Source organism: Talpa occidentalis, unplaced genomic scaffold (genome assembly GCF_014898055.3).
Source record: "Talpa occidentalis isolate TD23 unplaced genomic scaffold, MPIMG_talOcc4v2.1 talOcc4.12, whole genome shotgun sequence".
Taxonomy (NCBI): Eukaryota; Metazoa; Chordata; class Mammalia; order Eulipotyphla; family Talpidae; genus Talpa; species Talpa occidentalis.
Genome location: NW_023601212.1, coordinates 68,869,487 through 68,941,575, shown reverse-complemented (window position 1 = coordinate 68,941,575; position 72,089 = coordinate 68,869,487). Strand labels below are relative to the sequence as shown.

Here is a 72,089-nt window from a genome sequence, read left to right as displayed (position 1 = left end):
TTTAATGCTATAATGCAATGTTGCTTTAATTAAAAACAAAACATAGCTACAAAAAACCAAATAATTTTTGGGGTAACAAACAGACATTAACAGAGGATAGAAAGCACAAACATAGAGAAATGTATGTGAGGCATGAGAGTAAAGGTGGGACTTCCTCTGTAGGCACAGTGTCTGTGGAGTCAGAATCCTGGGCAAAGGATTTTAAGGGGTCTGACCTATTCGAAGTGATGATAGGGAAGAACGGAGCATAATTAGATTGGACTTTCTTTGTATTCTTCTTTATTATTGGCAATTTCCCCCTAATTACAAAAGCAGCACATGTTTAATATATTGTATAGTGAGTGAAAGGGTACAATATCATTCATGATGATCACTTTAAACATTTTGATGTATATCCTTCTAGTCTTAGCCTTTTAGTCTATTTGTATCTGTCTATTATCTACTCACCTACACACATAGAGATAGGCACATAACATTTCAGCATTTGGCAGTACATTATTGTTTATAAGTAGTGTTTCCTATGCATTATTTGATCCAAACCTGAGAGCACATTATCTTCACAGTTCAGGATATAATAGGAACCTACACAACATAAAGTATCTGTTAAGTGTATTAGCACTATTCCTGTTTTTGTCTTTAATCAAGACTAGACTATACTTAAATAATTTAAAGGAGACAACAAAGGAAGGAAGACTGAATATCAGTTGGGAAGAAGAAAAGATGGGGCTTCAACGATTAGATGCAGGTACTAATAAAAATGATTACATTGGTAGTTGAAGGATAAATTAGTGCAGTAATCTGCATTCCAATTTCCCAGATATGGAAAAAAGCGTCCCACACATATAGAGGTACATTCAGACTTACCTCGTATTTCCACAGTCCTCCAATGTCGTCGCTTACTTCAAAACAGGTGGGCTCCAGTCCTACCTCCAGACAGTTCTTAAGGGCACCTAATCCACTGACCCCTGCGCCAATGACTGCAATTCTTTTGCCCGGCATTGTGTCTTGTATCAGAAGATTATTAGGAAAAACTCAGATTTTTGTCACCCTGTAATTTGTTCATATGATGCAGGATCATTAGTTTTCTCCTTATTTTTGTCCATATGTCACCACCCATATGCCCTAGATTTGTCTTGGAAGATCAAATTAGAGAGCATTAGTAGGATGCATTGTATACTTTTGCAAAGGCAGCTACGAAAGGCATTTTTTACCCTGTAAAATTGCTCCTGCCTCAGAATTCTGCCACCAGGTAGAAGGGCTATGTCAGCTGTGAAGACACATTTGCAGAGATTTGTACAAGGCCTTTTCCAGCCACCTGCCGCTTCCTTATTCTTCTTTTTCTAAGTCTCTTTCCAACCTGGAACAAATCCTGCAGCTTCACAATTCACAACATTCCTGTTCTGGAAAAGAAAAGATTAAGTTTTTATCCAAATGACTTAAATATGACAATTCATATTCTGCGTGCTAATGGATACTTTCTGAGATAAGTTTAATTCAAATATTTATATTCTGGTTTGTATTATTTATATATTTACTTACAAAATTGAACGATTTCTATGTTTACTTGAACTTGTGGCTGTTCATCCTTAGGTAAAAGAGTCCAGGTAGCTATATTTTATGAGGGGTGCGTGCGTGTGTGTGTGTGTGTGTGTGTGTGTGTGTGTGTGTATGTATGTGTGTATGTATGTGTGTAGTGAACAGAAAAATCTTTGCTAGCAATCTAAGTCCCGTGGACAGAGAGAGAGAGCTTATGAAGTTCTCTGCTATTAATTATTAATTTAGACTTGGAGTCTAAATGAATTTGCAGCAGGGGGAGGCTGGGGAGAGTGACACTGAGAGCAGCTCTGCCTTTCACTCTCCCAGCCTAGGCTTTTATTAAAGATATGAACAAAGGAACAAGAAAATAGCACGCAATGGCATTTATGCTTATACAAATTAGTAAGTTACTGCTGGAACAAGATTTTATAGTAGGTAGGGAACATGTGCACAAGCCATTCCATTCTCAGAGGACAGGTGTCAATTCTGGGCAGAAGTTCTGTTTGCAGAACTTCTAACCTGGAACTCTGTTTGCAGAGTAAACAGGTATCCTCAGAAGACTCCGGCTCTCCTTAGGGTGACAGGCTGCCAATATGTTCCCCTTTTTATTTTATTTTCTTAGAGATTTATTTATTTATGCATACAAGAACTGGGGTATAGGCCAGAGGTGAGTGTGTGGAGGTGAGAGGATTCACCAGAGACAGAGTGGGGAACAGAACAGGCAGATTGACTGAAATTACACAGCTGAGGGGAGCAGCAGGTGAGTCAGGAGAGGTCTGCTGCGCCATGTGGGTAGCTCCCTGGCCAACCGGGGATCGAACTTGTACTGTGGAGGCCCGGGATTGCTTCATAGTGTGGCACTTAACCCCTTACGCCACCAGGGAGGCTCCCCTTGTTGCTTTTGATGCAGAGTAAGCATAACTAGCTTTGGCAAAGCCTGTTCTTGACGAATCAATCTTTGCCCTCTGGCTTGACAGACTGTACATAACAAAACAGAGAAGAAGAAGCAATATGACCATTTCCAGTAGGCCATACACATATGTACAAAAATATTTACAAGGGTTTAATTTAGAAATACCATCAGCCAATCCTTCCCAAATGTCAATGTTTTCAAAGGTGGGTGTTTGGCTGTGGCCATAACAAGAACTTGTGACTGTAAGTGTAATTTTTTTTAAAACATTGTGAAAAGGGTCCATTCCTTATAAATGGTGTTTAATCTGATTTGAACCAATTTAAGATTCATTATATTTGGTGTGAGTAACAAAAAACTGAGTGACATTATAATGGCATTGAAGACGCTGAGACCATCATAGATCCTGAACCCATTCAATCAACCAACTAGTAGAATCTTTTAATTGCTGAGTTTCACTTAAGATTTCTTTTTTGACAAATACCTAGGTTTCCCAAATTTCTGTAAAATATTTTTGAAAGTTTTGCAAGTATTCAGAGGTTTGTACTTGCTCATGCAGGCCCACGGCAGCAGTAGCTGCAACAGCAATGATGCTGGCTAGGGTGACAATGCCTGCATTCAACTACCCTTTGAATATTTTAGTGTGGTGTTTTATGTAATGGAGTAACTACTGCATGAATGTGCTAGAAGGGGTCCCTTGCCATGGTTCTTGGAGTTCAACTGGAACCCAAGTGGCTACTAGCTGTCTCAATAATAAGAATGTGATATTTGGATCAAATTTCCAATTTGTCCGATTGTTGCAGATAACAATCACTACAAGTACCATGATACATGGAAAATAGAATTAATTATAAGTAATATGAACATTTCCTGACAACCAAACATATAGATTAAGCACACAGGCAGAAACAAAAATTTCCTTTTGGAAGGTAATGTTCATACTAGTATGACTTCTTTCTTCAGTATGATGTAAGCTGTCCCTCACACGTAGGGATCATAGCACAAGACACAGCTTCCAGATGGAGTCCTGCATAGGTCTGTGCCCCATTTTTAATGCTGGAGGTGATAATCCACCTTGGGACCAAATCATCGTATTGTAATAGTGTAGAATGGTGTGAAAAGTGTGTGAAGATTTTGTCTATTTTCCAACCCCCATCCCAGGGTGCATGTTTCACTGTCTCTTAGTTCTTGCCCAGCTGCACTCATGTTTCGGGGATGTATGGGATGTAGATGCATGCTGAAAGTCGGAGCAACCAGAGTGTCAGCATATGGGTTGACTTTAGTGAGTGCGCCTGGCAGAGGAGAATGGAGTGTATATGTGTGATATAAAGGGGTGAACAGTAATTTCTAATAAGTTGCTGTATGTCAATGAACAGGGAGAACAATTGTTTACTGGGATTTTTAACATGAGCGGTTTCAAGAACAGATATGGCCCCAACAGCACACTTGGAGTCAGAAGCAATGTTAAGAGGGTCAGGAAAATATCTAAATACCATAAACAGTGCATAGGGTTCAGCTTTTTGAGCTTGAATTTTATGTGTACTAGGAGTCCAATATGCAGACTTAACGCAAGATGTGCCATCTCTAAACACCGTTAATGCAACACAGCGTGGTTGTGGGTCAGTTACATGTAGCACCACAAGCGGCATTACCATAACAAATTATTCAAGCTTATGAGAAGGATAATGTAATGTTATCTCTCTAGTGAACATGGCCATGGAAATTTATCATTAGATATCAAATGTCCATAAAGTATTGATTATATCATGATCAAAAGATACATAAAGAAAATCAGGGTCTTTACCAATTAACTGCCGGGGGCATTCATGTGTTTAAGCAAAAAGGATGGAAATAAGTGTAATAAAGGGGTTAACAAATACCACGATTGACTATTCAGGAAGAGAGAGGGGTCAAAACTTGGGAGGGAAGCAAGTTGGCAATTGCTGAATGGGTTGACCCATTCAAGAATTGCCAAATCAGGGAGGAATTGTGTAAGTAATCCTGTGGGCAGCTGTGAAGTAGTCAAAACAAAAGCATGTACAGGGAGTGCATAATCTATGTGAGATAACTGACTATTTTGTGCTGTTGTATTAGTGATTTGTATGGTCACCTGTGCCTTTTTAGTCATGTAACAGGGAGATGAGGGATCAGCATCTCCATGCAGAATGTCAAACAAAGGTCATAACTGGATGGTGTTTATTTCAAATAGAGGTCGAATCCAATAAATGTCACCAAGTAACTTGAAAATCATTAAGAGTACTTAATCTTTTAATGTTAATGGCCACCTTTGAGGCCTGATGGTATGTGGGTCCATTAAATATCCTAAATAGGAAAACTGTGGTTGTTTCTAATTTTTTAGGAGCTACTCTAAGACTATATTCTGAAACGCTTTGTTCAGTGATATGAAACACATACTCATTTTCCTTAGAGATTTAGAAGCAATGAGTATGTCATCCATATAGTGAATGATGTAAGATTGGGGAAACTGATTTCTGACTGGGGCTTATGCTAATGCAACACAATGTTGATACATAGTGGGTCCATTCATTATTTCCTGAGGCAGAAATTTCCATTGATATTTGAACAGGCTCTTTTTTTAAATTTTTTTCTCCAAATTTATTTCCTTACATCATTGTTCATTTTATAAAGTAATTGGCTTCTCCCCTCAAGTGTCATCCCCGAAGTTCTCCCACCACCAGAGCCCCTGTGATCTATCACACAGTCCCTTATTTGCTTCCCTCCCGGGTTTTCACCCCTCTTTCTTCCTGTTCTTCTCTTTCTTATTACTGGCCAGATTGTTCCTTCTGTCAGAGAGTCCAGAGTTTTCTCTTTACCTCATGCTTCCAATTTCTTTTCCTTGGTTTTCTCATTCCCATTAGTTGTTTTAGGTAAAACCTCTTTCCTGACAATTCCAAATTGGGTTTGTCAACTCACAGAATGTCTTGAATTATTTCAAAAGATGATATAGAATTTTGTTTTAAAGAGCTTCCGTACAGCAAAAGAGACAGGAACCAAAACAGACACCCCACTGATTAGGAGAAAATTTTTGCACATAACACTGATGATGAAGGACTGATCACAAAAGTCTACAAAGAGCTGATGAGACTCAACAAAAACAAAGTAAATAATCCAGTCGAGTAAGGGGCAGAAGATCTAAAAAGAAACTTCTTCAAAGAGGTAATGCAAATGGCCACCAGGCATCTGAAAAAATGTTCAACATCACTTGTAATCAGGGAAATGCAAATCAAAACCACAATGAGATACCATCTTATACCGGTGAAAATGGCACATATTAAAAAAAACTAGCAACAACAAATGTTGGCGAGGATGTAGAGAAAAAGGAACTCTCCTGCACTGCTGGTGGGAGTGCAAACTGGTCCAACCACTATGGAAAGCTGTGTGGAGATTCCTCAACCTGCTAAAGATGGAGCTTTCATATGATACAGCAATTCCACTCCTAGGTATTTACCCAAAGGACACAGAAATATTAATTCAAAAGGGCAACTGCACCCCTATGTTTGAACAAGCTCTTTATTGATTAGAACTGGGACAGAAAAAGCAAATCTTTCTTTATTTTGGGGTGCCAAGGGAATGGTAAAAAAAAATCCTTAAGATCTATAACAATGATATCCCTTTTAGTGGAATGTCAGTGGGCATGGGAAGCCCCATTTATAATGGCCCCATAGGTTGCATGATTTTATTTATATCTCTAAGATCCTGGAGCTATCTCCTTTTATCAGTCCTTTTGGGAATATATGAAAATAGGAATATTACAGCTGACATCACCAACATGGCGGGGAAGGGATGCTAGGCTTAATTTCTCCTGTAAAAACAACCAATAAGGAAGAAATTGCAACAAGTTACTGGAAGGACCCAGACATTTTGGACAGGCATGGTGACCCAACAGAATCAGGGGGAAGATGAAAATGATGGGGGAAAGGAAGCAAGGGAGATATAGACCTGGACCCCTTTCTCCCTCTCCCACCCACAAACCCAAAACACTTTGCCTAGGGAAAGGATAGACTGAAAGTAAAAGGTTGGAAAATATCCTACAAGCTAACAAACCAAAAAAGAAGGCAGGAATAGCTGTACTTATATCAAATGAAATAGACTTCAAACTAAAAAAGGTAAGAAGACAAAGATGGACAATTCATTATAATTAAGGGGACAGTACATCAGTGTCCGGAGCCGCATGGAGCATGTGCCCTGTTGCGCATGCTCGCAAGTTAGGTTTCGATTCCTGTTTCGCCTTCTGAGAAACCACTGCGTTTCCGGTAAATCACGTGGGACTGGGAGGTACGATGGGAGGAGCTACGAGGGTATAAGAAGGGAACCACGGGAGAATGCCAGAGAGAGACTGCGGAGACTGCGTAGAAGATAAGTCGAGGAGACTTTGAGACGGAGACTGTGGAAATGATACTGTGTAGAGACTTTGAGAGAAGATACTGAGAAACGACCTGAGAGAGGAGCATAGAGAAGGCCAGGGAAGGTAGTAGGACAGGGAAAGAAAAAACATATAAAAGTAGGAAAAGGAAAAAGGAAAAATAAAGAAGCAACTACTAGCGGCAAGTCGTCTCAAGCCCCTCATTTCAATCCTCAGCCCTTCTCTTTCCGTGCCTCCGAATCCAATCCCACGGGTTGGGACACATCAGGAAGATATAATACTCATCAAAATATACTCACCAAATGAAGGAGCACCAAAATATATAAGACAATTATTATTATCACCTCTAGAAAGAGACATTAGAGAAAATACATAAATAGTAAGAGACTTCAACGCCCCACTCACCAATGGACAGATCAACAAGACAAAAAAATAAAGACACTTCTAGAGCCCTAATAAAAGACCTAGATCTTGTGAGCTTAACAGACATCTATTAGACACTGCACTCAAAAAAATCCAAGTGCACATTTTTCTCAAGTGCTCATGGATCATTCTCCAGAATCAATGACATATTGGGACACAAGACAAACATCAACAGATACATTAAGATCAAAATCATTCCAACTATCTTCTCATCATAAAGGCATCAAATTAGAAATAAACCATGAAAGGAAAACAAGGAACCCACCCATTTCATGGAGATTGAAATCCTCACTACTGGAAGACCATTGCATTAAAGAGGAGATCAAAGAAGAAATTAAAAAACGCGGTGAGTTGAACAACAATGAGCACACCACTTTCCAGAATGTATGTAATGTAGCAAAAGCAGTAATAAGAGGAAAGTATATAGCAATACAGGCTCACATCAAGAAACAAGAAAGAACTCAAAGAAACAACTTAGTCTACCATCTCAAAGAATTAGAAAAAGAACAACAAAACCCCAAAATCAGTGAAAGAAAGGAAATAATAAAAATCAAATCAGAAATAAGTGAAATAGAAATTAAAAAAAAAAACAATCCAAAGATCAATGAAACCAAAAGTTGGTTCTTCGAAAAAATAAACAAAATAGACAAACCTCTAGCCAGGCTCACAAAGAAGAAACAGGAGAAAATATAAATAAATAGGATCACAAACTAAAGAGGTGATATTACAACACACTCAGTAGAAATCAAAAGAATAATAAGAGATTATATGCAAACAAGTTCAACAATCTGGAGGAAATGGACAAATTCCTGCAGATTTACAATAATCCAAAGCTAGATAAAGAAAAAATAGGACACCTAAACAGACCAATTACAAGCAGTGAAACTGAAACAGTAATCAAAACCCTCCCCCCAAAGAAAAGCCCAGGACCAGATGGCTTTACAAATGAATTCTATCAAATATTCAGAAACGAACTAATGCATATCCTATGCTTTCAAAAAATTGAGAAGGAAGGGATACTACCAAAAATGTTTTATGAAGTCAACACTATAGTTATACCAAAATCGAACAAGGACAGCACAAAAAAGAAAACTACAGACCAATCTCTTTAATGAACATTGATGCAAAAATCCTCAATAAAATCCTAGCCAACAGAATCCAACAATGCATCAAAAAGATAATTCACCATGACCAAGTGGGATTTATTCCAAGGGCACAAGGATGGCTCAACATCCAAAAATCAATTAATGTAATCCAACACATCAACAAAAAGAAAAAATAAATTCCATATGATCATATCAATAGATGCTGAGAAACCATTCAACAAAGTACAGTATCCATTTGTGATAAAGGCTCTCGAAATTCTCAAGATAGAAGGAACATCCCTTAACATAATAAGGGCCATATATGACTAACCCATAGACAATATCATTCTCGATGATGAAAAGCTGAAAGTGTTTCCCTTAAGGTCTGGAACAAGACAAGGATGTCCACTCTCATCACTGCTTTTCTAGATAATACTGGAAATCCTAGCCAGAGGAATAAATACAAGAAAAAATATACAAGGAATCCAAATAGAGAAAGAAGAAGTAAAACAGTAACTATTTGCAGACAATATGATAATATACATAAAGAACCCCAAAAACTCCACAGAAAAATTAATCAAAATAATCAACCAGTTTAGTAAAGTAGCAGGATACGAAAACAACATGCATAAATCAGTAACCATCCCTTTTATAACTGAAACAAAACAAAACAAAAAAACCAAATAAGGGCCTTCCTGGTGGTGCAAGGGCTTAATTGTCAGCACTATGTGGCAATCTGCAGCTACTGCAGCATGAGTTTGATCCCCGGCAAGGGAGGTGACCCACACGGTGCAGCAGACCTCTCCTGTTTTGCCTGCTGCTCTCCTCAGTAGTGTATTTCAGTCAGTCTACCTGTTGTGCTCCTCACTCTGTCTCTGGTGAATCCTCTCACCCCACCCCCCATACCTCTGCCTTCTGCCCCAGTTCTTGAATGCATGAATAAATAAATTTTTAAAAAAATCAAATATTTGGGAATAAACCTAACAAAATAGGTGAAGGATCTATACAAAGAAAATTATAAAACATTGTTAAAAGAAATAGAAGATTCTAAGAAATGGAAAGATATCCCCATTCATGAATTGGAAGAATTAACATTATCAAAATGGCCATCCTACCAAAACCAATGTACAGATTCAATGTTATTCCAATAAAAATCTCAATGATATTCTTCAAAGAAATAAAACAAATGTTGATGAAATTCGTATGGAGCCACAAGAAACTTCGAATGGCCAAAGGTCTCCTGATTAAAACAAAGGAAAATGGAGGTACCACACTCCCAAATCAAACTATGCTACAAAGCCATAATAAATAAAACAGTATGGTACTGGAACAAAAATCGTTACACAAACCAATGGAACCAAATAGAAAGCCCACACATATATGGACAACTAATCTTTGACAAAGAAACAAAGAATATGCAATGGAACAAAGATAGTTTTTCCAATAAATGGTGCTGAGAAAACTGGACCACCACATGCAGAAGAATGAAACTAGACCAGTCCCTCACTGGGAAACTCAAAATGGATAAATGTGTCCAGACCTCAGTTGTTGCTGCACTAGTTCTTGTAAATTGTGCAGCTTTTTCCTTTTATGGGCCACTGGTCAATCCAAACAGGGCTATCACTTAGCCATTTTATGGGCAAAGCATGCTTCAGGATTGACGACAGTAAAGTGGCCACTAGATAAATTTTGATTGTCTGTCCACCCTAAGCCTTCCCTTCCTATCCTCACTTGTATGCTAATGAGGGTGAATATAGGGGGTGAATGCTCCATGATGCCCCTCATGATCTCTTCAAGTTAATACTTTAGAACTCTTAAAAACCTTGGTGGGAACTCCTAACCTATCAACCCTTGAGTAGGTTCTATTTTTTTTGGCCTATTTTTTTGGCCATGCAACCTATTTTTTTTGGCCATGAATCCCATGATAAAATGGAAACAGCAGCCCCAGTGTCCAATAAACCAGAAAAACACTTGTCTTCAATATATAACTGTAATGTGGGTTGGGTACTAGTAATACTTTGAGACCACATAACTTGTCGTGCAGTCCCAGTGCTCCCAAAACCACCTGGTGTAAGGTGGTATCTCAACGTGGTTTTGATTTGCATTTCCTGATGATAAGGGATGTTGAACATTTTTTCATATGCCTGTTGGTCATTTGCATTTCCTCTTTGGAGAAATGTCTTTTAAGTTCTTCTGCCCATTTCTTGACTGGATTGTTTATTTTGTTTTTGTTGAGCTGTGTGAGTTCTTTGTATATCTTTGTGATCAGTCCCTTATCAGTTGAATGGAGTTCAAAGATATTTTTCCAGTCAGTGGGGTGTCTCTGTGTTTTGGTTAATGTCTCTTTTGCCATGCAGAAGCTTTTCAGTTTGATGTAATCCAGGTGTTTATCCTTGCCTTCACTATCACTGCTTTGGGTGATGAGTCTTTGAAGATGTTATTGTGATGAATGCCTTGTAGTGTTTTCCCTATATTTCCTTCTATATATTTTATGATTTCAGGTCTTATGTCCAATTCTTGTACCCATTTTGAGTTGGTTTTTGTGTACTGTGAGAGGTAGTGGTCTAGTTTCATTTTCTTGCATGTGGAAGTCCAGGTTTCCCAGCACCATTTATTGAACAAACCATCCGTGTTCCATTGCATATTTTTTGAACTGAACTATTTTTTTTTGCCCTTGCATAATAGATAGCATACTTTTTACTGACATTAAAACTTGAATTTCCCCAGTTTAATCTTCATCTGTTACTCCCAGAATGATGGTCACCCCTTTTGCGTTTAGCCCTCTTTTCCCCAGGATTAACCCTACTGTTCCAGTAGGTGGAGGACCACAAATTACTGTTGGCACTATATTTCATGCCCATGGCCATTGTTAAGACCATGCCATGGGCAGCAGGTAATCTAATCCTGTGCTTACTCTGGTGGATGCAGCAAGCTTTGCAACTGTCCATTGCTGACTGGCTATTGCATGTCTACCAGGAAAACTCCCACTGTTTTAGGGGACTGGGAGAAGTCCCTCTGCCCATTTCCTAACTGATCCAAGCAGTTGCCATTCTTCTCAAATTTTGAGTGACTTATATTGGACCACTGATTGCTCTTTTTGTACATAGACAAAAGCCAGTGCAGTTCCCCCTCCGCCACCAATAGTCCCATCTCCTTGCTTGTGTTTTCTGAGGGCAATCTCTTTGTAGGTGTCCAAATTTCTTACACGTAAAGCATTGTGTCCTAGTCATCGAGCAGAAAGAACTCTTAAGGGTTGCTGTGTAAACCCCTTGTTTATTCTTGGGTGCCTATGTTTTGAGCAACTCGAATATAATCACTTAAGCTCTTTTGCCTTATAGGAGCGAGGGCTTTTTGAACATCGGTATTTGCATTGTCAAATGTCACTTGTTTAATCAAAATGTCAGCCATCTGACTGTGAGTAACCTGATGTCTGATGGCTTTTGTCAGTCTATCCAGGAAATCAGCCAAAGATTCAGAGGGCCCCTGCAATATACACAAGAAAGAGCGATCTGGTTCCCTGGATTAGGGCAAGCTCTGCCAGGCACTCCTCGCTGCTGAAGCGACCTGTTGATATGGCTGGTGGTCACATAAAGTTTGTTGGTTTAAATCTGACCATGCACCACTGCCTGTAAGTTGTTTAAAGAAATACTGATGTTATTTTCTGATTAATCATGAGCTTGTTCTTGTGCATAGTCTCCGAAACCCTTCTTTGTTGTAAGTATACCCCACCAGTCAAAGTTGCTTTGGGAAGAATAAATGAATAATAGCAAAAGGAGGCAGCCAAATTTGTTGAGAAGTATCTAGAATCCTCCTAAGGAAGGTAGCTTTGTATTCCATTTTCTTGAACATTAGGTATTAGGTAAATTTTAAAAGTTGGAAATCAAAATGATTGATATTACCCTAGCATTTAGAGGATTATTAAGGGTCAGGCATTTCCTGTACTGGAAAAGCATCAATATAAAATTATTAAAGGACCATGTTGCCAGTTCCACTTTTGTTCTTTCAGAGTTTTGGCTAGGATCTTTAAGGTCAGGGAAAAAAAAAAAAAAAAGGATTATTATGGGAACGTTTGTTTTTAGGTCTTTTACTTTCAGGGTATTTTTTTCCCTTTCAAGTAGTTGTACGGAAGGTATCGAAGGCTGAGGAATATTAGATACCTCATATTTATATCTAGTTTCCTTTTTTAAAGTTTCCTGGAAGGATTCCAGAGGTGTTTGTACCAAAGCCAATGTTGAAAAAAGTACAGTAGGCATCTTCATACCTTGTTTATGATGCCTTTTCAAAGTTTCACCAATTCATCCCCAAGTTTCTGCATCCAAAATACTTCATCCAGCAACCACAAAGAGGTCTGAATGACCCAATCTAACAGCTCATTTAAGCAGTCGGTGGAGAAGTGGCTCCCTCTGCTCTAACAGGCATTTTAAAAGGGTTATATAATGATGGTGAGATGAATTCTGTCCCATTTATTACCCAGTCTCAAAAAATCCTCTCTTAGTTGCGACCAGTGACTATAGAGCTTAGCTAGAGAACGCACTTACCACACGTACCTTGCTGAGGTTCCAGGTTCGGGTGCCTGTTTGGGCTCCACTGCCTCAGACAGTCAGACAACCGATGAAGTTCTCTGCTATTAATAAAGACTTGGAGTCTAAATGGATTTGCAGCAGGGGGAGTCTGGGGAGAGAGCCATAGAGAGCAGCTCTGCCTTTCACTCTCCTGGCCCAGGGTTTTATAAAAGATATGAACAATGGAACAAGAAAACAGTACGCAATTGTGTTTATGCTTACACAAATTAGTAAGTTAGAGCTGGAACAAAATTTTGTAGTTAGTAGGGACATGCACGCAAACCATACCAACCTCAGAGAACAGGAGTCTATTTTGGAAGAAGATCTATTTGCAGAACTAACTTCTGAAAAAACAGAACGTCTAATCTGGAACTCCATGTGCAAAGTAAACAGATATTCTTGAAGACTCCAGCTCTCTTAGGGTGACAGGCTGCCATCATAAAAGATCTAAAATAACCAGGGAGGAAGCCGGAAGGTGGCCGTAATGGGGGATGCATAAAACAACCCCAGAATGGATGAAAGGAAAATATAGTAAAGGGATTTATAGGTGGGGAACTAAATGGGCAGTGGAGAGGTTGCTGCAAAAGCCTAGTGAGCTGGCTCCTTAAAGGATGAGCAGGCAGCAGCACGCTTCCCTTAGACTTTCCTTCTGTGTCACCTGCAACAGAGCCCCAGCTTCCAGGAGAAGCCCTGACTCATCAGGGAGGATGCAGAGTCGGGTTCCCTGTGACTCTTCCAGCTTATATCCTAGCAATTGTAGTAAGTGACAGGGTTGATGCATGCGCGGGGACTCAGCACTTCTTTAGTGGGCTGTCTGGTCAGCTTCTCAAGTTTTCAAGGCTGGAGTGTGGATGAGTGGGGAAAGGGTGTGGCAGAGAGTGGATGGAATGTGGATCACAGGAAGGCAGAGGTTAGATGGGGGTCAGATGTGGAGGTGAGAGGAAGCCTAGGAAGGCTCCAGGTGTACTTTATTACCACTAAGACACTTGCCTGTTTAAAGAGGCAGCAGCCAGATGGTGTTTCCCGCTCAGATGATCTTTCTTGGTCCAGTGGGGTAAACTGTAAACCTTGAATTGCTTCTTGTGTTGGACTGGCTCACAGGCTCTCTAAGTGATGATTGATAATGGAGGTGATGGCAGTGCTTTCAGGTAGAGGGAAATAGTAGGGAACCCATGGTTACTGTGAGGAGAGATCTGGATGAAGGACATAGTTGGCTAAGAGCAAACTGGCCAGCAGGACAACAGTCTTTGGAAGGGCGATTCACAGGTTCTCCAGACTAGGTTTGATTTAAAGTCTTCCTTTTCTGCTATTTCATATGTTTTAAATTTCAGCCCATGTTGTTATAAATTCCAAGGTGTTGAAACAAACTAAATTCCAACAATAGGTGGGTTGCTGAAACAAGTTTTGGAAGTCTCCGAAAAGGTTCTATGGTATGTTCTAGTTTTCACAGAAACGTTGCTTGGGTATTGAAGCACATCAACAAGGGTCAGAGAGACTAGACACCAATCTGCTCTCAGTCGTTGTCTTCCTGACTTCATTCAGGTTTCTGCTGAAATGTTCTTCTGCAGAGACTCCTTCCTGACCATTCTGTTTAAAAAGGCAAGCCCCTTACTCCTCCATCCCCACCGAAGATCATTATCTATTTCCTTGCAGTGCTTTAGTTTTCCCTCTGGTCCTCTATTCTCCTTGGATTTGTTTCTGACTATCTGCTTAGCGTCTGTCCCTCCCCAGGCTTTGTAGCTCCACAAAGGCAGGGACTTTGGCTTTCTAGTTTCCTACTGTATTCTTAGTGCCCAAGACAGGGACCTGAGTTCAGGTGTGTTTGTTGTGCTGGTGAATGGATAAATGAATGACCAAAATTATATAAATGGAAAGTGCTGCCAGCACAGGGTTCTGAGTCAGTTCATGAGTGAATTGGTTTTGTCTGTTAATTAGGTAAGATCCCAAAGTCAGCTAAGGGAAAGATTTTCTGAGCAGTGAAGAGCCTATTCATGATTTGAATTCTGGGGCACTAAGCTATGTGCCACCTATGGTAACTCCCAGTTAAAACTTTGGATCTGGGATTCCAGGTCACAGAAATTCCTTCCCTGAGTGAGGAGCTGCCCTGTGAAGGACGTTGCTAGGCAGCTGGTGCCCCCTCCCACAGGACTGGAGTCACTGATTGACACTGGTTTCCCGCAAGGTTTTGGAACGAGTGACAGCACACTGTAATTCCACCATTGATTCCTCTGGAAATCCTAGTTGTTAATCCCTGCTCACTGTGGTGCCTCAGGCCAGCCAGCTTCACGTATCTGTTTCATCACCCCTCACATGGAGGCAAATTAATGCTTCTTGGCATCTAAGTAGTGTTCTATAGAGTAATTGGTTCATGTTTCAAATCATTTCACTTTATAAGTGTTATTATTTTGAAATGGTTTCCTTTGAAGACGCAGTGAAAACCACAAGTCCAAAGTACTAAGCTCTAAGTTGTCTCTTTGCTCATTTCTCCCTTCTAGCATGGGCCTTCTCCCGGGAGTTATTCAGTTAGCAGTTTGTTGATCTTTTACTGGGTGCAGAGCCTACTGGGTGTTGTCTGAGAGAAGAGAGAGGTGAAGGCTTTCTCATGCCTTAAGAAAGGATCCATTTGTTTTGAGGGGCTCTCTGTATTGGACCCAGCTATACTCAGCAATAAATACAACTGATTGTATGAACTTGTTTGGGGCTTCCTAATGGAGTCTGAGAGTTTACTCATCTGAAAGGACAGATCCTAGAGGCCATTTCTAACTCACACTTTAAAAAAACCATGAGTACCTCCTTACCCTACAGCCTGAGACAGCTAGAGAGAATCAAGGGCAATAGAATATCCCTTAGCACATCCCTGGATTCGCACAAGGCTGCTTTGTGAAAATAAATGCTTTTGGACCTGAAAGGTGCTTGGGGATGTTATCCATGTCCTCCTTTTCAATAAAATCTTTATTTCTGGGGCCAGTTTAGGGAATTTTTGTTTTCTTAACTTTCCTAATACAACTTATCAAGATTAAACATTTTTGATGGGCATTTTCAGTGTCCTAGAAAACTATAACTTTGGGAGAATAACGTGGACTCAGGAAACTGTTTGAGTAATTCCTATAAGAAGTCAAATTATGCATAGTGTATAGCAAGGTAAAGTGTTTTTTGCTGGGCATTCCCATGGTAGGCTGGATAAGCAGACACATGTCCGGTTGGGTTCTGTGACCCATGCCATCTCATAGTGTCATGCAAGCCATTTGTCAGACATCAAGATTGGAATTGCCTTTCTGACCTCCTCAGGAGAATAGGAAGTCAGCAAAATCATATTGACCATGTTAGTCATAACAACTTCTTCTTTTTTTTTTAAATAATAAATTTTATTTTTATATTCCCCATACAATTGCAACCCCCCAGTTCTGACCCCAATCCCTCCCCTCCCGCCCCCCAACCCCCCAAAAGTGTCTCTGGTTCATAGTTTTTTGTTGATTTTGATTTTCACTTTCTTATAGTTACTCATTTTCCTGGTGCCTTATTTAAGTTTTCTAGATTCCTGCTATGAGTGAGACCATCCGGTATTTTTCTTTTTCTTTTTGGCTTATTTCACTGAGCATGATCCCTTCCAGCACCATCCATGTTGCTGCAAATTGCATGTGTTTATCTTTTTTGAATGCTGAGTAATATTCCATGGTATATATGTACCACATCTTCTTGATCCAGTCATCTATTTTTGGGCATTTGGGTTGTTTCCAAAGCTTAGCTATTGTAAACAGTGCTGCTATAAACATAGGGGTGCAGGTGTTCTTTGGAATTGATGTTTCTGTGTCCTTTGGGTAAATACCTGGGAGTGGAATTGCTGGATCATATGGAAGCTCTATGTTTAGTAGGTCCAGAAATCTCCACACAGCTCTCCATAGTGGTTGGACCAGTTTGCACTCCCACCAACAGTGCAGAAGAGTTCCTTTTTTTCTACACCCTCGCCAACATTTGTTGTTGCTAGTTTTTTTAATATGTGCCATTCTCACTGTTGTAAGATGGTATCTCATGGTAGTTTTGATTTGTATTTCCCTGATTACACGTGATGTTGAACATTTTTTCACATGCCTGTTGGCCATTTGCATTTCCTCTTCAGAGAAGTTTCTTTTTAGCTCTTCTGCCCAATTTTTGACTGGATTCTTTTCTCTGTTGTTGTTGAGTCTCATCAGCTCTTTGCAGATTTTTGTGATCAGTCCTTTATCATTAGTGTTGTGTGCAAAAATGTTCTCCCAGTTGGTGGGGTTTCTCTTTGTTTTTGTTATTGTCTCTTTTGCTGTGCAGAAGCTCTTTAATTTGATGTAGTTCCACCTGTTTATCTTTGCCTTCACTATCACTGCTTTGGGTGATGTGTCTGTAAAGATGTCTTTGATGTGCATATCACGTAGTGTTTCGCCTATATTTCCTTCTATGTATTTTATGGTTTCAGGTCTTATGTCCAGTTCTTTAATCCATTTTGAGTTGATTTTTGTGTATGGTGTGAGGTAGTGGTCAAGCTTCATTCTTTTGCATGTAGCGACCCAGTTTTCCCAGCACCATTTATTGAACAAACTTTCTTTGCTCCTCATTAGTTTTTTTTTTTTTTTGTCAATTATTCTGTCCTTTCTGTCTCCATAGTTTTTTGTCAAAAATTAGTTGACCATAAATCTGTGGGTTTATTTCTGGATTTTCTATTCGATTCCATTGGTCTGTGTGTCTGTTCTTGTTCCAATACCATGCGGTTTTGATGATTATGGCTTTGTAGTATAGTTTGAAGTCTGGGAGTGGATGCCTCCATTCCCTTCTTTTTTTTTTTAGGAGAGCTTTGGCTATTCGGGGTTTTTTGTGATTCCATATGAATTTCATCAATAATTGTTCTATTTCTTTGAAGAATGACATTGAAATTTTGATTGGCATAGCATTGAATCTGTATATTGTTTTGGGTAGAATGGCCATTTTAATAATGTTTATTCTTCCAATCCATGAGCAGGGGATGTCTTTCCATTTCTTTGTGTCTTCTTCTATTTCTTTTAACAGTGTTTTATAGTTTTCTTTGTATAGGTCCTTTTCCTCTTTTGTTAGATTTATTCCCAAGTATTTAATTTTTTTTGTTTCAATAATAAAAGGGATGGTTTTTTTTATTTCTTCTTCTTCAGATTTATTGTTTGTGTATAGGAAGGCTACTGACTTTTGCGTGTTGATTTTGTATCCTGCCACTTTACTGAACTGATTGATGAGTTGAATTAGTTTTTCTGTGGAGTTTTTGGGGTTCTCTATGTATATTATCATATCATCTACAAATAGTGATTGTTTGACTTCTTCTTTTCTTATTTGGATTCCTTGTATGTCTTTCTCTTGTCTTATTGCTCTGCCTAGGACTTCCAGTATTATATTGAAAAGCAGTGGTGAGAGTGGACATCCTTGTCTTGTTCCAGATCTCAATGGAAATGCTTTCAGCTTTTCACCATTGAGAATGATACTGGCTGTTGGCTTGTCATATATGGCCTTTATGATGTTGAGGTATGTTCCTTGTATCCCAAGAATTTCAAGGGCTTTTATCATGAATGGGTGTTGCACTTTGTCAAAAGCTTTCTCAGCATCTATTGATATTATCATAGGGTTTTTATATTTCTTTTTGTTGATGTGTTGGATAACGTTGATTGATTTTCGGATGTTAAACCATCCTTGTGTCCCTGGAATGAATCCTACTTAGTCGTGGTGAATTATCTCATGGATACATTGTTGGCTTCTGATAGCTAAAATTTTATTGAGGATTTTTTTTGCATGAGTGTTCATTAGGGAGATTGGCCTGTAGTTTTCCTTTTTTGTGTTGTCCTTGTTCAGTTTTGGTATTAGTGTAATGTTGGCTTCATAGAACGTGTTTGGTATTGTCCCTTCCTTCTCAATTTTTTGGAAGAGTTTGTGAAGGATAGGCACTAATTCGTCTCTGAATGTTTGGTAGAATTCATTTGTAAATCCATCAGGTCCTGGGCTTTTGTTTTTGGGGAGGTTTTTGATTACCATTTCAATTTCGCTGCTTGTAATTGGTCTGTTTAGGTGTTCTATTTCTTCTTTATCTAGCTTTGGGTGATTGTAGAGTTGTAGGAATTTGTCCATCTCTTCTAGACTGTTGAACTTGTTTCCATATAACAGTTCATAGTAGTTACTGATTATTCTTTTGATTTCTGCTGTGTCTGTTATGATTTCCCCTCTTTCATTTATGATCCTGTGTATTTGTGCTTTCTCCCATTTTTCCTTTGTGAGCCTGGCTAGGGGTTTGTCTATTTTATTGATTTTTTCGACAAACCAGCTCTTGGTTTCATTGATCTTTTAGATTGTTTTTTTAGTTTCAATTTCATTTATTTCTGCTTTGGTTTTTATTATTTCTTTTCTTCTACTGGATTTGGGGTTTTTTTGTTGTTCTTTTTCTAGATCTTTGAGCTTTGAGATTAGGTTGTTTCTTTGAGTTCTTTCTTGTTTCTTGATGTGAGCCTCTATTGCTATATATTATCCTCTTATTACTGCTTTTGCTGCATCCCATACATTTAGGAAATTGGTGTCCTCATTTCATTCAATTCAAAGAATTTTTTAATTTCTTCTTTGATCTCCTCATTAGTCCAGTGGTCTTCCAGTAGTGTGGTTTTCAATCTCCATGAGTTAGGAGAGTTCCTTGCCTTCTTTTTATGGTTTATTTCTAGTTTGATGCCTTCATGGTCAGAAAAGATGGTTGGTATGATTTCAATCTCAGTGTATCTGTTGATGTTTGTCTTGTGTCCCAGTATGTGATCGATCCTGGAGAATGATCCCTGTGCGCTTGAGAAAAATGTGTACTCCGTTTTTTTTTTTTGGGTTTAGTGTTCTATAGATGTCTTTTAAGCCCAAACGCTCTAGGTTCTTATTTAGAGCTTTTGTGTCTTTACTCTTTTTTTGTCTCGTTGATCTATCATTGTTGATAGTGGTGTGTTAAAGTCTCCTACTCGTATGTGTTTTCTCTCATGCCTGTTTTCAGAGATGACAATAGTTGTCTGATATATTTTGGTGCTCCTTCGTTTGGTGAATATATGTTAATGAGTGTTATTTCTTCTTGAAGTATTGTCCCCTTGATCATAATATAGTGACCGCTGGGGTCTCTTTTTATCTTTTTGAATTTGAAATCTGTTTTATCTGAAATAAGTATAGCTGTTCCTGCTTTCTTTTTTGGTCCATTTGCTTGTAGGATTGTTTTTCATCCTTTAACTTTGAGCCTATTTGTATCTTTTGTAGCTAAATGTGTTTCCTGGAGACAGAGTAAGGTTGGATTTTGTTTTTTAATCCAGCCTGCGACTTTGTGTCTTTTTATTGAAGATTTTAGTCCATTTATATTTAGAGTTAATATTGATATGTTACCATCAGTATTTGACATTGTGTTTGTCTTTCCTTTGAATTTATTTATTTATATTTTTAATAACTTTTTTTTTGGCCTCTTTTGTTGTTATTTGTCTCTCTGAGGTTCTGGCTTTAGGAATCCTTGTCGTATTTTTTGGAGTAGGGGTTTAGTCGTAATGAAATTCCAGAGTTTCTGTTTGTCTGGGAAGGTCCTTATTCTTTTTTTATAGAGGAAGGAGAACTTTGCGGGATAGAGTATTCTTGGTTGGCATCTGTTTTCTTGGAGTCTGTTGACTATGTCCCTCCACTCTCTCCTTGCCCGTAGTGTTTCTTCGGAGAAGTCTTATGTTAGCCTGATTGGTTTTCCTTTGAATGTTATCTGTTTCTTCCCTCTTGTCAGCTTCATTATTTTTTCTTTGTCCTGGATTCTTGGGAGCTTTACTATTATGTGTCTTGCTGTATTTTCCCTTTTGTTCTGGAAGATTGGTGTTCTTCTTGCTTCTTGTATATCAATTTTCAGCTCCTTCTTCACGTTTGGGATGTTCTCTTCAATTATCTCCTGGAATATTTTCTCTGTTCCTACATCTCTCTCCTCTCCTTCTGGTATTCCTATAACTCCTATATTTCCTTTACTCATGGAGTCAGATAGTTCCCAAAGTCTTTCTTTGGTCTTTTTCCTTCTTACTTCTCTCTCCTTTTCTGTTTTGGTTCTTTTTATTTCTGTGTCTTCAAGAGTGCTTATTCATTCTTCCATTTCATCTATTCTGCTTTCATTGCTTTTTCCAGAGTTCTTTAGTGCCTCCATTAATTCTTTGATCTCCTGCATTTTTTTTTCCTTCCCTCTAGGGACTCAATTTCATTCTTCTGATTTTTGATTATTTTTCCATTATCATTGTTTTCCTTTATAACTTCTGTCATTTTTTTAATCATGGCAATTTTAAATTCTCTTTCTGGAAGGCTCAGAAGTTCTTCCAAGTTACTGTCGTTGCAATCTTGGGGGTGGTTTTCTTTCTGTGGTGTGCTCTTTTCCTGAGGAGTTGCTAGGTTGCATGTGGTTCTTCTACTCCCTACTGTCTGTTTTCTAATTTGCCATATGCATTGGGACACTGTGTTGCTGGGACTTGCCGGCATCTTGGGTGAACTTCTCCGCTCCCCTCTGGTTTCTCCGGGAACCATCTGTCGGTTTCAAGCAGTCTTTAGTGGAGAAATGTCCCTGTTCTAAAATGGCGATTGGGACGCACTCCCTGCGCACCCGGTCTGCTCTGGAGGTGGGTTCCCGCTCCCCCTCTGGGCTGGGACTGCAGGCCAGAAGGGGCCTCGCGTGGCGAATTTCCCAGCTCACCTCTAGCTCCTGAGGGAGACTTCTGCTGGTTTCAGGCAGTCTTTACTGAAGAAATGTCCCTGTTCTAAAATGGCGATGAGGGACGTACTCCCTGCGTGCCCAGTCTGCCCCAGTGGTGGGTGCCCGCTCCCCATCTGGGCTTGGACTGCTGGTCAGAAGGGGCCTGGCGTGGGTGAACTTCCTAGCTCACCACTGGCTCCTCCGGGATCCTTCTGCTGGTTTCAAGCAGTCTTTTCTGAAGAAAGGTCCCTGTTCTATGGGGTGTTGGTGATTTTTTTTCTGGTTGGTAGGTGGCGCCAGAGATCTCTCCTAGTGTCCTTGGGGAGCTGTTTTTTTCACCCCATGGGACGGGGAACAGAGTGGGAGTGGTGGGAAAGCCTCAACGGCTTTGGGGTGCTGTGTCTGCCTTGTGCCCCACATCGTGGGGAACCCACGCCCCAAATTTCGTGTCCCGGGTCTCAGTTCCAAAGCCCTCAGGTCCAGGATGCGGGCTGTAGCCCAGTTCAGTGTCCGCAGAAATGGAGCCTTTTGCACCCCGCTCCCGTGTCCGGGCGCCTGGTTTCTGATTACTCTGTGAGGGACATTCATCTCAGTGAGGGCCCCCGTGCATCTCCCTGCAAGCCTAGGTCACAGGCGTGGTGATCTGGGCAGCCGCGATCTGCATTTGCTTTTTACGTGCACCTCTTTTCCTCACAAGCTTACCGGTTGGCCTGGGGCTGTGTGTGGGTCTCTGGGAGTCTTTGTTTTTCTCTAATGGCGCCTGGAGCATTTGGGTCAACTCCGCGGTGAATCCTGCAGGGTTCTCCACAGCTCCAGTTCACGGGGTGTGGTGGCTGCACTCACAGTCCTGCAGGATGAGTAGTTTGTTCTTGTTGGTTGTTTCAGTTTTTTTGTTTTTTGTTTTTTCCTCCTCTCTGCTGGTCGGAGAGTGCCGACTTTGTGGGTGGGGGAGGGTAGCAGGGTTCTGAGCTTTCCTCCCTTCTAGTCCTCTTTTATGGCAACTTTCTTCTTTGGGTAGTTTGCTGGAGTCGTCCATTTATCTTCCATGTCCCAGTTCTCACTGGGCCCTGCCGCTTTTCCTCCCTGTTAACTTTTTTTTTTTTTTTAGAAAGACTTTTTTTTTTTTAATAGAGGCATGTTTTTTTTTTATTTGTTTGTTTGTTTGTTTGTTTTTTTTGTTTATACATGCACTGGGTACAGTCAGAAGCACAGGAGGGTGAGAGAATTCACCAGAGCCAGAGTGGGGAGCAGAGCAGGCAGAAGGACCGAAGTACACTGCTGAGGGGAGCAGAGGGCGGCAGGAGAGGTCTGCACGCCATGTGGGACCCTCCTCCTGTGGCCGGGGAGCAGCCGGGGATCGAACCGGTCGCCGCAGAGGCCGCAGGCAGCTTCGCAACCCAGCGCTCAACCGCTGAGCCACCGGGGAGGCCCCTGTTAACTTTTTTTTTTAATGGGAGCTCTTACTTGCAGCATTTCCTCGCTGCCATGTTGATCTGCCCCCGTACTGTATGAATTTTTGCTGTAACATAATGAAATATTAAACTATTATTAATGTAGGTGAATAAGGAAATTCAAAAGGCTCACAAAAGAAAGAAAAAAGGGATACTTACCACCAACCAATGGCACTAGGAGTTCTGTTTCAAATGGCACTGGCTTTCATGAGCTCCTCCTTCCCTTTTGCCACTCTGACTTGAAGACCTACCAGTCGCATTTTATGGTGCTTTTGAGGTGTCTAAGGTGTTCCCCATGCTTCTTTTTCTCCACTGATTCATAAATAGTAATTCTCAGAAAACAGTGGATTTGAACTAATGTTCATGGGGAACCAGATGCTTGGGGTGTTGTCTAGAGTGAGGATGGTACCCCAAGAAGTGTGGTATCCACAGAACTCAAGAGGGAGGCAAAAATAGCAGACATTCTAGACTTGTAGTTTCTCGTATAATTCATTGATTCAGCTCATCAGTGTTGGAAATTAGAAAAAAATGACAAAGTAGACTAAATTTTTACATTTTTTCCAAAGTGATACCCTTAGATTTCATTTCCACCATTGACTATGATTTTCCATTTTTTAAGTTTCCTATATTTTTATGTGAACAATGCTTTCTTTGCTGGTATTTTTTTGCCATTAGAAAGTTGTATATATTGCTTTTTATTGTTGTATTAGGTAAATTACTCAGAAGTATTTTGTAACCTATACCTGTGTCCTAGATCTCAGAGCCACTCAAAAATGTTCCAGTTCTTGGACATAAGACCTGAAACCATAAAATATATAGAAGGAAATATAGGTAAAACATTACAAGACATACATCTCAGAAGCATCTTTAAAGACTCATCACCCAAAGCAGTGATAGTGAAGGTAAAGATAAACACCTGGGATTACATCAAACTGAAAAGCTTCTGCATGGCAAAAGAGACATTAACCAAAACAGAGAGACACCCCATTGATTGGAAATAAATCTTTGCACTCCATTCAACTGATGAGGGACTGATCACAAAGATACACAAAGAACTCACCCATCTCAACAAAAACAAAATAAATAATCCAGTCAGGAAATGAGCAGAAGAACTCAAAAGACATTTCTCAAAAGAGGAAATGCAAATGACCAACAGGCATATGAAAAAATGTTCAACATCTCTGATAATAGGGAAATGCAAATCAAAACCACACTGAGATACCACCTTATACCAGTGAGAATGGCACATATCAAAAAAACAAGCAACAAAAATGTTGGCGAGGATTTGTTGAAAGAGGAACTCTCCTACATTGCTGGTGGGAGTGCAGACTGGTTCAACCACTATGGAAAGCTGTCTGGAGGTTCCTCAGTCTACCAAAAATGGAGCTACCATACAACCTGGCAATTCCACTACTAAGGATCTACCCAAAGGACACAAAAACAGTGATTCAATAGAGCACCTGTATACCTATGTTTATTGCAGCACTATTTACAAGAGGTAAACCTGGAAACAACCCAAATACCCAAAAATAGATAACTGGATCAAGAAGATGTGGCATATATACACAACGGAATATTATTCAGCAATCAAAAAAGATAAACTCATGCCATTTGCAACAATGTGGATGGAGCTAGAAGGAATTATGCTCAGTGAAATAAGCCAGAAGGAAAAAGAAAAATATCAGATGGTTTCACTTATAACAGGAATAAAGGGGAAACAAATAAGACATCAGTGTAAATTAAAAAAATAATAATAACAGTACAAAGCACAACAAAGCAAAAACAGACAATTGTAAGTCAGACACATACTGCAGGGGAGGAGGAGGGAGAGGGATGAGAAGGAGGGCGGGAGGAGCACAGGGGACGGTAGTGATGGTGCACGGGTGCCTTGGGGAAGGAAATTCTATGGGGAGTCAGCCAGAGTGGGTGGGGGTTAGCAAATATTTTTAAAATTTTTTTTAAAAATGATAAATGTTAAAATAAAATAAATAAATAAAAACAAAAACAAAAACGTTCCAGTTCTGGCCTTCCTGGAAAAGAATTTTATCTGAGGGCAGTTTGTTCATCTCTTCTCCTTTGATGCTAGGTGTGGCCCGTGCTTGTTTGGGGCAATACTCTTTGAAGGGTGGAGACACGTGTCACTTTCAGGAGGCGAGTGAAGAGTGACTGCATGGTTTCCCGTAACTCTTTTTCATGTCTCAACAATTTTGGAAGATGTGAAGAGGAGAAGCTTCCATAGACCAGGGTCATGAGTGGCTGAGATGTGTGGATACCTCCTGCTGACCTGCCTCAAGTAGAAATAAACATTTATGATTCTGAGTCAGTGAGGGTTGGGGTCTGTTTGAATTCAGCAAAATTCATTTTACCCTGGGTCCCAGAACAATTGAAGTGGGATGCTGCCATGCCCAAAATCTACAAAGTATTAATGATTCAAGTTAATCAAGGTTGAAGTTTTTTTGTAAAATGTTCAACCGTGATAATTTGGAAGGAAATGAATAACTGCTAAATCTAAAGCAGAGTCAGCAAACTACAGCCCAATGGGCCAGATTTGGTCCATTGTATTTGTTTGTTTGTTGACTCACTGTTTTTTGTTTTTGTTTTTTTTTAAAGATTTATTTATATATGCATACAAGAGCTGGGGTACAGGCCAGAGATACAAGAGGTGAGAGAATTCACCAGAGACAGAATGGGGAACAGAACAGGCAGATGGACTGAAATACACTGCTGAGGGGAGCAGCGGGCAAGACAGGAGAGGTCTCCTGCACCATGTGGGTAGGTCTCTGGCTGGCGGCCGGATAGTGAACTCCTGCTGCAGAGGCTGTGGATTGCTTCATAGTGAGGTGCTTTACTCTTTGCGCCACCAGGGAGGCCCATTGACTGACTGTTTCTATATATCTTGGAAGCTAGAATGACAATTATAATTTCAAATGATTACAAAAATAAAAATAAGATACTATTTTATGAAATGTGCAAATTGTATGGATCTGAATGGCTGCAGAGGTCAAATATTTAATATCTCCACCTTACAGAAAAAGTCTGCTGATTCCAGCTTGGACTTTAGAGAATGAGGAGGGGAAACAAGGTAAGGAGTGTGTGTGTGTTGCCAGGGTTGGTTAGTACTGCAGGAAAGAAGGAAAGCACAGACAAGGTTTGGCCAGCCTGCAAGCAAGAATAAAAGGTAATGAGAATCTAACAATTGGGGCTTATGGGACTAGAAGAGGTTACTGTTTCTTAAAACAAGTCAAATAAAAATAATTGGGGAAATAAAGGTGGTGCGGGTGGAGTTTTAGGGCACAAACAACCACCAACCTTCCAGAAAGTAGTATCAGGGCCTGACCAATATTCCCGGGGAATTTCACAGTCACCAAAGTGCGTCACAAGGAAATGATTTATTTATCCAGACAGGGTACTTAGCACAAGTTAGCCTGCCTTTAGCTCCTTCAGCTCAACTTGCCTCAACATGACTTAAGATTTTAGATCTATTTAGATTGATTGTTATATTTCAAAAACCATTGTCATTATGTAATATGTTTTTCCAGAAAATAGCACTGATTTCTCTCTTTCTGAGTTCCTAATTTAAAAAAAATTAATTTCTTCAAGTAAAGTGGGGGAATTGTGAGTGAGCAGCTGTTGGTTGCAGGCACAACAAATAACTCTTAAGAGTTCTAGGTTTTTAATCTCCACACCCACCAGTGACTCAGTGTGCAGCTTCAGGCCAGACAGCTTAGTGTATCTGCTTCATTTCTTGAGGATGAAAGGATATTAAAACTTTCTACCTCTGGAGGATTTTGTACAAGTATTATCCGGTGTCAAAAATTATAACTTGCATGCAATTATTGTTTTTGAAATAGACACCATCAAAAATCCAGCATGAATATTTGGCAGGAATCAAAATTTGAAAGTACATTCCATTTGCACCAAATTCCTCCACAGTGTTGGGGTTCAGTGAAAATTGATCTTTCGGGTGTATTTATTGTGGGCTTTCACGGTGGGAGTTCTGTGTGAGTGTTGTGTGCAGCCGCTGATAGAGTTGGGGTTTTGTTGTCACTCATGGGCCATGTATAAGGCCAACTTCAGGCACCTGGCTGTGATGAAGGGGGCACCCCTCACTGGGCCTTGCACGTGAAGGTTAAGATGGAGAAGGCCTCTTTGCCTCACTTAAAGAGGGTGCGGGGTTCTCCCTGGGTTCTGGAGGGTCTGGTATCTGCCATTTCTGTGAAATTGCTCCACAGTGAGTGAGTAGAATCTGTCACTTCTTAAAAACTTCCATGTTTTGACATTCTTGGCTGAATTAAATTCCTGAGGGCATCTAAAATGAGTGTAGAACTTGGTTGTGAACATGGCTATAAGTATTACAGAGCAATAGTGCTCAATAGCTTTGAAAAACCTTTCTAGGGAATTCTTGTGCACACTGAATTTTGATAATCATTCTTGAAAAAGATTATTTGTTCTGAGGCCAGACCAAAATTATTAAAATGTGAAAACAAAACTAAAAATTTCCTCTATGCATGTAATTACTCTTATGTGATTATATTTGTGTGATGAATTTCCTCAGATGTGCGGTTAGTGATGCAATGTGGGGACAGTGGACAAATGTATCCGATTAAAATTTGAATTCTAATACCACCTTCTTGGATCAATAAAGCAAAGCAAACTGCTAATAGAAGAAAATTTCACTTCACTCACAACTTATAAAAAAGAAACTTTAAACACATGCTAAGAGTTTGGACTAAGTTCCACAGACAATGAAAAGAGTATTTGGTTTTAAGCAGGGGGATGATGTGACCCGATTGACACCAAAATTTGACAGGGTGGTAGTTTGGGAGACAGGATGTTGTGGAGGAGAAGTAGGGTATGGGGAGCTCTGATTCTGGTTCATTGGAGCCAAGGGAGTGGAACACGTGTGCGGGGACAGAGGTTCTTCCAATTCTGTCGCCAGATCACCTATTCAGATTCATCTCTGTGATTCACTCCTATATGCTGTGCTGTGGCCACTCCTGAGCATTTTGGCATTCCAGGTTGTTCTAGTCACCCACACATTGCATATTAGATCTTTCAGTTTTTCTTTTTACCTAGACAATGTCAGAGGGCTACATATATAGAGAACTGCATGTTTCTTTTTGAAAGAGTGTTTTCAGTCTCCAGGTAAGTATCCTGACATGGGATTATTGATTTTGTGGTAGTCCTATTTTTATTTTTTGAGGAAGGTCAGTACTGGGGTGACCCCACCTCCACTCCAATCCCCTACACTGTGCACATACACAGAGACACCAAAGCAAGGTTGAGAACAAACCTGGAGGTATTGAATTTCTGGATTTCAAAGTCTTTTGCAAACTACCATAATCAAAATGGTATGGTACTGACATGAAAACAAACATATATACCATGGAATAGAATACAGAACCCAGAAAGTAACACATGCACACACTCAACTAATCTTTGACAAAGATCCCAGGAATGCACAATGAGGAAAGGGGGTAGCCTTTTCAATAAATGATGCAAGAAATCCTGGATATCCACATACAAAAGGATCAAGTTGGACGCTTATCCTACCCCATAAACAAAAATCAATACAAAATGGATAAAATGTCAGATATGAAGCTATAAAAATCCTAGAAGAATACATAGGGGAAAATACAATTTTTAACTCCAATTACACCAAAATAAATATGGGTAAAAAAAGCAGAATATCATGCAGAATATTAGGTTAATTTCAGACACAACTTGATGATTCAAGTGACTGAATCAGAGATGACAATATTTCATCTCTGATTAATTATAAAAGTCTCTGTAAATGTGTTGTATTTATCCCCATTTTTCTTATTATTCTCTCAAGTCTTTTTTTTTATAGAATTTTGTAAGCTTACTAGAGTATTCAGTCCATCTACTCTTTTGATTTCCTTAAGTTTATTAGATTTTTTAAAATTGAGGTTAACAATATTATGGAGGTTTCAGGTATACAGCTTTATAAACCAGTATCTTGTATAAGCTACATCATGTTATCAACAAATGTCCTGTTTCCATCCTTCACCATACAATGATGCCCTATTACCAGATTTACCCACCTTTCCATTTTGCTTCCATCACACTGTGTCTTCTGGTAACCACTAATTTTGTTTTAGAGGCTAAATGTTTGTTCATTAGTTTTGTTTCCTTCTTTCACTATGAGTGAAATCAAAGTGTTTGTATTTTATCTCTGATTTGTATCACGAGCATAATATCCTCTAGCTCCATTGATACTATTGCAAAAGGCTGGATTTCATCTTTTTTTTTTGAATAATAGAATGTATAATTTCCCTAGGTATTTGTTAAAATACAACATTATGATTATTTCTTGACATAGTTTATTTCAGCTTTTTCTCTGCAGGGCACTATCCATACCCTAAGAAAACCCTTCATAATACCTAAAATAACCTGCCATTTCAATACCTATGGTCTATAGATATGACCCTAGTGGAAACATTTTGATAAAGATGGCTGTTCATTGTTAACTTTTCTAGACTACTTTAAGAGATATTTTTCCCTAGCTTGAGTTTTAGATGCACAAACAAGGACTTGCCAATTGCAAGTTGCTGACAAAATGTATGTTTACCATAGAGGGAGGCCAAAAGAACACATGTACCTGAAAATACATGTTAAGTTAAAGAAGATAAATAATCCTTCTCAGGTTAAGTTTTACACAAACCACTTCATTTGAAATCTCCGTGGAAGAAATCTCCAATTTTGCCAACATATATGTGCATAAGAAATTCTGGAATTATTAGAGAATTCATGGCACTAGTCTAATCCCAAGCCAGCCCTAAACACTCGCATGCACAATCTCTTAACTAGCATGTGCCACTGTAGTGAGCACAGAATCACTGTTTAAGAATGACTACAATGAGAACAAGGATGAGAAGGGCAATGCAGACACTTTTAAGCCTTGATGGCCCCGAGCGCCCAGGGTGGGCACAGGCCAGGCTGCGGGTCCGCAGGGGCTTGATTATGCGCTCCCTCTGCGTCATGATGGCTTCCCGGGCCCCAGCCCAGCTGCCTGGCCCCTGCAGGCGGTACTGGTATGGTGTGCATGGTCCAAAGAAACTCCTCACAGCCAGCTTGGGATCCCGCAGGAGGAGGGAGAACAGGTTGGGCTTCACCCCTATTTCAGAGGCAATGTCGTCCATGTAGTCTACATAGAACACTCTGCGCGTGTCCCGGGGGCTATTCAGGAACCTGAAACCCAAATGTGGACAAATCAGAAACTTCAACTCAGATGACCCCCTGCATCCCTCCCTCCGAGCACAGTTAACATCTAAATAATGGATGACGTTTGCATGAAAGGATACTCTTGGGGGAAATGAATTAATAACTATTGATGACTTCTCCAAAAGTGAGAGATAAAAGCGTTTTCTTGTTCTCAGTTACCTTAGTCTCAGGGGCTCTAAGAAAATATTTATGCAAGTGTGTTTTTTCTGCCTCAAATTCTTCCAAGGGTCTTGGATAGTAGTAAGTGGGTTTCAGATAACTTGTGTCCTAAGAATGATGTTCTTCTCTTCTTAAATCCTATACTTTGGCCATGCATTTGATTCTCAATCAGGACATTGTGTCATTTTCGTAGGCTGATAATGAGGACTAAGACAGACAAGTCTTGCAGGCCAGTTATTTAGGTGTGTGTGGTTAATTTGCTGTATTACTTAATGTATTTCAGTATTACTGAAATTCAATTCCTGATCCACTTTCTTAAAACCAAAGTTACTCTTCTTAGGATGAAGCCTTTTGATCTCTGAGAACATACTGTGACACTGACATTGTAGGTTCTAAACACGCATTTCTTGAATAGAAATGGATTACTTTCCCAGCCTGAATGGTTGAAAATAAGTTTCCATTAAGAAGATTTGGCACAACCTACAGACTTCTGACATCCCATGAGAATTTCAGTTGGATTTGGTAATGATTTGCCAACTCAATCCCCACAAGATTTATTAGCCCAACTTCGTAAAAGAATGAAACAATCCTTCATTTCATTTTACATTTTCACATGCTTTACATCTCTGAGACTATGATGTGACATAAATTCATAATTATATGTTGTACCTAGTGTTCTACCAATTTTAACCAAATTCTGATGTTTTCTTAGTGGACCATTCTGCATTAATTCCATCCATAAATATCCCACATATGACATTATGCTTGGGTAAGAGGAAATGGAAAATTTAAAAGTTGAAACCCCATTAGGCAAAGAGACCCAGATTCTCTGATAAGAAAAATATGAAGAATGCTTGATAGGCAGAAGGCTGCATCTAACACTTTTAATTGACTTTCAGCAAGAAGTATCTTACTCTGCTTCAATTTTTTCCCTCTTCTTTGTTATATCAGCCATCATGCCGCTCACTGAAGGCAACTTGTTCAGTCCTAGGAAAGAAGTTCCAAATTTGAACAATCTTAGAAGATAGGATTTCAGGAGGACCTGGATATCCTGAGGAGTCAGTTTGGTGGAACATCGTCAGTGAGGTAGCACAGGTGTGGGGGAGGTGGGTCCAGGAGCTACTCAGGTTTGCTCTCAGCTCCTTGTTTTATCAGGTGCACATACAAGATCATGTCCTTGGAACACATGTCTGATGAGTTCACATCTTGACCTCAAGGCCCACAAAGAAAGAGGGACTGAAGAGTCTCACCCAACGGATAAGACACAAAGTAGCATGAGCGTGGTCTCATTATCAGAGTATTCGTTTCCCTCGCCTTCAGATAGTAAGGTACACTTTTCATTTAGCTTATAATGTAGTTTACAAGTATGTGTTGTGGCTGCTAGTGGTGACTTGCCGTCTTCTGATTGTTTTCACTAAAGAAAGATTTATTCTTAATTTTCCGTCTTAACTCAGAGTGCCCACCTTTCTATAACTGTCCTTCATTTCTAGAATCGATAACTCCTAAATTTTTAAAAACACAGATGTTCCATATAAATTGGGAAAAATTTTAAAAAATAAACAAACAAGCAGAAATATTACAATGTGATTGGCATAATTTCATAAAGGTGGGTTTCAAATCTGTCTTCATTCATGTATTCTCAATGTTAGAACCAAGAAGGAATTATACTAAAAATGGTTACTCATCATTTAGTCAATATTTACTGAATGCCTATGAATACCTTCAAAGGTGAAGGTGCATCATTGTTCATTCTTTGCAACCCTGAAAAACACATGTAAGTATTCCCATTCCAATGAGGAAATTGTAAGATCCAGTAATATGTCAAGATCATCTGCCAGTATGTGGAGGAGCTGTAATTTAATTCTTCCTTTATTTGACTCTAAAATCCTTGAACTCTCAATGAGTCATGGTGTGGTGCACTGTGACTCTTGTCCGTTTTATATTTTGAACTTGAGAGACAGGTAAAAATGTTCCCTTTGATAAAGACTGATTCCAGAGTGATATTAGCAGTCTTGTTAAGAAGGATAACTGTTGTTCCCCACTTTTCTCTAGGTTCTGATATCTTATTGGTCTTACTTTCTATGCCATGCTATGCTATGCTATGCTATGCTATGCTATGCTATGCTATGCTATGCTATGCTATGCTATGCTATAGTACACTATACTAATACTATACTATACTACACTAATACTATACTATACTATGCTAATACTCTAGTCTACTATCCTATACTAATGCTATACTATACTTTCCATATGATACATACCTTATACACTACACATTACTTTCTATGAATTACTGGTCTCAATTTCTATTATCTCCTTGCTATGCTTAAAGTATTACTTGCAAATACGCTGTGTTTTGGTGATAGCTTGAGTTACAGCTTTTTTCATCTTCAGTTGCATGCAGAAATCCTGAAGATTAAACAGCCATCAAATACCAAAGTAACAAATCTCAAGTGGCAGAATTTCAGAAAACTGCAAAGGTTCATTTCACATGTGTTTTGCAGTGGAAGACCTTTGCAATACCTCTGAAATCACACCATCTTTAGATTTTTTTTTCACTGTGCACAAGGTCAGCACGTACCTTTAAATATATGGGCAGCCCATCGGCTCTGGATTTCTGAGGTGGGGATGGTGGCGCCCACTGGCTGAAGGATGCCAATGAAAGCTAGTGTTGGCTTCTCTAGCAGAGGCGGGAACACATATTTATACATGGTGCGCTTGCTGTCCAGAATTGCTGGGTCATTTTCCAAAAAAGGGAAAGAGAACTTGTATCCTGTGGCAAATATAACAAGATCGATGTCTTCTTCTGTGCCATCCTCAAAGGTGACTGATGTCTCAGTGAATTCTCTTATATTTGGTTTCATCACAATTTTTCCAGAAATTATGTGATTGGGTAGATCATCACTGATAGTAGATTGGTGGCTCAGAAATCTGAAGAGAAAATTGAAGTTCAGAAAAATTTATCTAGATCTTCTAGGAGAGGAGTTGAGCCAAGAGAATGCTTAAAATAGTTTTTAGTTGAGCCAAAATAAGTGAAAGAATTACATTTTTGTTTTTAAAAAGATCTTTCCTTTTCTCTAAATTATTTACTGATTAAACATTCTGTATATATCAGAATACTAATGATATCTTAATGATTATGCAAGGAGAATATTTTGAAATTTGGAATATAAGCTTATATCAGTTTTATTTAATATTCAAAATTCTTTAATAACAACTTTTGGAAGGGCCTCCCTGTTGGTGTAAGATTGAGCACAGCTCTGTGAAGCCGTCTGCAGCCTCTGCAGCAGGAATTTGATCCCCAGCCTGCCCAGGAGTTACCCACATGGCGCAGCAGATGTCTCCTGTCTCGCCCGCCTGCTCCCCTCAGCAGTGTATTTCTGTCAGTCTGCCTGTTCTGTTCCCCACTCTGTCTCTGGTGAATGCTCTACCATGCACACCTCTGGCCTGTAACCCTGACCTGTACCCCAGCTCTTGTATGCATAAATAAATATATCTTTAAAAAAAATTTGTAGAGATTTTGAAAGAATGCCATGTGTTCCTTTTGGAAATGAAAATTGGATCATATTCAGATTGCCATTTTATTTGGAGACCTTACATGCCATTTTAATACATTTTACCAACATTATTTAATTTTGACACAATTAGCGTCATCTTGGACTCCCTACTATTTCTTATATATACAGCCACATCTAAGGACTAATTGCTTTGACCCTAACCTCTACTGTGAGTTTGAAAATCATCTCTCCTGATGCCTGCTATGTGCCTCTGTATCCCAAACACAAAATTTTTAAAAAAGATTTATTTATTTATTTATCCATGCAAGAGCTGGGGTACAGGTCAGAGGTGTGGGGTGGGGGGTGAGAGGATTCACCAGAGACAGAATGGGGAACAGAACAGGCAGACTGACCAAAGCACACCGACGGGGCGGGGGGTGGGGTGGGGGGAGGATCAGCGGGTGAGTCAGGAGAGGTCTGCTGCGCCATGTGGGTCTCTCCCCAGCCAGCTGGGAATCAAACTCCTACTGCAGTGGCTGCTGACAGCTTCATAGGTTGCGTCTTAACCCTTGCGCGACCAGGGAGGCCCCCAAACACAAATTTTTAATCTTACATTATAACCAGCTTCTCCAAATCTTTTAAAATTGCTTTCCTTCTGAATTCATTACGTTTGTGGATTCATTACCTTTGTTGACGATTATGCTCTCAGTCACTCAGTTAGATACTGGATGTCAGTGCATTAATTATATTATTACTTCTATCTTATGATATTTCAACATATCAAAGAGACTGCTGGCTGGGTCGAGGCTGCCCCTGTCAGTGCTAGCTAGTTTTCAGGAATAGCAAAGGGCTTAGCACATCTTTCATTTGCAAAATAACCAGTACCCTGTCTACAACTCAAAACACCTCCTCATGTAGCTCTCAATCAACTAATCAGTATTTCCCCTGTTCTAAAACATCCTAAGGACAGATGCCAGTCTGATGAAATTGTTCACCCTAGCCAATTCTGAGCTGTTCACTCTGCTCTGCAATGCATTTCCCATGGAAACCCAGTAAAAGTTGTGGTTGCATCTTTCCTTTCACTCCTGCTTCCCCTGACCACACCTACTGCTGCCTACATGTCCTGAGGGGCATGGCACATCTCTCAGGAAGTGCAAGTAATATGTTCTTCTCTCTATGGCATGGACCTGTCCGTGTCATCAGTCAGCCACTTCTATAAATTGAAATCCTATTAGACAATTTTAATGCAGTTGGAAAATTAAGACTATAATAAACCCACACAAAAGTGTTGAGCATTTGCCATGTGCTGAGCACTAGTAGACTATATATGTCTTTTTCTCCTTAATGCTCTAAACAGCACTCTGCATTGGTGCTAATGTGATCCCCATTTATCTGCAAGGAAAGTGGGAAAAGTTGTTAAGTAAATTTGACATCACACAGCTAGTAAGTGATAAAGCCCTACTTAAGCCATTGTTGCTGGCCTCAGAGTTCTGTTCAAGGTCAAGAAAGCAGGTGTGGCATTTTTAAGGTCACCCTTTGCCCAGGGTCTCCATCTTATCACTGGATATCACCAGACTCCTGAATCTTTCTTTTGACCTGGAAGATGGAGCTGAATTTTATGACCTAACATACAATCTGCTGCCTGTCCACCATGTGAAAGTGTTAGTGTCTAAGAGAGAAAGTAGCCTGAAACCATGAAGGGTGGGGACATGAAGCCTCCGCCACATTCCTAAAGTTCAATATTTTCCTCTAAGGTGAGTAGAATAGTCCAAAGAAACATAAGGATGGAAGCAATGATGATGATGTTCAACTACGACAGCTGTAGTCTATTTTCAAGGTGGTAGAACATGAACTCTACTCATCTTTATCATCAGAGGCAAAATTATTTTTTAAAAAATCCTAGATCATACCTGTGCTTAGGTTGCAAACCATAGACATCATGGTTAAATCGAGCATTTAACTTTTTCTCCATTAGTCTGTTGGTTAAGGATGCAGGCAGCAAGTTGTCAAGGAGAGAGTTAAAACGAGTGAAGAGAACAATGTCCATGGGCATCCCACTATCCCAGACCCGGTTCCAAATCCAGGAACCTGTCCTTGTGCTGAGAAACACCTAGAAGAGAATGCAAATAAGTGAAAAATAGGGCCTCACAATGTAACTGTTTCTTCTCATAGGCTCCTGCTCTCAGAACTTCAGATATGTGTCTTTGCTTCATCAGGTGAAATGGGCAAGCATTCCCTTGCCTTTTTAGCTAGAAGAGTACCCTGATCCTCAAAGACAGATATATCAACAGATACATTTGTACTGTTTCAAATACACACAAGCATACATCTACATGTTGTTTATGTCTCTAGGGTCTCCCCAAGCCTCCCTCTGCATTGCACCCATCACCCCTTCGATCTTGCTCCAGAGCAGTGGTTGACATCTGAAACTTCTTAAATCCTAACTTCTGGGAAACACAATAATGAAGAAGATAGAGCTCAATAAATTGACACATAAGATTCCACTCATCTGCTAAAGACTGTTTAAATATCAGGAACACTTAATTCATGTCCCTAAATATAAGTATGAAAGAATTGGTATTGGAGATCATGTGAAGTGTCATGTCAATGAAATATAGAGGGATTTGAAAAAAATGGTACTTAAAACCTTTTGGTTCTCCGGTATTTTCATTTTTAAATCTCTTAGCTGAGCTGATAAACCCTACATGCTCTGGTAAAAACAAACAATATGTCACTCACTAAGCTCTGAAATAATAATTTCATTCTCAAATTGTAAAGTTTTTTGGAATGTGTTTCCAAGATGTCTACGAAGCATCAAGTGCCGGGGTAGATAACAAAAAGGACTGAAGCAGTGTGTGCACACACGCTACACACACTTCACACAGTGCTCCATCTCAAAGAGCACGGGTCAGGTTGCACCTCAGGAAAGAGTATTTTAGGATCCAAACCTGTGGGGTTACACGACTGAGCTCACTTGCCAAGTCAACTCCAGAATTTCCAATACCGACCACAACGATTCTCTTCCCCTGAAATTTCTCTGGACTCTTGTATTCCCAACTGTGCATATATTCACCTTTGAACCTCGTGATCCCTGTGGTAAAGAAGAGAATTGTTCAAACTTTCGTTCTTTTTTTATTTTATTTTAACTGCTGGCATCCTCGGAAGCTTATTACTGAACTCAAAGACCATCCTACTTAAATCTCAGTTGCTGGCCCTCTGATGCCAGTTCTGTGGGTGGTGCTCAAATCTCCTGATAGAACAAATCCTTCTACAGTGTAGCTTCAGAATGTAAATTACATGATCAAACATATCCAAGGGTTCCTAAGAAGATCATATCTGTTTTTACTTCTCTATATTTTGCCAAGTCTTCAAAGAGGATCTCAGCTCCTATTGAGGTAATCCTTGTCAGTCATTGCTGTTTATTCAGCTACTGCTGTGGACCCAATTCCCTCTCTTGCTTTCCCAAACCAAATTTCTTGTGTGTCTGGCTGATTTCTACTTCTACTGGGATCAATACACCTTCCTGCTGGCCCTATTCACTCATTCTCCTACTACAAATAAATGTTCCAATATAACCTATAAGATCTCATGCTGACAGGTGTAAGGACTTCCAACTTTTACCCACGAATTTTGCTCTGACTTTAACAAAACCTCATATGGCAGAGGCTTAAAAGCTGGTGGAGGTTTTGCAGTATTTCATCTTTTAAACAATGTTCGTGTAGGGCAGGAACAGACACGGTGCAGGTTTTCTAAGATCCAGCAGACCAGGTAAAGGAGGAGTCAGAGTCCTGGAGCCCTCAGTGGCTTTTTGCAGGCTTTTATTGAGGTTTACACGTACACAGAAGGCAGGAGTACTGGGAGGCAGGGAGGCTGGCTGTCCTCCCAGCCCCAGCAAGTCTTCACTCTATCTGGGCTTTCAGTGTTCTCTGCTTCTCTCTTGGCTTCTCTTTTGGCTTCTACTGGCATTCCCGTGACGCCGCCCTTAAAAGCCCAGTCTTAACCCAGGTGAATCCCATCTACTTATGCCCACACCCTACTCCAGGTGCCCGCCATCAGGCATGCATTCAGACCGCAAGGATCCATCATCTATCCTGATGGTAGGAGGGCAGAAAAACCTGACATTTTTCCTTACCCTACAGTTCGGATCTGCACGTCTGGGTTTCTTTGCTCCCCCAGTAACACTAGATGGTCTTGACTGTGGTTTGGTCTTGGCCCTGTTTCCTTTTCTCCTACAGAATATGTTCCAAAGCTTTATTTCCTGGAAGCAGTTCTTCAATCTTTACCTAGAAATTTCCTGGTGTGGATCTAATATCATTGCTCCCAAATCCCATTATTGCCCACTTCAATTATCCATGGGTAGGACAGAATCCATATGTGAATCCTACCTGAAGCTCTTTCAATTATTTCGCTTTTTCTTGGTGTCACTGTTTTCCCTCTTACTCCCTTGATAATATTTTCTGCTCCCCTCTCTCATTTTTATAAAACAACAGTATTTTTATAAAGGTCGTAGGTGACTTTCTCTATACCTAAAAGGTACTGTGGTTTTGTTCCTCAAAGCTCTGTCTCCTTTTCCCATGAGAAATGTTTCTCTTCCATCTTGAAATGAACTCTTTGCCCCCTGGTCAGTGTGGCAGGAGACCAGAGGTCAAACAAACTTATACATGAATCTCAATTTTTTCAGCACTAGTGATATTTATGATGTAAAAAAGGGAAACTGCTTTACCTACTATATTGGATTGTGTAGGGTAAGGAAAAATGTCAGGCTTTTCTGCCCTCCCGCCATCAGGATAGATGATGGAACCTTGTGGTGCTGAATGCATGCCTGATGGCGGGCACCTGGAGTAGGGTGTGGGCCTAGGTAGATGGGATTCACCTGGGATAAGACTGGGCTTTTAAGGGCGGCGTCACAGGGATGCCAGCAGAAGCCAAAAGAGAAGTCGAGAGAGAAGCAAGAGAAGCAGAAGCCGAGAGAAGGCCGGAGAGCCCAGAAGTGAAGGCCTGCCAGCCTCCCCGCCCCCCAGCACCCCTGCCTGCCATATGCCTGGTGAACCCCAATAAAAAACCTGCAAAAACCACTGAGGACTCTGACTCCTCCTTTACCTGGTCTGCTGGATCAGAACACCTGCGCTGTGTCCATTCCTGCTCCTTACAGATTGCTACAAGCATCCTTTAAAAGTTTCCTGTAACATAAGAAGTGTTTTAAAAAATAAGTTTAATGCTGTCCTTTGACTGTCTTTGCTCCCATTCCTCTCTTTCATGTTTATGGAAGAACTCGGGGATCTTTCTGCATTTGGCCTCAATCATTCTCCCTCATACAGGCAGAATCTGCCTTTTTTCCTATCTCTGGAAATGGCAACGCCATCGTGCAGACCAATAACATTAGAGTTAGCCTTTGGTCTTGTTTTTGAACATATCTGACATCTGGTCCATCAGCAAATTCTGTCATTTCTGTGTTCAAACTATATATAGGATCCATGCAACTGGGAGTATATCAGCAATTTTCATTTTCATTTTATCACATTTTGAATAATTGGGCTGGTCTTTGAAAGAACATGTATTACTTGATTTTATTTTATTTATTTGTTTTATTTGAAAATTTTAAATTTTTTATTATTTTTTAATTAATTTTTAAAATTTTTTACATCATTGCTCATTTTTAAAAAAATATTTGCTTCCCCCACACCCCCTCTCCTTTAACCAGGAATAATACTATTGATTTTGAAAATAAGGTGACTTTTAGAACAACAAACTTTCTTCAAAGACAACAGGAGCATCAATGGTAAAACCTCCAGAAACCAGTGACTTCCCATTTATTACGACATACCTGGAAAGCTCTCCAGTGGCAAGACAGGCTCAGAATAAAGGCCAGTACACACCATGATCCCGTCAAAGACATAGGACTCCTGCTTCCCCTCAGTCTCCACCACCACATCCCACTGTCCCGTGCAGGAGAAGTCGGGACGCTTCCTCACGCTGCATACCCTCGTCTGGGAATGAGGCAAAGAGACTCGTGACCACCCTTCCCAGCTGCCCTCCTGCCCAAGAACTCTTGACCTCAATAAGTAAGATGGACTATACCTACTCTCCTCTGGGACTTCATAACAGCATTCCATTAAGGTGGTTTCCATATGTTTAAGCTGAGACATGGTCCACTTTGTTCCCAACTGTCATCCTGAGTGTGGTTAGTGCCAAGCCAATTCCAGCTGCACAGTCAACCCACCATATTTGTCTCCTGAGGGAGGTGAAGCGAGAAGTTCTCGCTGCCTTCCCTGGAGACGTAGGAAAGCTAGCTCCCAAGGCTGAGAGGAGCTTCTCTGAACTCTGCTCTGGCCTGGCTCCCTTCCCTACCGGGGGGGTTCTGCAGTACAGAGTGTTCTCTGCCCACTTACCAGAAACCGGATGTGCTTTATGAGGTGAAAGTGTCTGACGTACATCCTGATGTACTCCATGAGTTTGGAGTGGTGCAAGTAGTTGGGAAAGTGATCAGGGAATGGGAAGTCACTGTAGGCTGTCATCTCCTTGGATGTGTTGCTCGTGGCAGATCTGTAGATACTTGGCCGGCCCCCTTCAGTCTTCTCCTGCCGAGAAAAAGGACAGTCACTGGCTTTAGAATCAAAAGTATGAGGGTATCCAAATATTACCTCAGTTAAAAATTTCTTTAAAGTAAAATAAGTGGAATTAAAGGTACAGTTAAAAAATAACCCCCTTTACATGTCAAATTAGGAAACTCCTGCAATTAATTCTTTCAAGCACAGTGTGCCTGTTTTTCATTCCTTTCATTAGGAGAGACTTGTGGTAAAGAGAACCCTCGCATATAGTAGATGGGAATGTAAATTGTTGCTATCATCATGGAAAGCAGTGTGAAGACTGCCTCAAAAATTAAAAATAAATTTCCATATTCTATTATGTATCCCCATATTCTGTTACATATTTATGTGTCCCCTGAGAATTACTAAAACACTGATTTTAAGAGAGTTATGCCTCCACATGTTCACTGCAGCACTTTTTACAATAGCCAAGAATTGGAAACAATCAAAGTGCCCATCCATATATCAGTGGTTAAAGATGTGTATGTGTATATTCAATAGAGTATCACTCAACTACAAAAAAAAAGAGAAAGGAATCCTGCCATGTGCAAGGAGACGGATGTCCATATGAAGCAAGACGATGGAAAAAAAGCATACCATATAATTCCACTCTTATAAGGAATAGAAAGACAGAAAAAATAAATGAATTTGAAAAACATAAATAAACTTTTAGAATTTAAGACCAAATTAGGATCTACCAAAATGCAAAGCAGAAAAGGCATTAAGTCATTGGGTAAAAGGGGTGAATTGCAAGGTGAAGGATAAAGTGGACTTTTAGTGGCGAACTTATGGTAGTATATACATTCATTTACAATAATGCACAACTGAAACTTATTTAATGCTATAATGCAATGTTGCTTTAATTAAAAACAAAACATAGCTACAAAAAACCAAATAATTTTGGGGTAACAAACAGACATTAACAGAGGATAGAAAGCGCAAACATAGAGAAATGTATGTGAGACATGAGAGTAAAGGCGGGACTTCCTCTGTAGGCACAGTGTTTGTGGTGTCAGAATCCTGGGCAAAGGATTTTAAGGGGTCTGACCTATTCGAAGTGATGATAGGGAAGAACGGAGCATAATTAGATTGGACTTTCTTTGTATTCTTCTTTATTATTGGCAATTTCCCCCTAATTACAAAAGCAGCACATGTTTAATATATTGTATAGTGAGTGAAAGGGTACAATATCACTCACGATGATCACTTTAAACATTTTGATGTATATCCTTCTAGTCTTAGCCTTTTAGTCTATTTGTATCTCTCTATTATCTACTCACCTACACACATAGAGATAGGCACATAACATTTCAGCATTTGGCAGTACATTATGGTTTATAAGTAGTGTTTCCTATGCATTACTTGATCCAAACCTGAGAAGCACATTTAGGATATAATGTGCTTCACAGTTCAGGATATAATAGGAACCTACACAACATAAAGTATCTGTTAAGTGTATTAGCACTATTCCTGTTTTTGTCTTTAATCAAGACTAGACTATACTTAAATAATTTAAAGGAGACAATGAAGGAAGGAAGACTGAATATCAGTTGGGAAGAAGAAAAGATGGGGCTTCAACGATTAGATGCAGGTACTAATAAAAATGATTACATTGGTAGTTGAAGGATAAATTAGTGCAGTAATCTGCATTCCAATTTCCCAGATATGGAATATAGAGGTACATTCAGACTTACCTCGTATCTCCACAGTCCTCCAATGTCGTCGCTTACTTCAAAACAGGTGGGCTCCAGTCCTACCTCCAGGCAGTTCTTAAGGGCACCTAATCCACTGACCCCTGCGCCAATGACTGCAATTCTTTTGCCCGGCATTGTGTCTTGTATCAGGAGATTATTAGGAAAAACTCAGATTTTTGTCACCCTGTAATTTGTTCATATGATACAGGATCATTAGTTTTCTCCCTATTTTTGTCCATATGTCACTACCCATATGCCCTAGAGTTGTCTTGGAAGATCAAATTAGAGAGCATTAGTAGGATGCATTGTATACTTTTGCAAAGGCAGCTACAAAAGGCATTTTTTACCCTGTAAAATTGCTCCTGCCTCAGAATTCTGCCACCAGGTAGAAGGGCTATGTCAGCTGTGAAGACACATTTGCAGAGATTTGTACAACTCCTTTTCCACCCACCTGCCGCTTCCTTATTCTTCTTTTTCTAAGTCTCTTTCCAACCTGGAACAAATCCTGAAGCTTCACAATTCACAACATTCCTGTTCTGGAAAAGAAAAGAATAAGTTTTTATCCAAATGACTTGAATATGACAATTCATATTCCGTGTGCTAATGGATACTTTCTGAGATATGTTTAAGTCAAATATTTATATTCTGGTTTGTATTATTTATATATTTACTTACAAAATTGAACGATTTCTATATTTACTTGAACTTGTGGCTGTTCATCCTTAGGTAAAAGAGTCCAGGTAGCTATATTTTGTGAGGTGTGTGTGTGTGTGTGTGTGTGTGTGTGTAGTGAACAGAAAAAACTTCACAGCAATCTAAGTGCAGTGGACAGAGTGAGAGAGCTTATGAAGTTCTCTGCTATTAATGAAGACTTGGAGTCTAAATGAATTTGCAGCAGGGGGAGGCTGGGGAGAGTGACACTGAGAGCAGCTCTGCCTTTCACTCTCCCAGCCTAGGCTTTTATTAAAGATATGAACAAAGGAACAAGAAAATAGCACGCAATGGCATTTATGCTTATACAAATTAGTAAGTTACTGCTGGAACAAGATTTTATAGTAGGTAGGGAACATGTACACAAGCCATTCCATTCTCAGAGGACAGGTGTCAATTCTGGGCAGAAGTTCTGTTTGCAGAACTTCTAACCTGGAAATCTGTTTGCAGAGTAAATAGGTATTCTCAGAAGACTCCGGCTCTCCTTAGGGTGACAGGCTGCCAATATGTTCCCCTTTTTATTTTATTTTTTTAGAGATTTATTTATTTATGCATACAAGAACTGGGGAATAGGCCAGAGGTGAGTGTGTGGGGGTGAGAGGATTCACCAGAGTGGGGAACAGAACAGAACAGAACAGGCAGATTGACTGAAATTACACAGCTGAGGGGAGCAGCAGGTGAGTCAAGAGAGGTCTGCTGCGCCATGTAGGTAGCTCCCTGGCCAACCGGGGATCGAACTTGTGCTGTAGAGGCTGGGGATTGCTTCATAGTGTGGTGCTTAACCCCTTACGCCACCAGGGAGGCCCCCCTCGTTGCTTTTGATGCAGAGTAAGCATAACTAGCTTTGGCAAAGCCTGTTCTTAACAAATCATACTTCGCCCTCTGGCTTGACAGACTGTACATAACAAAACAGAGAAGAAGAAGCAATATGACCATTTCCAGTAGGTCATACACATATGTACAAAAATATTTACAAGGGTTTAATTTAGAAATACCATCAGCCAATCCTTCCCAAATGTCAACGTTTTCAAAGGTGGGTGTTTGGCTGTGGCCATAACAAGAACTTGTGACTATAATTGTAATTTTTTTTTTAAATATTGAGAAAAGGGTCCATTCCTTATAAATGGTGTTTAATCTGATTTGAACCAATTTAAGATTCATTATATTTGGTGTGAGTAACAAAAAACTGAGTGACATTATAATGGCATGGAAGACGCTGAGACCATCATAGATCCTGAACCCATTCAATCAACCAACTAGTAGAATCTTTTAATTGCTGAGTTTCACCTAAGATTTCTTGGCCGACAAATACTTGGGTTTCCCAAGTTTCTATAAAATATTTTTGAAAGTTTTGCAAGTATTCAAAGGTTTGTACTTGCTCATGCAGGCCCACGGCAGCAGTAGCTGCAACAGCAATGATGCTGGCTAGGGTGACAATGCCTGCATTCAACTACCCTTTGAATCTTTTAGTGTGGTGTTTTATGTAATGGAGTAACTGCTGCATGAATGTGCTAGAAGGGGTCCCTTGCCATGGTTCTTGGAGTTCAACTGGAACCCAAGTGGCTACTAGCTGTCTCAATAATGTGATATTTGGATCAAATTTCCAATTTGTCTGATTGTTGCAGATATCAATCACTACAAGTACCATGATACATGGAAAATAGAATTAATTATAAGTAATATGAACATTTCCTGACAACCAAACATATAGATTAAGCACACAGGCAGAAACAAAAATTTCCTTTTGGAAGGTAATGTTCATACTAGTATGACTTCTTTCTTCAGTATGATGTAAGCTGTCCCTCACACGTAGGGATCATAGCACAAGACACAGCTTCCAGATGGAGTCCTGCATAGGTCTGTGCCCCATTTTTAATGCTGGAGGTGATAATCCACCTTGGGACTAAATCATCGTATTGTTAGAGTGTAGAATGGTGTGAAAAGTGTTGTGAAGTTTTTGTCTATTTTCCAACCCCCATCCCAGGGTGCATGTTTCACCGTCTCTTAGTTCTTGCCCAGCTGCACTCATGTTTCGGGGATGTATGGGATGTAGATGCATGCTGAAAGTCGGAGCAACAAGAGTGTCAGCATATGGGTTGTCTTTAGTGAGTGCGCCTGGCAGAGGAGAATGGAGTGTATATGTGTGATATAAAGGGGTGAACAGTAATTTCTAATAAGTTGCTGTATGTCAAGGAACAGGGAAAACAATTGTTTACTGGGATTTTTAACATGAGCGGTTTCAAGAACAGATATGGCCCCAACAGCACACTTGGAGTCAGAAGCAATGTTAAGAGGGTCAGGAAAATATCTAAATACCATAAACAGTGCATAGGGTTCAGCTTTTTGAGCTTGAATTTTATGTGTACTAGGAGTCCAATATGCAGACTTAACGCAAGATGTGCCATCTCTAAACACCGTTAATGCAACACAGAGTGGTTGTGGGTCAGTTACATGTAGCACCACAAGCGGCGTTAACCATAACAAATTATTCAAGCTTATGAGAAGGATAATGTAATGTTATCTCTCTAGTGAACATGGCCCTGGAAATTTATCATTATATATCAAATGTCCATAAAGTATTGATTATATCATGATCAAAAGATACATAAAGAAAATCAGGGTCTTTACCAATTAACTGCCGGGGGCATTCATGTGTTTAAGCAAAAAGGATGGAAATAAGTGTAACATAAGGGGTTAACAAATACCACGATTGACTATTCAGGAAGAGAGAGGGGTCAAAACTTGGGAGGGAAGCAAGTTGGCAATTGCTGAATGGGTTGACCCATTCAAGAATTGCCAAATCAGGGAGGAATTGTGTAAGTAATCCTGTGGGCAGTGTGAAGTAGTCAAAACAAAAGCATGTATAAGGAGTGCATAATCTATGTGAGATAACTGACTATTTTGTACTGTTGTATTAGTGATTTGTATGGTCACCTGTGCCTTTTTAGTCATGTAACAGGGAGATGAGGGATCAGCATCTCCATGCAGAATGTCAAACAAAGGTCATAACTGGATGGTGTTTATTTCAAATAGAGGTCGAATCCAATAAATGTCACCAAGTAACTTGAAAATCATTAAGAGTACTTAATCTTTTAATGTTAATGGCCACCTTTGAGGCCTGATGGTATGTGGGTCCATTAAATATCCTAAATAGGAAAACTGTGGTTGTTTCTAATTTTTTAGGAGCTACTCTGAGACTATATTCTGAAACGCTTTGTTCAGTGATCTGAAACACATACTCATTTTCCTTAGAGATTTAGAAGCAATGAGTATGTCATCCATATAGTAAATGATGTAAGATTGGGGAAACTGGTTTCTGACTGGGGCTTATGCTAATGCAACACAATGTTGACACATAGTGGGTCCATTCATTATTTCCTGAGGCAGAAATTTCCATTGATATTTGAACAGGCTCTTTTTTTAAATTTTTTTCTCCAAATTTATTTCCTTACATCATTGTTCATTTCATAAAGTAATTGGCTTCTCCCCTCAAGTGTCATCCCCGATGTTCTCCCACCACCAGAGCCCCTGTCATCTATCACACAGTCCCTTATGTGCTTCCCTCCCGGGTTTTGACCCCTGTTTCTTCCTGTTCATCTCTTTCTTATTACTGGCCAGATTGTTCCTTCTGTCAGAGAGTCCAGAGTTTTCTCTTTACCTCCATGCTTCCAATTTCTTTTCCTTGGTTTTCTCATTCCCATTAGTTCTTTTAGGTAAAACCTCTTTCCTGACAATTCCAAATTGGGTTTGTCAACTCACAGAATGACTTGAATTATTTCAAAAGATGATATAGAATTTTGTTTTAAAGAGCTTCTGTACAGCAAAAGAGACGAACCAAAGAGACACCCCACTGATTGGGAGAAAATTTTTGCACACAACACTGATGATAAAGGACTGGTCACAAAAGTCTACAAAGAGCTGATGAGACTCAACAAAAACAAAGTAAATAATCCAGTCAAGTAAGGGGCAGAAGATCTAAAAAGAAACTTCTTCAAAGAGGTAATGCAAATGGCCACCAGGCAGCTGAAAAAATGTTCAATATCACTTGTAATCAGGGAAATGCAAATCAAAACCACAATGAGATACCATCTTACACTGGTGAAAATGGCACATATTTTTTTTTAATTAATAAATTTTATTTTTATATTCCCTATACAATTGCAATCCCCCCATTCTGACCCCAATCCCTCCCCCCGCCCCCCACCCCCCAAAAAGTGTCTCTGGTTCATAGTTTTTGTTGATTTTGATTTTCACTTTCTTATAGTTATTCATTTTCCTGGTCTTTTATTTAAGTTTTCTAGATTCCTGCTATGAGTGAGACCATCCGGTATTTTTCTTTTTCTTTCTGGCTTATTTCACTGAGCATGATCCCTTCCAGCGCCATCCATGTTGCTGCAAATTGCATGTGTTTATCTTTTTTGAATGCTGAGTAATATTCCATGGTATATATGTACCACATCTTCTTGATCCAGTCATCTATTTTTGGGCATTTGGGTTCTTTCCAAAGCTTAGCTATTGTAATTAGGGCTGATATAAACATAGGGGTGCAGGTGTTCTTTGGAATTGATGTTTCTGTGTCCTTGGGGTAAATAAATAGGAGTGGAATTGCTGGATCATATGGAAACTCTATGTTTAGTAGGTCCAGAAATCTCCACACAGCTCTCCATAGTGGTTGGACCAGTTTGCACTCCCACCAACAGTGCAGGAGAGTTCCTTTTTCTCCACACCCTCGCCAACATTTGTTGTTGCTAGTTTGTTTAATATGTGCCATTCTCACTGGTGTAAGATGGTATCTCATGGTAGTTTTGATTTGCAATACCCTGATTACAAGTGATGTTGAACATTTTTTCATATGCCTGTTGGCCATTTGCATTTCCTCTTCAGAGAATTTCTTTTTAGCTCTTCTGCCCATTTTTTGACTGGATTATTTTCTTTGTTGTTGTTGAGTCTCATCAGCTCTTTGCAGATTTTTGTGATCAGTCCTTTATCATTAGTGTTGGGTGCAAAAATGTTCTCCCGGTCGGTGGGGTTACTCTTTGTTTCTGTTATTGTCTCTTTTGCTGTGCAGAAGCTCTTTAATTTGATGTAGTCCCAGTTGTTTATCTTTGCCTTCACTATCACTGCTTTGGGTGATGTGTCTGTAAAGATGTCTTTGATGTGCATATCACGTAGTGTTTCGCCTATATTTCCTTCTATGTATTTTATGGTTTCAGGTCTTATGTCTAGTTCTTTAATCCATTTTGAGTTGATTTTTGTGTTTGGTGTGAGGTAGTGGTCAAGCTTCATTCTTTTGCATGTAGTGACCCAGTTTTCCCAGCACCATTTATTGAACAAACTTTCTTTGCTCCAATGCATAGTCTTTGCTCCTTTGTCAAAGATTAGTTGACCATAAATCTGTGGGTTTATTTCTGGATTTTCTATTCGATTCCATTGGTCTGTATGTCTGTTCTTGTTCCAATACCATGCAGTTTTGATGATTATGGCTTTGTAGTATAGTTTGAAGTCTGGGAGTGTGATGCCTCCATTCCCTTTTTTTTTTTTTCAGGAGAGCTTGGCTATTCGGGGTTTTTGGTGATTCCATATGAATTTCATCAATAATTGTTCTATTTCTTTGAAGAATGACATTGAAATTTTGATTGGAATAGCATTGAACTGTATATTGCTTTTGGTAGGATGACCATTTTAATAATGTATATTCTCCCAATCAATGAGCAGGGGATGTTTTTCCATTTCTTTGTATCTTCTTCTATTTCTTTTAACAGTGTTTTATAGTATTCTTTGTATAGGTCCTTTACCTCTTTTGTTAGATTTATTCCCAAATATTTGATTTTTTTGTTTCAATAATAAAAGGGATGGTTTTTTTTATTTCTTCTTCTTCAGATTTATTGTTTGTGTATAGGAAGGCTACTGACTTTTGCGTGTTGATTTTGTATCCTGCCACTTTACTGAACTGATTGATGAGTTGAATTAGTTTTTCTGTGGAGTTTTTGGGGTTCTCTATGTATATTATCATATCATCTGCAAATAGTGATAGTTTGACTTCTTCTTTTCCTATTTGGATTCCTTGTATGTCTTTCTTTTGTCTTATTGCTCGGCCTAGGACTTCCAGTATTATATTGAAAAGCAGTGGTGAGAGTGGACATCTTTGTCTTGTTCCAGATCTTAATGGAATTGCTTTCAGCTTTTCACCATTGAGAATGATACTGGCTGTTGGCTTGTCATATATGGCCTTTATGATGTTGAGGTACGTTCCTTGTATCCCAAGTATTTCAAGGGCTTTTATCATGAATGGGTGTTGCACTTTGTCGAAAGCTTTCTCAGCATCTATTGATATTATCATATGGTTTTTATATTTCTTTTTGTTGATGTGTTGGATAACGTTGATTGATTTTTGGATGTTAAACCATCCTTTTGTCCCTGGAATGAATCGTACTTGGTTGTGGTGAATTAACTTATGGATACATTGTTGGATTCTGATAGCTAAAATTTTATTGAGGATTTTTGCATGAGTGTTCATTAGGGAGATTGGCCTGTAGTTTTCCTTTTTTGTGTTGTCCTTGTTCGGTTTTGGTATTAGTGTAATGTTGGCTTCATAGAACGTGTTTGGTATTGTCCCTTCCTTCTCAATTTTTTGTAAGAGTTTGTGAAGGACAGGCACTAATTCGTCTCTGAATGTTTGGTATTATTCATTTATAAATCCATCAGGTCCTGGGCTTTTGTTTTTGGGGAGGTTTCTGATTACCATTTCAATTTCACTAATTGTAATTGGTCCGTTTAGGTGTTCTATTTCTTCTTTATCTAGCTTTGGGTGATTGTAGAGTTGTAGGAATTTGTCCATCTCCTCTAGATTGTTGAACTTGTTTCCATATAACAGTTCATAGTAGTTACTGATTATTCTTTTGATTTCTGCTGTGTCCGTTGTGATTTCTCCTCTTTCATTTATGATCCTGTTTATTTGTGCTTTCTCCCTTTTTTCCTTTGTGAGCCTGGCTAGGGGTTTGTCTATTTTATTGATTTTTTCGACGAACCAGCTCTTGGTTTCATTGATCTTTTGGATTGTTTTTTTAGTTTCAATTTCATTTATTTCTGCTTTGGTTTTTATTATTTCTTTTTTTCTACTGGTTTTGGAGTTTTTTTTTTTTTTTTTTTTTATAGATCTTTGAGCTTCGAGATTAGGTTGTTTCTTTGAGTTCTTTCTTGTTTTTTGATGTGAGCTTCTATTGCTGTATATTTTCCTCTTATTACTGCTTTTGCTGCATCCCATACATTTAGGATATTGGTGTCCTCCTTGTCGTTCAATTCAAAGAATTTTTTAATTTCATTTTTGATGTCCTCATTAGTCCAGTGGTCTTCCAGTAGTGTGGTTTTTAATACCCATGAGGTAGGAAAGTTTCTTGCCTTCTTTTTATGGTTTATTTCTAGTTTGATGCCTTCATAGTCAGAAAAGATGGTTGGTATGATTTCAATCTTGGTGTATCTGTTGATGTTTGTCTTGTGCCCCAGTATGTGATCGATCCTGGAGAATGATCCGTGTGCACTTGAGAAAAATGTGTACTCTGTTTTTTTTTGGGTTAGTGTTCTATAGATGTCTGTTAAGCCCAAATGCTCTAGGTCCTTATTTAGAGCTTTATTTTCTTTACTTATTTTTTGTCTTGTTGATCTATGTATTGTTGATAGTGGTGTGTTGAAGTCTCCCACTACGTACGTGCTTTCTCTGATGTCTGTTTTCAGAGAGGACAACAGTTGTCTGATATATTTTGGTGCTCTTTCGTTTGGTGAGTATATGTTAATGAGTGTTATTTCTTCTTGAAGTATTGTCCCCTGGATCATAATGTAGTGACCATTGGGGTCTCTTTTTATTTTTTTGAGTTTTAAGTCTGTTTTATCTGATATAAGTATAGCTGTTCCTGCTTTCTTTTTGGGTCCATTTGTTTGTAGGATTGTTTTCCATCCTTTAACTTTGAGCCTATTTTTATCTTTTGTAGCTAAATGTGTTTCCTGGACGCAGCAAAAGGTTGGGTTTTGTTTCTTAATCCAGGCTGCAACTCTGTGTCTTTTTATTGAAGAGTTTAGCCCATTTACATTTAGAGTTAATATTGATATGTTAGCATCTGTATTTGCCATTGTGTTTGTCTTTCCTTTGATTTTATTTATTTATTCTTTTAATAACTTTTTTTTTTTTTTGGTCTTCTTTCGTTGTTATTCGTCCCCCTGAGGTTCTGGCTTTAGGATTCTTTGTAGTATTTTTTGGAGTGGGGCTTTAGTCGTAATGAAATTCCAGAGTTTCTGTTTGTCTGGGAAGGTCCTTATTCTTTCTTCATAGAGGAAGGAGAGCTTTGCGGGATAGAGTATTCTTGGTTGGTATTTGTTTTCTTGGAGTCTGTTGACTATGTCCCTCCACTCTCTCCTTGCCCATAGTGTTTCTTCAGAGAAGTCTGATGTCAGCCTGATTGGTTTTCCTTTGAATGTTATCTGTTTCTTCCCTCTTGCCAGCTTCATTATTTTTTCCTTGTCCTGGATTCTTGGGAGCTTTACTATTATGTGTCTTGCTGTGTTTTTCCTTTCGTCGTGGAAGTTTGGTGTTGTTCTTGCTTCTTGTATATCAATTTTCAGCTCCTTCTTCTCATTTGGGAAGTTCTCTTCAATTATCTCCTGGAATATTTTCTCTGTTCCTACATCTCTCTCCTCTCCTTCTGGAATTCCTATAACTCTTATATTTCCTTTCCTCATGGAATCAGATAGTTCCCGAAGTCTTTCTTCGTTCTTTTTCCTTCGTACTTCTCTTTCCTTTTCTGTTTTGGTTCTTTTTATTTCTGTGTCTTCAAGAGTACTTATTCGTTCTTCCATTTCATCTATTCTGATTTCATTGCTTTTCCCAGAATTCTTTAGTTCCTCCATTAATTCTTTGATCTCCTGCGTTTCTTTTACTTCCCTCTTTAGAGACTCAATTACATTCTTCTGACCATTGTTTTCCCTCTTTAGGGACTCAATTTCCTTCTTCTGATCATTGTTTTCCTTTATGAGTTCTGTCATTTTTTTAATATGGCAATTTTAAATTCTCTTTCTGGAACGCTCAGAAGTTCTTCCAAGTTACTGTCATTTCAATCTGGGGGGTGGTTTTCTTTTTGTGGTGTGCTTCTTTCCTGAGGAGTTGTTAGATTGCGTGTGGTTCTTCTACTCCCTACTGTCTGTTTTCTAATTTGTCATATGCATTGGGACACTGTGTTGCTCGGACTGGCCGGCATCTTGGATGAACTTCTCCGCTCCCCTCTGGCTCCTCCAGGAGCCATCTATGGGTTCTGAGGGAGCTTTCTGCTGTTTCAGGCAGCCTTTACTGAAGAAATGTCCCTGTTCTAAAATGGCAAAGCGGGACGCAGTGCCTGTGCATCCGGTCTCAGGCACACTCTTCTGCGCGCCCGGTCTGCCCCGGCCGTGTGTGCCTGCTCCCTCTGTAGGCTCAGACTGCTGGTAGGAAGGGGCCTGGTGCGGGCTAACTTCCCAGTTGGCCACTGGGTCCCTGGAAGCCTTCTGCCCTTTTCAAAAAGTCTTTTCTTAGGAAATTTCCCTGTTCTATGGGGTGTTAGTGACTTTTTTCCTGGTCGCTAGGTGGCGCCAGAGATCTCTCCTATTGTCCTTGGGGGGCTGTTTTTCGACCCCCCGCCCCCGTGGGAGAGGGTACAGAGTGGGAATGGTAGGGTAAACCTCAATGGCTTTGGGGTGCTGTGTCTGCCTTGTGCCCCACCGTCATGGAGAACCCACGCCCCGAATTTCGTGCCCCGGGTCTCAGTTCCAAAGCCCTCAGGTCCAGGATGCGGGCTGTAGCCCAGTTCTGTGGCGCGGGAATGGCGCCTTTTGCACCCCGCTCCCGTGCCTGGGTGCCTGGTTCCTGCTTACTCAGTGAGGGACTTTCACCTCAGTGAGGGTCCCCGCATGTCTCCCCGCAAGCCTAGGTCGCAGGCGCGGGGACCTGGGCAGCCGCGATCCGGATCCGCGTTTGCTTTTCAAGCGTGCCAAACGCCGCTTTTCCATGCAAGCTTACCAGCCGGTCCGGGGTTGTGCGGGTCTCCTCCAGTGGTCTTTGTTGTTCTCCAATGGCGCGCCGTTCGCTCACCGCTGCGGCGAATCCTGCAGGGTTCTCCACAGCTCCCGTTCATGGGGTGTGGTGGCTGCAATAGTTCCTTTCCACTCACAGTCCCGCTTGATGTGTAGTTCGTTCTTGGTGGTCGTTTTAGTTTGTTTTTTTCCTCCTCTCTGCTGGTCGGAGAGTGCCAACTTTGTGGGTGGGGGAGGAGAGCAGGGTTCTGCACTTTCCTCCCTTCTAGTCCTCTTTTATGGCAACTTTCTTCTTTGGGTAATTTGCTGGAGTCACCTGTTTATCTTCTGTGTCCCACTTCTCAATGGGACCTGCCGCTTTTCCTTCCTATTAACTTTTTTTAATGGGAGATCTTACTCACAGCATCTCCTCGCTGCCATGTTGCTCCGCCCTCTACTCAGTGTGGTGTTTTTATTTATTTATTTATTTATTTATTTATTTGTTTATTTATTTATTTGGTTTTTTATTTATACAAGCACTGGGTACAGTCAGAAGCGGGGGAGGGTGAGAGGATTCACCAGAGCAGAGCAGGCAGAAAGACCGAAGTACACTGCTGAGGGGAGCAGCGGGCGGCAGGAGAGGTCTGCGCGCCATGTGGGACCCTCCTCTGGTGGCCGGGGAGCAGCCGGGGATCGAACCAGCACTGCCGAGGCTGCGGGCAGCTTCGCAACCCAGTGCTCAACCGCTGCGCCACCGGGGAGGCGCTCAGTGTGGTTTTGATTTGCATTTCCCTGATGATAAAGGATGTTGAACATTTTTTCAAATGCCTGTTGGTCATTTGCATTTCCTCTTTGGAGAAATGTCTTTTAAGTTCTTCTGCCCATTTCTTGACTGGATTATTTATTTTGTTTTTGTTGAGCTGTGTGAGTTCTTTGTATATCTTTGTGATCAGTCCCTTATCAGTTGAATGGACTTCAAAGATATTTTTCCAATCAGTGGGGTGTCTCTCTGTTTTGGTTAATGTCTCTTTTGCTGTGCAGAAGCTTTTCAGTTTGATGTAATCCCAGGTGTTTATCTTTGCCTTCACTATCACTGCTTGGGTGATGAGTCTTTAAAGATGTTATTGCGATGTATGTCTTGTAGTGTTTTCCCTATATTTCCCTCTATATATATTATGATTTCAGGTCTTATGTCCATTTCTTTTATCCATTTTGAGTTGGTTTTTGTGCACAGGGAAAGGTAGTGGTCTAGTTTCATTTTCTTGCATGTGGAAGTGCAGTTTTCCCAGCACTATTAATTGAACAAACCATCCGTGTTCCATTGCATATTCTTTGAACTGAGCTATTTTTTTGCCCTTGCATAATAGATAGCATACCTTTTACTGACATTAAAACTTGAATTTCCCCAGTTTAATCTTCATCTGTTACTCCCAGAATGACAGTCACTCCTTTTGCGTTTAGCCCACTTTTCTCCAGGATTAACCCTACTGTTCCAGTAGGTGGAGGACCACAAATTACTGTTGGCACTATTTTTCATGCCCATGGCCATTGTTAAGACCATGCCATGGGCAGCAGGTAATCTAATCCTATGCTTACTCTGGTGGATGCAGCAAGCTTTGCAACTGTCCATTGCTGACTGGCTATTGCATGCTTACCAGGAAAACTCCCACTGTTTTAGGGGACTGGGAGAAGTCCCTCTGCCCATTTCCTGACTGATCCAAGCAGTTGCCATCCTTATCAAATTTTGAGTTACTTAGATTGGCCCACTGATTGCTCTTTTTGTACCACAGACAAAAGCCAGTGCAGCTCCCCCTCTGCCACCAATAGTCCCATCTCCTTGCTTGTGTTTTCTGAGGGCAATCTCTTTGTAGGTGTCCAAATTTCTTACACGTAAAGCATTGTGTCCTAGTCATTGAGCAGAAAGAACTCTTAAGGGTTGCTGCGCAAACCCCTTGTTTATTCTTGGGTGCCTATGTTTTGAGTAACTCGAATATAATCACTTAAGCTCTTTTGCCTTATAGGAGCGAGGGCTTTTTGAACATCGGTATTTGCATTGTCAAATGTCACTTGTTTAATCAAAATGTCAGCCATCTGACTGTGAGTAACCTGATGTCTGATGGCTTTTGTCAGTCTATCCAGGAAATCAGCCAAAGATTCAGAGGGCCCCTGCAATATACACAAGAAAGAGCGATCTGGTTCCCTGGATTAGGGCAAGCTCTGCCAGGCACTCCTCGCTGCTTAAGCGGCCTGTTGATATGGCTGGTGGTCACATAAAGTTTGTTGGTTTAAATCTGACCATGCACCACTGCCTGTAAGTTGTTCAAAAGAAATACTGATGTTATTTTGCTGATTAATCTTGGCTTGTTCTTGTGCATAGTCTCCGAAACCCTTCTTCCATTGTAAGTATGCCCCACCAGTCAAACTTGCTTTTGCAACCATGTGCCAATCAAAAGGAGGCAGCCAAATTTGTTGAGAAGTATCTAGAAAAGCTGAAGCGAAGGGGGCTTAGATTCCATTTTCTTGAACATTGTCTCTTAGTGATTTTAAAAGTTGGAGTTCAACTCTTCTGCACTGCTGGTGGGAGTGCAAACTGGTCCAACCACTATGGAGATCTGTGTGGAGATTTCTGGACCTACTAAACATAGAGCTTCCATAGGATCCAGCAATTCCACTCCTAGGTCTTTACCCAAAGGACACAGAAACATCCATTCCAAAGAACACATGCACCCCTATGTTTATAGCAGCACTATTTACAATAGCTAAGCTTTGGAAACAGCCCAAATGCCCAAAAATAGATGACTGGATCAAGAAGATGTGGTACATATACACAATGGAATATTACTCAGCATTCAAAAAAGATAAACACATGCAATTTGCAGCAACATGGATGGCGCTGGAAGGGATCATGCTCAGCGAAATAAGCCAAAAAGAAAAAGAAAAATACCGGATGGTCTCACTCATAGCAGGAATCTAGAAAACTTAAATAAGGGACCAGGAAAATGAATAACTATAAGAAAGTGAAAATCAAAATCAACAAAAAACTATGAACCAGAGACACTTTTTGGGGGGTGAGGGGTGGTAGGGGAGGGATTGGGGTCAGAATGGGGGGGGCTGCAATTGTATGGGGAATATAAAAATAAAGTTTATTATTTAAAAAAAAAATAAAAAAATAAACTGAACATGAGAAACTAAATACCAAAACTCTGAAGGTAAAGTAACACTTTATGCTTAACAGATTCATGTCCACCAGAAGGGTAGTATAACTGAAAAAAATAAAATAAAAGTTGGAGTTCAAAAGATTGATATTGCCCTAGCACTTTATGAGGGTTATTAGGGTCAGGCATTTCCTGTACTGGAAAATCCATCAATATAGAAGCCATTTCTGGATCAACTGCAAAAGTTGTCTTTTGTTCTTTCATAGTTTTGGCTAGGGGAGTTAAGGCAGCAACGGATTCCTTCTGAAAAGGATTATTATGGGAACGTTTATTTTTAGGTCTTTTACTTTCAGGGTGTTTTTCCGTGTCATTGAGTTGTACGGAAGGTATCGAAGGCTGAGGAATATTAGATACCTCATATTTATATCTAGTTTCCTTTTTTAAAGTTTTCTGGAAGGATTCCAGAGGTGTTTGTACAAAGCCAATGTTGAAAAAAGTACAGTAGGCATCTTCATACCTTGTTTATGATGCCTTTTCAAAGTTTCACCAATTCATCCCCAAGTTTCTGCATCCAAAATACTTCATCCAGCAACCACAAAGAGGTCTGAATGACCCAATCTAACAGCTCATTTAAGCAGTCGGTGGAGAAGTGGCTCCCTCTGCTCTAACAGGCATTTTAAAAGGGTTATATAATGATGGTGAGATGAATTCTGCCCCATTTATTACCCAGTCTCAAAATATCCTCTCTTAGTTGCGACCAGTGACTATAGAGCTTAGCTAGAGAACGCACTTACCAGACGTACCTTGCTGAGGTTCCAGGTTCGGGTGCCTGTTTGGGCTCCACTGCCTCAGTGGAGTCAGACAACCGATGAAGTTCTCTGCTATTAACAAAGGCTTGGAGTCTAAATGGATTTGCAGCAGGGGGAGTCTGGGGAGAGAGCCATCGAGAGCAGCTTTGCCTTTCACTCTTCTGGCCCAGGCTTTTAAAAAAGATATGAACAATGGAACAAGAAAACAGTACGCAATTGTGTTTATGCTAACGCAAATTAGTAAGTTAGAGCTGGAACAAAATTTTGTAGTTAGTAGGGACATGCAAGCAAACCATACCAACCTCAGAGAACAGGAGTCTATTTTGGAAGAAGATCTATTAGCGGAATCTGAAAAAACAGAACGTCTAATCTGGAACTCCATGTGCAAAGTAAACAGATATTCTCGAAGACTCCAGCTCTCTTAGGGTGACCCGCTGCCAACATAAAAGATCTAAAATAACCAGGGAGGAAGCCTGAAGGTGGCCATAATGGGGGATGCATAAAACAACCCCAAATTGGATGAAAGAATAATATAGTAAAGGGTTTTATAGGTGGGGAACTAAATGGGCAGTGGAGAGGTTGAGGCAAGAGCCTAGTGAACTGGCTCCTTAAAGGATGAGCAGGCAGCAGCACTCTTCCCTTAGCCTTTCCTTTTGTGTCACCTGCAACAGAGCCCCAGCTTCCAGGAGAAGCCCTGACTCATCATGGAGGATGCAGAGTCGGGTTCCCTGTGACTCTTCCAGCTCATATCCTAGCAATTGTAGTAAGTGACAGGGTTGATGCAGGCGCGGGGACTCAGCACTTCTTTAGTGGGCTGTCTGGTCAGCTTCTCAAGTTTTCAAGGCTGGAGTGTGGATGAGCGGGGAAAGGGTATGGCAGAGAGTGGATGGAATGTGGATCACAGGAAGGCAGAGGTTAGATGGGGGTTGGATGTGGAGGTGAGAGGAAGCCTAGGAAGGCTCCAGGTGTACTTTATTACCACTAAGACACTTGCCTGTTTAAAGGGGCAGCAGCCAGATGGTGTTTCCCGCTCAGATGATCTTTCTTGGTCCAGTGGGGTAAACTGTAAACCTTGAATTGCTTCTTGTGTTGGACTGGCTCACAGGGTGTCTAAGTGATGATTGATAATGGAGGTGATGGCAGTGCTTTCAGGTAGAGGGAAATAGTAGGGAACCCATGGTTACTGTGAGGAGAGATCTGGATGAAGGACATAGTTGGCTAAGAGCAAACTGGCCATTAGGACAACGGTCTTTGGAAGTCCATTCACAGGTTCTCCAGACTAGGTTTGATTTAAAGTCTTCCTTTTCTGCTATTTCATATGTTTTAAATTTCAGTCCATTGTTTTTATAAATTTCAAGGTGTTGAAACAAACCAAATTCCAACAATAGGTGGGTTGCTGAAACTAGTTTTGGAAGTCTCCGAAAAAGTGCTATGGTATATTCTAGTATTCACAGAAACATTGTTTGGGTATTGAAGCACATCAACAAGGGTCAGAGAGACTAGACACCAATCTGCTCTCAGTCGTTGTCTTCCTGACTTCATTCAGGTTTCTGCTGAAATGTTCTTCTGCAGAGACTCCTTCCTGACCATTCTGTTTAAAAAGGCAACCCCCTTACTCCCCCATCACCACCGAAGATCATCATCTATTTCCTTGCAGTGCTTTAGTTTTCCCTCTGGTCCTTTATTCTCCTTGGCTTTGTTTCTGACTATCTGCTTAGTGTCTGTCCCTCCCCAGGCTTTGTAGCTCCACAAAGGCAGGGACTTTGGCTTTCTAGTTTCCTACTGTATTTTAGTGCCCAAGACAGGGACCTGAGTTCAGGTGTGTTTGTTGTGCTGGTGAATGGATAAATGAATGACCAAAATTATATAAATGGAAAGTGCTGCCAGCACAGGGTTCTGTGTCGGTTCATGAGTGAACTGGTTTTGTCTGATAATTAAGCAAGATCCCAAAGTCATCTAAGGGAAAGATTTTCTGAGCAAAGAAGAGCCTATTCATGATTTGAATTCTGGGGTAATAAGCTGTGTGCCACCTATGGTAACTCCCAGTTAAAACTTGGGATCTGGGATTCCCTGTCACAGAAATTTCTTGCCTGAGTGAGGAGCTGCCCTGTGAAGGACATTGCAAGGCAGCTGGTGCCCCCTCCCACAGGACTGGAGTCACTGATTGACGCTGGTTTCCCGCAAGGCTTTGGAACGGGTGACAGCACACTGTGTAATTCCACCACTGGTTCTCTGGAAGTTCCTGGTTGTTAATCCCTGCTCACTGTGGTGCCTCAGGCCAGCCAGCTTCACATATCTGTTTCATCACCCCTCACATGAAGGCAATTTAATGTTTCCTGGCATCTAAGTGGTGTTCTATAGAGTCATTGGTTCATGTTTCAAATCACTTCACTTTTATAAGTGTTATTATTTTGAAATGGATTCCTTTGAAGACTCAGTGAAAACCACAAGTCCAAAGTACTAAGCTCTAAGGTTTCTCCTTGCTCATTTCTCCCCTCCAGCATGGGCCTGCTCCCCAGTTTGTTGATCTTTTACTGGGTGCAGTGTCTGCTGGGTATTGTCTGAGAGAAAAGAGGGTGTGAAGGCTTTCTCATGACTTACAAAAGGATCCATTCGTTGTGAGGGGTTCTCTGGAGCAGACCCAGTCATACTCAGCAATAAATGCAACTGATTGTATGAACTTGTTTGGGGCTTCCTAATGGAGTCTGAGAGTTTACTCATCTGAAAGGACAGATTCTAGAGTCCATTTCTAACTCCGGCTTTACAAAAATCTTGAGTACCTCCTTTCCACACCGTCTGAGACAGCTAGAGAGAATCAAGGGCAATAGAATATTCCTTAGCAGATCCCTGATTTTACACAAGGCTGCTTTGTGAAAATAAATGCTTTTGGACCTGAAAAGATGGGGATTTGATCCATGTCCTTGGGGATGTTGATCCATGTCCTCCTATTCAATAAAATCTTTATTTCTGGGGTCAGTTTAAGGAATTTTTGTTTTCTCAAATTTCCTAATACAACTTATCAAAATTAAACATTTTTGATGGTCATTTTCAGTGTCCTAGAGAACTATAACTTTGGGAGAATAACTTGGAATCAGAAAACTGTTTGAGTAATTCCTATAAGAAGTCAAATTATGCATAGTGTAAAGCAAGGTAAAGTGTTTTTTGCTGGGCATTCCCATGGTAGGCTGGATATGCAGACACATGTCCGGTGGGGTTCTGTGGCCCATGCCATCTCATAGTGTCATGCAAGCCATTTGTCAGACATCAAGATTGGAATTGCCTTTCTGACCTCCTTAGGAGAATAGGAAGTCAGCAAATATCATATAGACCATGTTAGTCATAACAACTTCTAACACTTATAAGACAGAGTGCTAAACACACTGCTCAAGCTTTATTCATTTTATCTTCACAGTTTCTCTTTGAGGTACTGACTATTAGCCACCCGTCACGGAGGAAGACACAGACACTTAGCTGGGTGAGGCAACTCGCCCTGTATGACATAGCAGCGAGAGGTAGGACTGGGATTTGAACCAAGTCCATCTGACTTTGGAGCCCGAGGCTTCCAGCAACTGTGTGCAAGTAGATCCCTCTCACCATTTACATTTTTGGGAAATGAGAGTGAAAGAAGAGTTAAGGATGATGCTACTACAACTTTACTCAATGAAGGGTGAGATGGGGCAACTGAAAGCTATTTAAGAGGTTGCCTATACTGTATGAAGTTTTGCAGTAACATAATGAAATATTAAACTATTATTTACTGTAGGTGAATAAGGAAATTCAAAAGGCTCACAAAAGAAAGAAAAAAGGGATACTTACCACCAACCAATGGCACCAGGAGTTCTGTTTCAAATGGCACTGGCTTTCATGAGCTCCTCCTTCCCTTTTGCCACTCTGACTTGAAGACCTACCAGTCGCATTTTATGGTGCTTTTGAGGTGTCTAAGGTGTTCCCCATGCTTCTTTTTCTCCACTGATTCATAAATAGTAATTCTGAGAAAACAATGGATTTGAACTAATGTTCATGGGGAACCGGATGCTTGGGGTGGTGTCTTGAGTGAGGATGGTACCCCAAGAAGTGTGGTATCCACAGAACTCAAGAGGGAGGCAAAAATAGGCAGACATTCTAGACCTATAGTTTCTCGTATAATTCATTGATTCAGCTCATCAGTGTCGGAAATCAGAAAAAAGATGACAAAGTAGACTAAATTTTTACATTTTTTCCAATGTGATACCTTTAGATTCATTTCTACCATTGACTATGATTTTCCATTTTTTAAGTTTTCTATATTTTTATGTGAACAATGCTTTCTTTGCTTGTCTTTTTTTTTGCCATTAGAAAGCTGTATATATTGCTTTTTATTGTTGTATTGGGTAAATTATTCAGAAGTATTTTGTAACCTATACTTGTGTCCTAGCTCTCAGAGCCATTCAAAAATGTTCCAGTTCTTGGACATAAGACCTGAAACCATAAAATATATAGAAGGAAATATAGGTAAAACACTACAAGACATACATCTCAGAAGCATCTTTAAAGACTCATCACCCAAAGCAGTGATAGTGAAAGCAAAGATAAACACCTGGGATTACATCAAACGGAAAAGCTTCTGCGCAGCAAAAGAGTCAGTAACCAAAACAGAGAGACACTCCATTGACTGGGAAAAATCTTTGCACTCCATTCAACCGATGAGGGGCTGATCACAAAGATACACAAAGAACTCACACAGCTCAACAAAAACAAAATAAATAATCCAGTCAAGAAATGAGCAGAAGAACTCAAAAGACATTTCTCGAAAGAGGAAATGCAAATGACCCACAGGCATATGAAAAAATGTTCAACATCTCTGAGAATCAGGGAAATGCAAATCAAAACCAAACTGAGATACCACCTTATACCAGTGAGAGTGGCACATTCCAAAAAAACAAGCAACAACAAATGTTGGCGAGGATGTGGTGAAAGAGGAACTCTCCTACATTGCTGGTGGGAGTGCAAACTGGTCCAACCACTGTGGAAAGCTATCTGGAAGTTCCTCAGTCTACTAAAAATGGAGCTACCATAGGATCTGGCAATTCCACTACTAGGGATCTACCCAAAGGACACAAAAACAGTGATTCAAAAGAGCTCCTGTACACCTATGTTTATTGCAGCACTATTTATAATAGGTAAAACCTGGAAACAACACAAATGCCCAAAAATAGATGACTGGATCAAGAAGATGTGGTATATATGCACAACGGAAAATTATTCAGCAATCAAAAAAGATAAACTCATGCCATTCGCAACAATGTGGATGGAGCTAGAAGGAATTATGCTCAGTGAAATAAGCCAGAAGGAAAAAGAAAAATATCACATGGTTTCACTTATAACAGGAATATAGGGGAAATAAATAAGACATCAGTGTAAATAAAAAAATAATAATAACAGTACAAAGCACAACAAAGCAAAAACAGACAATTGTAAGTCAGACACATTCTGCAGGGGAGGAGGAGGGAGAGGGATCAGAGGGAGGGATGGAGGAGCCCAGGGGACTGAGGTGATGGTGCACGGGTGCCTTGGGGAAGGGACTTCTATGGGGACTCAACCGGAGGGAGTGAGCGAAGCAAATATTGTTTAAAATTTTTTTTTAAATTATAAATGTTAAAATAAAATAAATTAAAAAAAAACAAAAATGTTCCAGTTCTGGCCTTCCTGGTAAAGAATTTTATCTGAGGGCAGTTTGTTCTTCTCTTCTCCTTTGATGCTAGGTGTGGCCCATGCTTGTTTGGGGCAATACTCTTTGAAGGGTGGAGACACGTGTCACTTTCAGGAGGCGAGTGAAGAGTGACTGCATGGTTTCCCGTAACTGCTTTTTCATGTCTCAACAATTTTGGAAGATGTGAAGAGGAGAAGCTTCCATAGACCAGGGTCATGAGTGGCTGAGATGTGTGGATATCTCCTGCTGACCTGCCTCAAGTAGAAATAAATATTTGTGATTCTGAGTCAGTGAGGGTTGGGGTCTGTTTGAACTCAGCAAGATTCATTTTACCATGGGTCCCAGAGGAATGAAGTGGGATGCTGCCATGCCCAAAATCTACAAAGTGTTAATGACCCAAGTTAATCAAGGTTGGAGTTTTTTTGTAAAATGTTCAATCATGATAATTTGTAAGGAAATGAATAACTGCTATATCTAAAGCAGAGTCAGCAAACTACAGCCTAATACGCCAGATTTGGTCCATTGTATTTGTTTGTTTGTTGACTCACTGTTTTTTTTTTTTTTTTAAAGATTTATTAATTTATGCATACAAGAGCTGGGGTACAGGTCAGAGATACAAGAGGTGAGAGAATTCACCAGACAGAACAGGGACAGAACAGGTAGATGGACTGAAATACACTGCTGAGGGGAGCAGCGGGCAAGACAGGAGAGGTCTCCTGCACCATGTGGGTAGGTCCCTGGCTGGCGGCCGGATATTGAACTCCAGCTGCAGAGGCTGTGGGTTGCTTCATAGTGCAGTGCTTTACCCTTTGCGCCACCAGGGAGGCCCATTGACTGACTGTTTTTATATAGCTTGGAAGCTAAGAATGACAATTATAATTTCAAATGATTACAAAAATAAAAATAAGATACCATTTTATGAAATGTGCAAATTGTATGGATCTAAATGGCTGCAGAGGTCAAATATTTAATATCTCCAACTTTACAGAAAAAGTCTGCTGATTCCAGCTTGGACTTTAGAGAATGAGGAGGGGAAACAAGGTAAGGAGTGTGTGTGTGTTGCCAGGGTTGGTTAGTACTGCAGGAAAGAAGGAAAGCACAGACAAGGTTTGGCCAGCTCGCAAGCAAGAATAAAAGGTAATGAGAATCTAACAATTGGGGCTTATGGGACTAGAAGAGGTTACTGTTTCTTAAAACAAGTCAAAAAAAATAACTGGGGAGGTGAAGGTGGTCCGGGTGGATTTTTAGAGCACAAACAACCACTAACCTTCCAGAAAGTAGTATCAGGGCCTGACCAATATTCCCGGGGAATTCCACAGTCACCAAAGTGTGGTCACAAGGAAATGATTAATTTATCCAGACAGGGTACTTAGCACAAGTTAGCCTGCCTTTAGCTCCTTCAGCTCAACTTGCCTCAACATGACTTAAGATTTTAGATCTATTTAGATTGATTGTTATATTTCAAAACCATTGTCATTATGTAATATGTTTTTCCAGAAAATAGCACTGATTTCTCTCTTTCTGAGTTCCAAATTAAAAAAAAATTAATTTCTTCAAGTAAAGTGGAGGAATTGTGAGTGAGCAGCTGTTGGTTGCAGGCACAACAAATAACTCTTAAGAGTTCTAGGTTTTTAATCTCCACACCCACCAGTGACTCAGTGTGCAGCTTCAGGCCAGACAGCTTAGTGTATCTGCTTCATTTCTTGAGGATGAAAGGATATTAAAACTTTCTGCCTCTGGAGAATTTTGTACAGAGTATTATCCGGTGTCACAAATTATAACTTGCATGCAATTATTGTTTTTGAAATAGACACCATCAAAAATCCAGCATGAATATTTGGCAGGAATCAAAATTTGAAAGTACATTCCATTTGCAACAAATTCCTCCACAGTGTTGGGGTTCAGTGAAAATTGATCTTTCGGGTGTATTTATTGTGGGCTTTCACGGTGGGAGCTCTGTGTGAGTGTTGTGTGCAGCTGCTGATAGAGTTGGGATTTGTTGTCACTCATGGGCCATGTATAAGGCCAACTTCAGGCACCTGGCTGTGATGAAGGGGGCACCCCTCTCTGGGCCTTCCAGGTGAAGGTTAAGATGGAGAAGGCCTCTTTGCCTCACTTAAAGAGGGTGCGGGGTTCTCCCTGGGTTCTGGAGGGTCTGGTATCTTCCATTTCTGTGAAATTGCTCCACAGTGAGTGAGAAGAATCTGTCACTTCTTAAGAACTTCCATGTTTTGACATTCTTGGCTGAATTAAATTCCTGAGGGCATCTAAAATGAGTATAGAACGTGGTTGTGAACATGACTATAAGTATTACAGAGCAACAGTGCTCAATAGCTTTTTAAAATCTTTCTAGGGAATTCTTGTGCACACTGAATTTTGAAAATCATTCTTGAAAAAGATTATTTGTTCTGAGGCCAGACCAAAATTATTAAAATGTGAAAACAAAACTAAAAATTTCCTGTATGCATGTAATTACTCTTATGTGATTATATTTGTGTGATGAATCTCCTCAGATGTGTGGTTAGTGGTGCAATGTGGGGACATTGGACAAATGTATCTGATTAAAATTTGAATTCTAATACTGCCTTTTTGGATCAATAAAGCAAAGCAAACTGCTAATAGAAGAAAATTTCACTTTACTCACAACTTATAAAAAAGAAACTTTAAACACATGCTAAGAGTTTGGACTAAGTTCCACAGACAATGAAAAGAGTATTTGGTTTTAAGCAGGGGATGATGTGACCCGATTGACACCAAAATTTGACAGGGTGGTAGTTTGGGAGACAGGATGTTGTGGAGGAGAAGTAGGGTAACGGGGGCTCTGATTCTGGTTCTTTGGAACCTAGGGAGTGGAACACGTGTGGGGGGACAGAGGTTCTTCCAATTCTGTGGCCAGATCACCTATTCAGATTCATATCCGTGATTTACTCCTATATGTTGTGCTGTGGCCACTCCTGAGCATTTTGGCATTCCAGGTTGTTCTAGTCACCCACACATTTCATATTAGATCTTTCAGTTTTTCTTTTTACCTAGACAATGCCAGAGGGCTACATATATAGAGAACTGCATGTTTCTTTTTGAAAGAGTGTTTTCAGTCTCCAGGTAAGTACCCTGACATGGGATTATTGATTTTATGGTAGTCCTATTTTCAATTTTTGAGGAAGGTCAGTACTGGGGTGACCCCACCTCCCCTCCAATCCCCTACACATGTGCACATACACAGAGACACCAAAGCAAGGTTGAGAACAAACCTGGAGGTATTGAATTTCTGGATTTCAAAGTCTTTTGCAAACTACCATAATCAAAATGGTATGGTACTGACATGAAAACAAACATATATACCATGGAATAGAATACAGAACCCAGAAAGTAACACATGCACAGAGTCAACTAATCTTTGACAAAGATCCCAGGAATGCACAATGGGGAAAGTGGGTAGCCTTTTCAATAAATGATGCAAGAAAACCTGGATATTCACATGCAAAAGGATCAAGTTGGACGCTTATCCTACCCCATAAACAAAAATCAATACAAAATGGATAAAATGTCAGATATGAAGCTATAAAAATCCTAGAAGAAAACATAGGGGAAAATACAATTTTTAACTCCAATTACACCAAAATAAATATGGGTTAAAAAAAGCAGAATATCATGTAGAATATTAGGTTAATTTCAGACACAACTTGATGATTCAGGTGACTGAATCAGAGATCACAATATTTCATCTCTGATTAATTATAAATGTCTCTGTGAATGTGTTGTGAGTATTTATCCCCATTTTTCTTATTATTCTCCCAAGTCTTTTTTTTATAGAATTTTGTAAGCTTACTAGAGTAGTCAGTCCTTCTACTCTTTTGATTTCCTTAAGTTTATTAGATTTTTTTAAATTGAAGTTAACAATATTATGGAGGTTTCAGGTATACAGCTTTATAAATCAGTATCTTGTATAAGCTACATCATGTTCATCAACAAATGTCCTGTTTCCATCCTTCACCATACAATGATGCCCTTTTACCATATTTACCCACCTTCCCATTTTGCTTCCCATCACACTGTGTCTTCTGGTAACTACTAATTTTGTTTTAGAGGCTAAATGTTTGTTCATTAGTTTTGTTTCCTTCTTTCACTATGAGTGAAATCAAAGTGTTTGTATTTTATCTCTGATTTGTATCACGAGCATAATACCCTTTAGCTCCATTCATACTATTGCAAAAGGCTGGATTTCATCTTTTTTTTAAAAATAATAGAATGTATAATTTCCCTAGGTATTTGTTAAAATACAACATTATGATTATTTCTTGACATAGTTTATTTCAGCTTTTTCTCTGCAGGGCACTATCCATACCCTAAGAAAACCCTTCATAATACCTAAAATAACCTGCTATTTCAATACCTATGGTCTATAGATATGACCCTAGTGGAAACATTTTGATAAAGATGGCTGTTCATTGTTAACTCTTCTAGACTACTTGAAGAGATATTTTTCCCTAGCTTGAGTTTTAGATGCACAAACAAGGACTTGCCAGTTGCAAGTTGCTGACAAAATGTATGTTTACCATAGAGGGAGGCCAAAAGAACACATGTACCTGAAAATACATGTTAAGCTAAAGAAGTTAAATGATCCTTCTCAGGTTAAGTTTTACACAAACCACTTCATTTGAAATCTCCGTGGAAGAAATCTCCAATTTTGCCAACATATATGTGCATAAGAAATTCTGGAATTATTAGAGAATTCATGGCACTAGTCTAATCCCAAGCCAGCCCTAAACACTTGCATGCACAATCTCTTAACTAGCATGTGCCACTGTAGTGAGCACAGAATCACTGTTTAAGAATGACTACAATGAGAACAAGGATGAGAAGGGCAATGCAGACACTTTTAAGCCTGGATGGCCCCGAGCGCCCAGGGTGGGCACAGGCCAGGCTGCGGGTCCGCAGGGGCTTGATGATTCGCTCCCTCTGGGTCATGATGGCTTCCCGGGCCCCAGCCCAGCTGCCTGGCCCCTGCAGGCGGTACTGGTACGGTGTGCATGGTCCAAAGAAACTCCTGCAGGCCAGTTTGGGATCCTGCAGGAGGAGGGAGAACAGGTTGGGCTTCACCCCTATTTCAGAGGCAATGTCGTCCATGTAGTCGACATAGAACACTCTGCGCATGTCCCGGGGACTATTCAGGAACCTGAAACCCAAATGTGGACAAATCAGAAACTTCAACTCAGATGACCCCCTGCATCCCTCCCTCCGAGCACAGTTAACATCTAAATAATGGATGACGCTTGCATGAAAGCGTCATTTTTGTCATTTTTGTAGGCTGATAATGAGGACTATGACAGACAAGTCTTGCAGGCCAGTTATTTAGGTGTGTGTGGTTAATTTGCTGTATTACTTAATGTATTTCAGTATTACTGAAATTCAGTTCCTGATCCACTTTCTTAAAACCAAAGTTACTCTTCTTAGCATGAAGCCTTTTGACCTCTGAGAACATACTGTGACACTGACATTGTAGGTTCTCAACACGCATTTGTTGAATAGAAATGGATTACTTTCCCAGCCTGAATGGTTGAAAATAAGTTTCCATTAAGAAGATTTGGCACAACCTACAAACTTCTGAAATGAGAATTTCAGTTGGATTTGGTAATGATTTGCCAACTCAATCCCCACAAGATTTATTAGCCCAACTTCGTAAAAGAATGAAACAATCCTTCATTTCATTTTACATTTTCACATGCTTTACATCTCTGAGACTATGATGTGACATAAATTCATAATTATATGTTGTACCTAGTGTTCTACCAATTTTAACCAAATTCTGATGTTTTCTTAGTGGACCATTCTGCATTAATTCCATCCATAAATATCCCACATATGACATTATGCTTGGGTAAGAGGAAATGGAAAATTTAAAAGTTGAAACCCCATTAGGCAAAGAGACCCAGATTCTCTGATAAGAAAAATATGAAGAATGCTTGATAGGCAGAGAGCTGCACCTAACACTTTTACTTGACTTTCAGCAAGAAGTATCTTACTCTGCTTCAATTTTTTCCCTCTTCTTTGTTATATCAGCCATCATGCCGCTCACTGAAGGCAACTTGTTCAGTCCTAGGAAAGAAGTTCCAAATTTGAACAATCTTAGAAGATAGGATTTCAGGAGGACCTGGATATCCTGAGGAGTCAGTTTGGTGGAACATCGTCAGTGAGGTAGCACAGGTGTGGGGGAGGTGGGTCCAGGAGCTACTCAGGTTTGCTCTCAGCTCCTTGTTTTATCAGGTGCACATACAAGATCATGTCCTTGGAACACATGTCTGATGAGTTCACATCTTGACCTCAAGGCCCACAAAGAAAGAGGGACTGAAGAGTCTCACCCAACGGATAAGACACAAAGTAGCATGAGCGTGGTCTCATTATCAGAGTATTCGTTTCCCTCGCCTTCAGATAGTAAGGTACACTTTTCATTTAGCTTATAATGTAGTTTACAAGTATGTGTTGTGGCTGCTAGTGGTGACTTGCCGTCTTCTGATTGTTTTCACTAAAGAAAGATTTATTCTTAATTTTCCGTCTTAACTCAGAGTGCCCACCTTTCTATAACTGTCCTTCATTTCTAGAATCGATAACTCCTAAATTTTTAAAAACACAGATGTTCCATATAAATTGGGAAAAATTTTAAAAAATAAACAAACAAGCAGAAATATTACAATGTGATTGGCATAATTTCATAAAGGTGGGTTTCAAATCTGTCTTCATTCATGTATTCTCAATGTTAGAACCAAGAAGGAATTATACTAAAAATGGTTACTCATCATTTAGTCAATATTTACTGAATGCCTATGAATACCTTCAAAGGTGAAGGTGCATCATTGTTCATTCTTTGCAACCCTGAAAAACACATGTAAGTATTCCCATTCCAATGAGGAAATTGTAAGATCCAGTAATATGTCAAGATCATCTGCCAGTATGTGAAGGAGCTGTAATTTAATTCTTCTTTTATTTGACTCTAAAAGCCTTGAACTCTTAATGAGTCATGGTGTGGTGCACTGTGACTCTTGTCCGTTTTATATTTTGAACTTGAGAGACAGGTAAAAATGTTCCCTTTGATAAAGACTGATTCCAGAGTGATATTAGCAGTCTTGTTAAGAAGGATAACTGTTGTTCCCCACTTTTCTCTAGGTTCTGATATCTTATTGGTCTTACTTTCTATGCCATGCTATGCTATGCTATGCTATGCTATGCTATGCTATGCTATGCTATGCTATGCTATGCTATGCTATGCTATGCTATGCTATGCTATGCTATAGTACACTATACTAATACTATACTATACTACACTAATACTATACTATACTATGCTAATACTCTAGTCTACTATCCTATACTAATGCTATACTATACTTTCCATATGATACATACCTTATACACTACACATTACTTTCTATGAATTACTGGTCTCAATTTCTATTATCTCCTTGCTATGCTTAAAGTATTACTTGCAAATACGCTGTGTTTTGGTGATAGCTTGAGTTACAGCTTTTTTCATCTTCAGTTTCATGCAGAAATCCTGAAGATTAAACAGCCATCAAACACCAAAGTAACAAATCTCAAGTGGCAGAATTTCAGAAAACTGCAAAGGTTCATTTCACATGTGTTTTGCAGTGGAAGACCTTTGCAATACCTCTGAAATCACACCATCTTTAGATTTTTTTTTCACTGTGCACAAGGTCAGCACGTACCTTTAAATATATGGGCAGCCCATCGGCTCTGGATTTCTGAGGTGGGGATGGTGGCGCCCACTGGCTGAAGGATGCCAATGAAAGCTAGTGTTGGCTTCTCTAGCAGAGGCGGGAACACATATTTATACATGGTGCGCTTGCTGTCCAGAATTGCTGGGTCATTTTCCAAAAAAGGGAAAGAGAACTTGTATCCTGTGGCAAATATAACAAGATCAATGTCTTCTTCTGTGCCATCCTCAAAGGTGACTGATGTCTCAGTGAATTCTCTTATATTTGGTTTCATCACAATTTTTCCAGAAATTATGTGATTGGGTAGATCATCACTGATAGTAGATTGGTGGCTCAGAAATCTGAAGAGAAAATTGAAGTTCAGAAAAATTTATCTAGATCTTCTAGGAGAGGAGTTGAGCCAAGAGAATGCTTAAAATAGTTTTTAGTTGAGCCAAAATAAGTGAAAGAATTACATTTTTGTTTTTAAAAAGATCTTTCCTTTTCTCTAAATTATTTACTGATTAAACATTCTGTATATATCAGAATACTAATGATATCTTAATGATTATGCAAGGAGAATATTTTGAAATTTGGAATATAAGCTTATATCAGTTTTATTTAATATTCAAAATTCTTTAATAACAACTTTTGGAAGGGCCTCCCTGTTGGTGTAAGATTGAGCACAGCTCTGTGAAGCCGTCTGCAGCCTCTGCAGCAGGAATTTGATCCCCAGCCTGCCCAGGAGTTACCCACATGGCGCAGCAGATGTCTCCTGTCTCGCCCGCCTGCTCCCCTCAGCAGTGTATTTCTGTCAGTCTGCCTGTTCTGTTCCCCACTCTGTCTCTGGTGAATGCTCTACCATGCACACCTCTGGCCTGTAACCCTGACCTGTACCCCAGCTCTTGTATGCATAAATAAATATATCTTTAAAAAAAATTTGTAGAGATTTTGAAAGAATGCCATGTGTTCCTTTTGGAAATGAAAATTGGATCATATTCAGATTGCCATTTTATTTGGAGACCTTACATGCCATTTTAATACATTTTACCAACATTATTTAATTTTGACACAATTAGCGTCATCTTGGACTCCCTACTATTTCTTATATATACAGCCACATCTAAGGACTAATTGCTTTGACCCTAACCTCTACTGTGAGTTTGAAAATCATCTCTCCTGATGCCTGCTATGTGCCTCTGTATCCCAAACACAAAATTTTTAAAAAAGATTTATTTATTTATTTATCCATGCAAGAGCTGGGGTACAGGTCAGAGGTGTGGGGTGGGGGGTGAGAGGATTCACCAGAGACAGAATGGGGAACAGAACAGGCAGACTGACCAAAGCACACCGACGGGGCGGGGGGTGGGGTGGGGGGAGGATCAGCGGGTGAGTCAGGAGAGGTCTGCTGCGCCATGTGGGTCTCTCCCCAGCCAGCTGGGAATCAAACTCCTACTGCAGTGGCTGCTGACAGCTTCATAGGTTGCGTCTTAACCCTTGCGCGACCAGGGAGGCCCCCAAACACAAATTTTTAATCTTACATTATAACCAGCTTCTCCAAATCTTTTAAAATTGCTTTCCTTCTGAATTCATTACGTTTGTGGATTCATTACCTTTGTTGACGATTATGCTCTCAGTCACTCAGTTAGATACTGGATGTCAGTGCATTAATTATATTATTACTTCTATCTTATGATATTTCAACATATCAAAGAGACTGCTGGCTGGGTCGAGGCTGCCC

At 40.0% G+C, this 72,089-nt stretch overlaps 2 protein-coding genes across 2 annotated transcripts in view; both read right to left on the bottom strand.

The window, feature by feature from the left end:
* Positions 1-29,912: 29,912 nt before the first annotated feature.
* Positions 29,913-42,378, bottom strand: LOC119242281 (flavin-containing monooxygenase 5-like). Its single transcript, XM_037508012.1, has 8 exons — positions 42,244-42,378; positions 40,352-40,540; positions 39,787-39,949; positions 36,911-37,053; positions 35,873-36,072; positions 33,047-33,396; positions 31,374-31,446; positions 29,913-30,267 (listed from the first exon to the last, which is right to left on the bottom strand). The coding sequence occupies exons 1-8, from the start codon at positions 42,376-42,378 to the stop codon at positions 29,913-29,915; spliced, it is 1,608 nt and encodes a 535-aa protein (XP_037363909.1).
* A 25,082-nt stretch (positions 42,379-67,460) lies between these two features.
* The window catches only part of LOC119242280 (flavin-containing monooxygenase 5-like), a 12,266-nt gene continuing 7,637 nt past the window's right edge, over positions 67,461-72,089 (bottom strand). Inside the window, exons 6-8 of the mRNA XM_037508011.1 lie at positions 70,361-70,710; positions 68,663-68,735; positions 67,461-67,815 (exon numbers count right to left, since the gene is read on the bottom strand). Coding sequence (XP_037363908.1) covers positions 67,461-67,815; positions 68,663-68,735; positions 70,361-70,710 — 778 coding nt within the window. The remainder of the gene's footprint in view (positions 67,816-68,662; positions 68,736-70,360; positions 70,711-72,089) is intronic.

What these genes read in the sequence shown, in the direction of transcription:
- LOC119242281 (XM_037508012.1), bottom strand. Translation starts at nt 42,378, where the DNA reads ATGCCGGGCAAAAGAATTGCAGTCATTGGCGCAGGGGTCAGTGGATTA. An exon ending in GGCTGCCCATATATTTAAAG is followed by an intron (nt 31,447 to 33,046) that starts GTACGTGCTGAC and finishes CTTCTTTCCTAG; the next exon opens with GACTGAACAAGTTGCCTTCA. An exon ending in AGGGAAAAAATTGAAGCAGA is followed by an intron (nt 30,268 to 31,373) that starts GTAAGATACTTC and finishes TTTGGGTTTCAG; the next exon opens with GTTCCTGAATAGCCCCCGGG.